This window comes from Serinus canaria, chromosome 19, assembly GCF_022539315.1.
Source record: "Serinus canaria isolate serCan28SL12 chromosome 19, serCan2020, whole genome shotgun sequence".
In the NCBI taxonomy this organism is placed as follows: Eukaryota; Metazoa; Chordata; class Aves; order Passeriformes; family Fringillidae; genus Serinus; species Serinus canaria.
Window position 1 is genome coordinate 10,759,791 of NC_066332.1, and position 70,054 is coordinate 10,829,844.

Here is a 70,054-nt window from a genome sequence, read left to right on the forward strand (position 1 = left end):
CTTTGTTTCACTTAGAGAAGAGCCCCCAATTTTCACATGATTTTTCTCTTACTACACGAATCTGTGAGCTGGTTCTGTTGCTTTCCTGACACACAGAGACTACTGAGAAGAGGAAAATTTGTTTGTGGGGCCACTTCAGGTCTGTCCTGAAATTGTTCCACCTTTACCAAAAAAGTGTTTTCCAATGGTGCAGGGACAGAGCCTCCACTGCCCTGGCTGCACAGGGGCCTTTACATCCCTCCTACATCACTCCCTGAGTGTTGGTGAGCCCTTTCTGGTGCTAGCCCACTGATTTTGGACATTTTATCCAAGGATTCTTTGTTGCACAAATCATAGTTTCTGGGCAGAACTTGGGGATTCTTTCTTTTGCTCCCAGCTAAGAGTGGGTTCCAATTTAGCCCTCCTCTGGCTTTTGTTGTCTCTTTGCCTTCATAAATCTTGCATTTCTGGCTGCAGATGGTTCATCTGGATTTATCTGGGTTTACTCCTGGACTCCTCTGACTCCCTGACTAACACTGGGCTTATCAGCACCAAGTGCTGTTCTTTGCCCAGTGGAGCTGCCAGGATAGACAGAGGTTGCAGCTTATGCTGCCGCATTGGTTGGAGTGGACCTTCCAGGCAGAGTGCAGCTTTCCCAAGGGCCAGCCTAGGCCATCCATCCTGTGTGACATCCTGCAGCATGTCCTGGGCAGCAGCTGGCCTTAGGGCACAGTGCTGCCCACCTGGAGTGTTGCAAGAGTGCCTTGGAAAGCAACATTTTCAGGTGAATGGAGAGTGTGAGCTCAGGAAAAGTCAGCTGTGGGATTGGTTACCATCATGGGGAGAGGCAGAGAGGAGTTCCAGCTCTGTCCTGTAGTTCAGGTAGGGGAGAGTCTGATGGCACTGGCACAACTCAGTGATTGCTGTGAGGCAGAAGTTGACTCAGCTTTGTGGAGTTGGGCTCCTGCTCACTCAGGACTGACTCCATGGGTATTGTAGGTGCTGAGTCTGACCCAGAGCAGAGGTTTGTGCTCATCCTGGGCCAGAAGTGCTTCATGCCTACAGCAGCCTGGATCAGCCCAGCTTCCACCTGTGAAGGGAGGAGAGGTCACAGCCATTGGGTGCTCCTGGTCCCAAGGAGGTGGGTGCTGAACCAGCAGTAGGGTGGCAGAGCAGGGCTGCTTTGACTTTCCACCCCGGGAGACTTTAAATAAAGTCCCCACAGGGCATGAGCATGGCTGGACTGGAGGGAAGCAGCAATGCTTTGAGCTCTGCTTCTGCCTTATTCAGCTGTTTGCCCTGGACACAGAGCAGGACCACGTCCAGGCACATCCACTCCTGCCCAGGGGCTGCTGCTGAGATCTTCACACAGTTCCCAGCTGGAGTCTGATCTTCAGGAGTGCTTCCACTCAGGCAGAGAGTCCTGCTGGCACTGTCACCATCTCACATTCCCTCTGGGGGCTTTGGCTCTTGCAGACCTGTGAGTGACTCAGTGGGGCCCAGGTAGAGGGATGCTGAGGGTGTGATGTTCCAGTGTCAAAGGACTCTTTCCTGGCACAGGTCTAGCCACTCTCACCTTGTGTTTTGGGGAATGCCAAGACAGGATGTACAGCTGGAGCTTGGAAGCTGTTGGTTTGTGAAAGCTGTCAGGAAGAAAAGGCAGTGAGTCTAAGGCCTCAGAAACCCAGAGCCTCTTCCCTGAGGAGCTTCACAGCCTATTGGGAAAGCTTGACCTGCCAGATTGGTAATTGTCACTGTCTGGACAGCTAAGCCTAGTGAGAGGAGATTGTGGAAGGAAGGCTGCTGATCGGAACTGATCTCTTGGTGCTTTGTGAAGAGCAAACTGAGCCCAGGACTAGGGCACATTCTGATTTCCAGAGGGAACAGCACTATTTGAGACTGGTGGGTCCCAATTAACCATCTCAAGCACTCAGGAACATTCCTGTGTGCCACTTGATCCAAGATTTCTCCATGTCCTGCTCCATTGGTGTCACTGCAGAGCACCAGACTTGGCTTTCTGCCCTTCCTGCCTCTGGATCTGCTGGATGCTGAGCAGCCTTGCAGGACCCCCAGTTCCTCTTCCTACCATGGATACTGTTGAGAAGCCTCAGGGCTTAGCCAGTCTCCTTGATCTTCTGGAGGTCTTGCAGAACACTTGTTCTTATGAAATTTGGTTTTGTTAATGTCCTAGCTTCTGTCCCAGAGCCTGCTGGGAGCCCAGCAGGCTCCTTGGCTGAGGCATCTGTGGACTCATCAGTACTTGTCCTCATCCATGCTCTCAGGAGCTGTTTCACTTACTTAGCTGTGGAGCAGCATCTTTTACCATGTACTTAGTGGGTCTTTTGTGCTGTTCTGTTCTTAGCCCAAAGTTCAGGAATTTCAGGAATTCTTAGCTAAGGAAGGGTCTGGGTTGTAAGTACAAAATTTAAATTCACTGGAAACTTCCTCAGTGGAACTGCATAGAGGGGAGAAGGCCAGGTTCTCTGGCTGAGGTTTATGTTGGTGTGATCTCCTTCAGCAGCTCTAACTTGTGCTTTTGTCTTTTGTCTTCTCTCTTTCCCACCCAGCTAAATCCAGATGGGTCTGTTGATCAGAGCGACTCCTCTCCATCTCCTCCTCTGACAGCACCTTCCTGCCTTGTCCCAGGCGAGCAGAGTCCAGAGCAGGCATTGCTGGCCCTCCTCACCTGCAGTGATGCACCTGGGCAGAGGAAAAAGAAGAGAGGCTTCTTCTTCAAAGGGAAAAACCTCTTCAAAAGACTTGGGTCCAATAAGAAAAACTAACAAGGGATTTGTTTATTCCATCCAGGCTGCCAACACAGCCCCAGAGACTGAGAGTTCAGGAGAAGCCCTCTGCAATAAGCTGATTATTTTCATAGGGAAGAAGAGTATGTTGAATAGAGAAAATTCTGGAGGGTGTGGGAGCTGAAAAAGTGTCAGGTGTGAGGCCTCAGCTCCGGGATCCAGCATGTCCTGCTCCATGCAGCCATTGGTACACTGGCTCCCTGTAAATATTTTAATTTAATTATTATATTCTGGCTGTAAGTTAGCTAACTGGCTTTTCCCAGCAAAGCCCCAGCCCCTTAGGAGAGATCCCTTGTACTCCATACTTTGGTATTTCTCTACTCCAAGGGAGGTTGTGTGAACTCCTTCACTTCCTGCAAAGAAAATTTGCACTTTTCTGTTCCCTTTGCTGTCTCTGGGCTGATGAACGAGTTCTTATTTGTACTGTAACCCTGTTAATATGCAGCTGTGCCTCGGAGCATCCCACACTGCCTCAGTCAGCTTCAGCACGAGGATCCCCGGGGAGGAAGGAGCTATGCCCTGGGTGGGCTGCTATCAGCTGCTCTTGCCTGGTTCACCTTAACCATGCACTGACTGGGGACTCCGCCTTATGATTTATTTATTGATTTATTTATCAATTTATTTATTTACCTATTTATTTATTTATTTGTCCATCTGCCTCTCCACGGTTCTGTTCAGCTGTGTCTGTGAGCTGCTCCTGAGCCAGAGTGTTGGGAGACACTCTGGCTGGGGCTGGGCAGCTTGCGCTGGTTTTGTAGGAGACAATGTGTTCCTGCAGTTGAGATGCTGCCCTGTCCAAGCATGCAGGGTTTTGTATGCCATCGTTTCTGTCCCTCCCCGTGTTTCTTTCTCTGCATGTTCCAGTGGTTCCTTGTTTGGAGCAGGGCAGTTCCGTGAGCTCCGTGAGTGGTGCCAGCACAGCGGCCATGAGTGGTGGTGATATGGTATGTTTTTATTTAATATCAAATTTTATTATAATAAAGTCTATTTTCACAAAAATACATTTTCCTTAAAAAAGCCAAAGATTCAGTGATGCTTCTTTGGGGGGATGGATGCGGGGGGAAATTATACCAACCCCATGCTCTTTGAGACTGTTGTGCACCTTCTGTGTTCTCTTCTCAGAGCGACACCTATGGCTGTGGATGCTTCAGATGTGAGGTGAGGGCAAGGGCTGAGGTGGCAGCCCTGGGGATGCAGGACAGCAGGGAGGGCTGTGGGCATGAGGCTGCCCAGAGTGCCTGGGCTGGATTCCTGCACTTCCAGCTCCACTGGTGTGTGAGCATTGGGTCAGGGGTGGAGTCCTGCACCTGAAGCCTCTGGGAATCTAGCCAAGGTGCCAGAAGTCACTCTGGGATTTTGGGGGGATTCTGCAGTATTCCCCTGACAGGAAGGACTTGTTTAGGAAGCTGCTGCTCCCTAGAGAGAAATACTCCATGAGGATCTTGATACCACAGTAAGGCACAGTGTCCTGTGGTGGATGGGAGTCAGGGCAAGGACAGACCAGAGGCTTTGAAAGGATGAAGTTCTGCAGCTCTGCTGGAGTTTCCATGGCTTCTGGAGCAGCCTAAGTGATGAAACTCATCAGCAACTTTATCTGCAGCCTGTCCTCCCATGGAGGAAGTCATTGCTGTTCTAACTGAATTTACCAACTGGAGTTTCTTAAGTGAGTTGTTGAAGGTCTTTTCAAAGAAACTGTCATTGCTTTTATCAGTTCCTCAGGGGTTGAATTGAAGAGCAAAACTTTTAGGATGAAAAGCAACTGCTGGAACATTCTGGGGTGTGCCCAGCACCAGAGGCCCTGTGAAGACAGTGCCTTCCTAGCTCCCTTGCTCCTGGTGCTTCCATCTCCCAGCCCAGATGAGCCTCCGGGACCACAAGGTGTGTATTGTGTCTCTACCTCCTGTAAATTTTGCTGGGTTAGACCCAGACCCACCATTCAGCAAAGTCTCCCTAGTTCACCAGACAGGCTGTACAGCAGAGCTCAGAGAAGTCTCCATGAAAAATAGTTAAGATTAAGAGCTTTAAGGTGTTATAGATAAACATGAAAAACAACAAGAAACAAAAAAAAGGGGCAAAATAAAGATATAATCCAGATGTTCTGCTTTGCATCCTCTGCTTCTAATCGCTGTGCCACAGCCCAGGTGTGGATGGCGCCTCTCTGCTTGGGGGAACTGCTGGTGGCATCAATATATTCCTGTTTCCGTTCTGCATATAAGCAGCACGTAGTCTCTGAGTGCAAGGGTTTGGTGCTTGTGGTGGTGCTCACTGGAAGCTCAGCCAGGCCCATGGCCTTTCCCATTCACTCTGGTCTGGGAGGAAGGTCACAGTCTCCAAGGAAAGTAAACATTCGAGACACAAAGCATCTCGCAACCCCCTACTTCCCATGGTTTCTGAAGCAGTTGGAGAACAGTTTCTTTTTTGAGAGAAGTTTGGTGTGGTGTCTCTCAGGTTTGAGGTAGGAGTTTGTGTGTTTAACATCTTTCCCAATGACAAAGATGCTCATGAGCACCCTGGGCAGTGTCCTGGCGACACCAAGCTGTGTTGGTGGGAGGTGCCCTCCTCACACACTGGAGGGCAGATATGGGTCATCCATGGAAACTGGACTGCCTGGAGAGGTGGAGCTGTGCAAAACTCATGACACTTAACCAGGCCAAGTAAAAGGTCCTGCATGGAGTTGGGGCAATCTCAAGCCCAAATACAGGCTGGGAAGAGGATGGATGGATGGATAGCTCCCTTGAGAAGGACTTGGACATGCTGGTGGATGAGAAGCTCAACACAGAATCATAGAATGGCCAGGGCTGGGAGGGACATTGTTGTGGTTTGAGAAGTGAGTTCTTTGAGATGCTGTGGTCAAACCAATAGGTGCTCAGATTTGAATATTGGCACCTGGTGTGGCCACTGAGGACATGGATACGCCTCTGAGAACGCAGGAGGATTAAAAGCAGAAAACTCCCAGGGGGAAGCTCTCTTGGGTTCCGTCCATGAGAGAGAACAGACCTGCCCTGCCCAACTCTGAGCTGGGCAGGGGAGGGGAAGCCACGAGGCCTGAGTGAGGTAGTCCAGGCCTGGGACAGAGAAGGGAGGTGAAGGCCCCTGCAAGATCAAAGGGTGGAAGAGCACTAAGAGGCATCGGGCAGCCCCCCCAGGAGAGAGAGAGAGAGAGAGCTGGTGTCTGTGCCTGTGCCACCTTGACATTTGATAGCACGGCCGGCATGAAGGAGAAGGGGGGGTGCTGTGAAAGTTCATAGGCAGGCAGAGCCTGAGATTTTTAACCCTTTTCTTAGATGATAGAAACCTTACAAATGCTGATTCCTCCTGGAGTTGAATGAGGAGAGAGATGGAGATGAGATAAGAGGAAATGGGTCACGCCACAAGAGAAGTTGAGAAAAATCCTAGGTGGGAAGAGATGATAGAGTGGCCTTTGGCTAGACTTTTCTTGTATAGCCATGGACAGAACCATTTTTTTCCTGTGACACAGAGACTGTATTTAAGGGGGAGGCAATAGCTTAGAGCCAGGAGAGTGCAGTGATGTGATGCGAAGGAGTGCGTGAACAGAGACAAGGGGTGAGGAGGGCGGTGGTGGTGCCCTCCATCTTCAGGGAAGAAGAAGAAGATGATCTCTGTTCTTGAGACCCATCAGCCCCAGGGGGTGAAATTTAGGAGAGATAGGTGTCCCAAAAGTGAAAGACTGTGCTCTTTTTAGAACTGGGCAAAACACCCTTTAAAAAAGAAAACCCTAGAAGCCGCTCCGGTCCATGTGCAGTAGTGAGAGCACTGGGCATAGAAAGAAGCTGTCATGATGGCAAAAGGATCTCCGGGCAGTGCCACACGTGACATGGAAACGCAAGAGGTTCCAACTGTGTTTCCAGGGGAAGCCTATACTACAAGAAAGACTCATCTCTCCTTGATGAACAGAAAATTGATTATCTAAAGAGTCGTAATAGACTGAGAGTTGATAATCTGGGGAGTAGATGTATTAGAAATTTGGTGGGAAGAGGAGGAATGTTTTTAGAAAGTTTTCATTCTGAGTTCTGTGTGTTTCTCTTTATGTATAGTTGTAAGTTAAGTTTTTCCCCTTTTATTCCTGAGCTGGAGCCTGCTTTGCTCAATTTCTGATCACATCTCACAGCAGACACCTGAGAGAAAGTATTTTCATAGGGGCACTGGCATTGCCCCAGAGTCAAACCATGACAGACATTAAGGTCATCTGGTTCGAATCCCCTGCTATGGATGTGCCCCAGCCACATGTGTCAGAAATGCCCCATGTCCCGGGCTGATGTCCCACTATGGGCAGAAGGGGAAGAGGAAATTCTGCCCCTCTGTCTTTCTCAGGTGAGACCCCACCTGCAGAGCTGCCCCAGCCCTGTGGCCAACAGCAGAAGGACCTGGAGCTGCTAGAACGAGTCCATAGAAGGCCGTGGAGCTGCTCCTGGCCTGAAGCCCCTCTGCTCTAGAGCCAGGCTGGGAGAGTTGGGGTCGTTCACCTGGAGAAGGCTCCAGGGAGAACTCAGAGCCCCTTGCAGGGCCTGAAGGCACTCCAGGAGATTGAAGAGGGACTTTGGATAGGGGTGTGGAGTGACAGGACAAGGGGGAATAGCTTCCCACTGCCAGAGGGCAGGGATGGATGGGATACTGGGGAGAAATTGTTCCCTGTGAGGAAGAAATGGCTTCCCTGGCACAGGGTGCCCAGAGCAGCTTTGGCTGTCCGAGCCCTGGCAGTGTCCAAAGCCAGGTTAGACAGGGCTTGGAGCAGCCTGGGATGGTGCAAGGTTTCCCTACCAAAGGCAGGGAGTAGAACAAGATGGTCTCTAAGGTCTGTCCCAAGCCCAGCCCTTCTGTGATTCTCTTAATTAAGTTCCTCATTGTGAAACACATTTCCCAGCCCTGACATGCACTAACTGTCCATAGCCTTTGAAACATCCTCATCCTCCTCCCCTATCTGGGGCTGACACAGCAAGGGAGGGACTCAAAGCTTTGCAAATCCACGGCTCTTGTGCAAATCCCTTTGCACAAGAGCCGTGCTGTGATCTCTGTTGTGCAAACTGCTGGTTCTGGAGCTGGTTCTGCTGCTGGAGCTAGAGCTAGAGCTGGAGTTGGTGCTGAAGTTGGGACCTCAGGCAGACGTTCTGCTTCTGTCTCACACTGAAAGGGGTGGGCTGGAGACCTCTTGAGTCTCTTGGGTTAGGGTCACCCTGAAGGCTCAGGGTCTCATTCAAGGAAGCATTATCCCCAGGGCTGAAGGCCCCACCTGTGCTCTGGGTCCTGTCCTAGCACTTTACCACTATCCTGGTTTTTTTCCTACATCTGTTGGGAATTTTCTTGGCAGTACCACTTGCCATTGCCTCTTGTCCCATCCCTGCATACTGAACAGCTCTCTCTGCTCTGCAGCCCTTTCATGAGACAGTCAAAGTCAAGAGTAAGGCTTCCAGAGCCTTCTTCCCTCCAGGCTGACCAAACCCAGCTTTCTGCTGGGCTCAGGTGGACTCCCTCCAGTTTGTCAAAACCAGTCTGCAAACAGGACCAGCCTCACTGGACCTCCCTGCAAGATTTGTAATTTGTATTGTGTTTGTCTTTAAAATATTAAAGCACCAGGACCATCATCAGTTCATGGCTCCACTTACAAGGAGGCAGCTTTGGGTATGGGGGTGGTGGATTCCAGCTTTGGGGATGGGCACACCTGCAGAGTCACTGCCAGAGGCACTGCACCACCTGTACCATTCTACAGCCGCTGTGGGTCCTGGGGTGTCCATGCAGGACAGAGTCAAAGTGAAGATCTTCATCCAACCAGCCCTGGGGAGCCCTGGCTGGAACTCAGTTGCTCCCAGTCTTTTGCTGCTGATCCAAGAAGTTCTGATCCATGAGGGAAAACACAACTGCAATGTGCAGTGAGGGGGAGCTGAGGAGCAGTTCCTCTGCCTCCCCATGTACTTCCATGCTCAAACACATCCCTCACTGATCCAGCACTATCCCTCTGCCCTGTCAGCATTTGTCCATCAGATGCTTTTGCTCTGGGACAGGGAGAGGGGCTTTGGCCCACGGGAGAGGAGATGCTTTGCCAGCTGAGCTCCTGGTGCACCAGCACTTTGGGCAGACCAGATTCTCCAGACCAGCAGCTGGAGGATGATGCCTGTTCAAACCATCATCCCAGTGCCTTCTCCTGTGCAGGAAGAAGGAGCAGCTCTCGTGGACCCCCAGGGGATGTGGGGCAGAGCACGTCAGGAGGTGGAATGGAGGGGTTCTGGGCACTGCAGGTGTCTCCAGGAGTAGAGGTGAAAGCCTTGCTTTGACCTTTAAAAGCGGCAGAGGATGAAGAGCACCACGGGGGAGGAACCTTGTCCCTGGAAGACACCCCCAGAAGGGCTCAAGACTCTCAAACCACCATGAAGTGGTCATATCTCCACCTTCAAAAATCCAGGGAAAGCTCCGGCGAAGCATCAGGCGAGCAAAGGAGCCTCCCCGCCGGGCACAGAGTGGGAGGTGAGGTGAGGTGAGCGCTGGACTGGCCTGGCCCCCAGGCCAGGGGCGTGCCCCGGACAGCCCCGCTGATAACGCCGGGCCGATAAAAGCGGGCGCGGAGGGGTCGCGGGCCAGGAGGAGGTTGCGTATCACAGGTGAGAACCTGGCCCGGGCACAGGCGCTTTTCTCTTGTGGAGAGTTTGTTTCTCTGCCAGGGGTGGGACTGGAGAGCTGAGGCTGAGTTTGGGGCTGAGCACTGAGGTTCCCGCTGCTTCCACCCTCGCTGGCGCCTGGAGCGCGGCGCTGCTGCTGCCGGGGCTGCTCCGCAGAGACGGGGCCGAGCCGGCATTTTGGGGTGCCTTTGGGGCAGCTTCGCGGTGGGTGCTCAGCCCACAGCTCTGGGCTCATTCTGGGAGCTGACTGCTTGGAGCAGCCTTGGGAGGTGAGTGGGTCAGCTTTGGGAAAAACATCCGAAAGATCTATTAAATGTCCATTAAATACTTCCTACTCTTTCCACAGCCCATGTTAAAGGAACAGCTAGGTAACAACTGAATAAATTCCTATTAAAACACAAATATAAATGCTGTATTGTATAATTATGGGGATAGAGTGATACCCAGCTCATGGTTGGCTTCACTCTGGCTCTATTGAGGAACACAAACAGTTCACTCATAGTGATTTTTGTAACAACATTTCCTCCAAATTTTTGGTGTAACTTTTATTCTGAATATCCTCAATCCCAGGCTAATCAGGAATAAAGAGAATACAGTCCTTATTTGTTTTTATGTAATGTTGTGTGTGGCATGACTATTTGCAAGGAGGACTCTTGGAATTTAAAGGCAGAGAAACAGAGGTGTACAGGACCTGCCGCGCTATCCTGGCTCTTCCCTCTTCCCCACCAGCTCTTCCCTTGCACACTCTGGGTGCTGTGCTGGCAGCAGGTTCTGGTTTCTTTGTGTTGTCCCCGAAGTCCCAAGCAGCACATTCCCAGTTCCCACCAGGACTGGCAGTCCCTGGGACAGGAGGCTGCTCCTTTTCCACATGGCACTGGCAGGAGCTCTGAGGCAGTGCACTCCCTCCTGGAAGCGTTGCATTGGGCAGGGGATGCTCCATGAGCTCCCTTGCCATCCTCCGCCTTGGCACAGACCTTCCTGATGCATCCATATGTTCTTGGTCATCTTCACTTACATTTCTTTGCATGGATGAAGGCAGAAACCTTCCTGGGGCTGCTGGTGATCCTCAGCCTGTTCCAGCCATCTGTATCCTCTTCCTATGGTATTGTCCTTTCTCAGGCTTTGCAGATCAGGGGATTTTCTGAGGGGGGAAGATCAAGCTATGTCTGGAAGAGACTGTCATTCAGCAGCACGGCTCTGAAAAGGTGCCAGAAGGGGCACAGTTTGTACCTCCTGTGGCACCAATCTTGGCTCTTTCAGGTTTTGACTACTTCACATCCTGCCTGATTCCTTAAAATCAGGTAGAGGAGATCAGTTCCCAGCACTGGTCCATGCCCATGGAACCAGGATCTCCCTCCCTGTGCCAGCACCTTGAGAGAGCTACCAGGGCCTGTGGAGTGTAGGGATGAGGCAGTCACTCCACCTCCAGCCCTGAATCACTGCTCCAAAATATATGGAGACCTCCATCGGTTAATTTACAATGTCAAATCCTTATGAAAAGCACATGCCTGGCTTTTAATTTGTCTCAAATGGCAGTCCAGGCAATAATTTTTCTCATCAGAATTGTCCAAGAGGTGAGCTCTGGGCTGATCTGGGAAGATATTTAAAAGAAACTGGGGAGATTTGGTAGATATGTATCCCTTTGTGCTATTTTCTGAAGTTTTCCTCTTTCCCAGAAACTGTAGGAAAGTGCTGTCACTCAGAGAAGCCCTCAGGGCCTGTTCCCTTCCTTTCTGTGACCCACAGTCAGCAGATGATGGAGATGAAATTCATTTTGGGAGCTCCCCCCAGGGCAGGAAGGGGGGCAGTGAAAATGGCAGGTGGTTTCAGGAAGGACTCGGGAAAGAGGTGGGGAAATCAGGCTGCTTAGAGAACCAGAGAATCCCAGAACAGTTTGGATTGTAAGGGAGCTTAGAGTTCATCCCATTCCACCCCCTGCCATGGGCAGAACACTTTTCACTATTCCAGGTTGCTCCAAGTCCCATCCAGCCTGGCCTTGGGCACTGCCAGGGATGGGACAGCCACAGCTGCTCTGGGCACCCTGTTCAAATGCTCTGCTGTGAAAAGGCAGCACAGATGGTGCCTGCACCTCTCACTGTTTGGGGCTGTTTGAAGCTTCCACTGATGGAGGGATTCTCTTCATGCCCAGGACAGACTCTCAAACTCCTCATAGGAATATATTTGTATGCAGATCTCTGGAGAGTGAGCAGCACTTGCCTCCAGCACTGCTGTGTCCAATTCCCAGGTGGAGGAGGCACAGGGATGCTCCCTGCCGGCACCCTCACCTCCGCTCTTCCCTTTCCCTGCTCAGATGTGCCGCTGGAGCTGTCAGACACATCCCTGCTGAGCAGCGTGGCCGAGACCCGGCAGCTGATGGATGCCGCCTACAAGCGCACATGGGAGCCATGAGAGCTGGGCTGGGTGTGGCGCGTCCCCTGTCCCCTGTCTCCTGCCTCTGTGCCTGTCCCCTGTCCCCAGTTTGTGTCCCCTATCCCTGTTTGTTCCCTGTCCCCTGTCCCTGTCCACTGTCCCTGACCCTGTCTCTGTCCCCTGTCCCTGTCCCTGTCATCTCCTGCAGCTTCCCCCACCTCTCCTCCTCCCCGCAGCACAGGGACAGCAGCACGGGGAGCTCTGGGAGCACAGTCGGCTCTCATCCAGCTTTGGCTGCTCACCCTGAGTTTACACCAGTCTATGGGGTCGCCGGGAACTGTGGCTCCTCTGCCTCAGTTTTCAAAGAATCACAGAATCCTGGACTGGTTTGGGTTGGAAGAGATCTCAAAGCTCATTTTGTTCCAGCCCCTGCCATGGGCAGGGACACCTTCCACTATCTCAGGGTGCTCCAAGCTCCATCCAGCCTGGCCTTGCACACTTCCAGCTCCTCTTGGCACCCTGCGCCAGGGCCTCCCACCTTCACAGATGCACCTGATGCTATTGCTGGGCTATGTTGCACCCCTCAGGGTGCTCTGAACAGGAGCCCTGAGTTGAGACCAGCACAGGCTCCTGCTTATTTCCAGTGCTTCCCTCCAATGGGTGCAGCAAACAGCTGGATGCTGCAGTGAGGACATTTTGTGGTGCTCCCAGCCATGCTTTGGGAGTATCCAGCTTCCTACCAGCCCATCCCTGCCCTCCACCAGCAGCCACACTCTGAATCCCCTCCCTGGCTTGGGGACTCCTCCAGCTGAGAGGCGACTCCAGTAGCTTTAGGACAGGGTGGTCTGATGAGGCCTCTGGACAGTGAGAGATACTGATGATCTGGATAAGAGCTGAGTGAGGTTTGGTGCCTCATGGATGTTATTTGCCTTCTGGCAGGTGGAGCTGGGCAGTTTCAGGGACTCCCTTCCTGCAAGTCTCTCTGCTGCTCTGTGGAGGGTGCTAGGAGCAGCCCTGGCCTCTCGCAGTGACTCTCTCCAGCAGTTCAGACTTACGACATGCTGTGCCTGATACTCAGGTGTGCAACTGCAGCATTCCCTGCTCCATTTCAGACTTTGGTTTCCTGTCCCTTGCAGCATAAAGAAGAACCTGCAGAACAATGCCTTGACCCCAGCAGAACTCCTGAGTTATTTCAAGCAGCCAGTGGGGGGGACACGAGAGGCTGTCCAGGCAGCGGATTATCTGCAGACCACCTTGAGCCTGCTCAAAGAGAAGCTGAGATGGGCTGTGAGGGGGGACTTCAACGTCACAGGTAGGATCCTCCTTGCTGAGAGGAAGGCAGAGGAGGAAGATACAGGGCTTGGTCACTGGGGCTTGGGAGGAGCAAAGGAAAGGGGGTTGGGGTGGGCTGTGACAAATCTTTCCCATGCGGCTGCAGTGAAGCAAAGCTGAGTTATTTTTCTGCGCTCTTACTCCATCTTAAATATTATTTGGGGGTTTCTCAGTTAGTGGAAGTGTTTTGTGCACTTCCCTGGTTCCTTCTGCTGTATGGAGGTTCAAGTTCCAATGGGTCAAAGCTTGGAAGGCTTTGGTAGATATTCTGCTGCTTGAGTAGGGAATGAGCAAACCCAGAGATGACTCCCAGCAGCTTGGCCCCAAGGAGGGCAGTTCTTCAGCCAGACCTCAGACATCACTGAAGTCACATCACAGACATGACACTGTCCAAAGAGAGAATGGGGGGATGTGAGAGGACATTTCAGCGTGTGTCTGGAGGAACAACATCCTCTGTGAGATGGAGTCAGGCAAGGCCAGGCTGCTGAGAGGAGACAAATCAGGGCCCGTAAAAAGAACAGCTCAGGGACACATATACATATGAACTCATGGGGATCATGGTATGTTTTGGGTGGGAAGGGACCTCAAAGCCCATCCAGTGCCACCCCTGCCATGGGCAGGGAAACCTTCCTCTGTTCCAGGCTGCTCCAAGCCTCATCTAGCCTGGCCTCACTTTACCAACATTACAGTAAAGCACTGGCAGGATAAGGCACATCATGGGGTGCTCTGGCTTTGCTCGGGGACAGGATGAGTTGTACGGTGATGGCAGAACTGGCTGTGCAGAGCTCCAGCCTCTCCATCCAGGACCAATGCTCCAGTACCACTACAGACCCTGAGAGGGCCACCTGGCTGCCACCTCCTACCACCTGCCCAGTGGCTTTTTAAACCATGCTGTAACCCAGACTGTTGGTGGCAGCAGTGACCAGGAAACCTCAGAGGGCTGGGATGTGGAGTGAGCAGCAAGAGCAAAGAAGGAGCATCTTTCCTGTGGAGATAGACTGGGAGAGCTGAGGGTCAGCCTGGAGAAGAGAAAGCTCTGGGGAGACATTAGAGCGCCTTCCAGTGCCTAAAAGGGCTTATAAAAAAAGAGGGAGGAACTTTTTACATGGGTAGTTAATGACAGGAAAAGAGGAAATGGCTTTAAATTAAAAGAGGAGAGATTTGGATTATATGTTAGAAAGAAATTGCTGGCTGGGAGTGTGCTGAGGCCTTGGCACAGGTTGTCCAGAGAAGCTGTGACTGCTCCTTGGAAGTGTCCAAGGCCAGGCTGGTGCAACTTGGGAAAGTGTCCCTACCCTTCCCAAGGGAAGGGGGTTAGAGCAAGATGGTCTTTAAGGTCTCTCCAACCCAAACCATTCCATGATTCTGTGATTCTGTAAGACTTTTCTTGTTAAACTCTGCCACTTAACTTCCCTTCAAGGGAAATGTGCACAGCAAAACACAATGCCCTCGGTGAGCCCAGCCTCAGGATGGTTCTTTTCCCGGCAGCTCTGAGCAGGGGTGACACACACTTCTTCCGAGGGGAAAAACTTGTAACAGCCCCTAGGATAGCTGTGGCTGCATTTTATGGTGGAGATAAAAAGGGAGAGGAGAGGAAATGCCAATACTAGAAAACCATTCTGCTGCTGCAAGAGCCTATCATGTGATTATAAATAAGACCTGACCATAGCTTTGCTGTGTTTGCTAATTTCCAAACCAGCAAAAGCATCTGCTGCTCAAAGAGCATCCTTGGCATGTCTTCAAGCAGGAGGAGTTAAATGACAGCACATTGTGGTTGTGCAGATGATGCTAGGTACAGGTACTAGGTACAGGAAAACTTTTTCATGATCAAACAAGCAGGGCCATTGTGTTCCTGCATGTCTTTTTTCTCCCTTATTCCTTGCCAGACTTGCTGACTCCAGCTCAGGTGGAGGTGATTTTCAAGGCCACTGTATGTGACCAGCAGGATAAGAAAATAAATTGTGCATCTTCTGGCTACAGAACCATTACTGGAGAGTGCAACAACAGGTGAGGGGCTGTGTCAGCAGGAGGATGGATGGATGGATGGATGGATGGATGGATGGATGGATGGATGGATGGATGGATGGATGGATGGGACAGAAGGAGAAGAAATGGACTCAAGTTGCACCAGGGGAGGCTCAGGTTGGACATCAAGAGGAATTTCTCCCTGGAAAGGGTGGTCAGGTATTGGAATTGCCCAGGGGGCTGGTGGCGTCCCCATTCCTGGAGGTGTCCAAGGAAGGACTGCATGTGGCACTGAGTGATCTGGACTGGTGGTTAACCTAAATTATTCTATGGATGGATGTCGAGCATCCTCCATAAGTAAAACTAGGCCCACTTCCCCAGGGAAGATTCACACAGGCACCTTGTTTTAGAGTTTCACACTCCACAGTATTTCCTAGTAACGTGTGGAGCTGTTGATTCCAGTCCTGTTTGGAAGGTTCCTGGTGTTGTACCTGAACCAGCTCTTTGCCAAAACAGGAGGAGCTCCATGCTGGGGACAGATTCTTTGTCTGGCCCTGCCCGTTGGCAGGGTCTCCAAGGGCTTCTGACCTAAATCCATACTGGGCATGATCTAGCCATGTCTTTGTCCCACACTGTGTGGGAGGAAATCTGGGCATATAGGCTGGGAGAGCATCTCCTGCCCCTCCCATGGCTGGAATGGGGAATGTGGTGACATGGGAAATTGCTGAGCATGGGGTGTTTTATAGGGACAGTTCAGAAACATTCCCTGTAAAAACAGAGCTGGGAAGCTCCTGGGAGCAGTTGAGGCCGAGGAAGGAGCTCAGCCAGCTCTTCCTGCTCCAGGGTGCTTTAGCCTTCAGGAGATTGTATAAGAACAAAGGAGAGACCTTCCTGCCTCCTTCCACTTCAGGGGGCGATGTGGGCTCTGGGATAAGGACAGGTCCATTACACATGATCCAGACCTGAGGCCCTGGGGAAGGTGGGCTCAGCTGTGCTCTGTTTCTCCACTGCCTGGGGCAGTGCTACACCCCCTGTGGGTGAGAGGCCACCACAGAACACACTTTGGATGTGCACTCTAAAGAAAGTATGTTAGTACTCTGATTAAGGATTTAATGGTGTATTTGTCCTGGTTTAGTGCAAATTTGGGAGAGAACCTCTGAAGGGGCTCCTCTAGAAAGCAGATTCAAGCTGCCCCTCCCCCAGACAGTTCGGGAAAATATTTCCTTGGAGAAGAGTGGAAAAAAATTTAATTTAACAGGCAAAGCATTCACGAGCACAAAAAAAAGGAACAAAATTAAACAATAAAACCCCTTGCTGCTCCAAAAGAGATGACAAACTGAGAAAATCCCCTCCCCGGGATGGAGCTCAGCTCACTCAGTCACTTATCAGTCCCTCCGGTACTGGAAATGTCGTGGGCCAGGCCTGGCCTGGTGGGCCACAGGTGGGAGCTGCAGGTGCTCTGCTGGGTGTTCAGTCCAGAGCAGGTTTAAACAGTTCTAAGGAAAAAGAAAAACTACAGTCCAGAGAACTTCTCTGCCTCAGCGAGCTAAAAACTAACTAAAAAGCAAAGGAAAGCTCTGTCCCACTGTCTCTCTGCGCGGCAGACAACGCAGTCCGGGAGCAGGAATGTGGAGGAGTGAGTGCAGCATCTGAAAACAAACTGCACGCTTCTTCTCTCCCCACCACTTCTCTCCCCACCACCAATCTTAAAGGTGCAAAACTTATTTCTGGGCTAAACAGATTAATGGGGATACGAGCATCATGAAATCACTCTAGGACATCTAATCAAACTACAGTCATAGAGTCACAGAATTGTTTGCGTGGGAAGTGATTTTGAAAAGGTTTAAAGGCCATCTAGTCCAACCCCCTGCAATGGGCAGGGACATCTTCATTAATGACCTTCAAAAAATCACCCAGCACAGTAACCTCACAGTCCAAATCCCCCAATTTATGTTCAAGACCATAGGTAATTCCATCCCAAAGCTCTTCCCCTTTTCCATGGTGTTCAGCTTCCAACTTTGTTTTCCAACCACAGTCTGAGGGCCTTTTTTCAGGCTGGATGACATCAGGGGCACTTGAGGTCTTGCCTAGGAGAGGCTGAGAATTGGGGCAGATTACTGAAGGTCTTTTCCAACCTAAACAATTCTATGATTATTGTTGTTGTTGTTATTAATCCTTAGGTTTACTGAGGTTTACTCAAACCTATAGAGCTGCAACAGTTCCCCAACCATGGCGTGCTCCCATTCAAAGGTCCATGTTTCTCCATATCCACAAGCTCTTGGCTCCAACTGTTTGCTGTTTTTCCATTGCCTCTGACAGGAGGAACCCATCCCTAGGAGCTTCCAACAGAGCCCTGGCCAGGTGGCTGCCAGCGGAATATGAGGATGGCGTGTCCGTGCCCTGTGGGTGGACGGAAGGAAGGTGTTTCTCTGGATTCCTCCTTCCCCTGGTAATGTTTGTAACAGTCTCAGAACACAGTGTTAGGCCTAGGGATTGTCAGTTCTAGGACTGACTGCAGGCATCAAAGGGCTCATCCACTAGCTGGAATTGAGGATCAGGTTAGAGGGGCTTAAATTCACCAGCTTCAGGGTGATGGTCTGAGAATATCCAGGGGGTCTATTAGAAATGCTTTCTAAGTCCCATGCCTTCAGGAAAAGCAAAGGAAAATTAATCTGATTGCTGCAGAATCACAGGAGGAATATAGAATTATACAATATCTTCTTTTAAACTGAGTGCATTTAAGCCAAATTATTTTACTTACCTTTTTTTATTTGGTCTGTGGCAGTTGTTTCCTGAAAAGCAATTATGCCAGAGGATAAAGTGAGTCAGGGAATCCCCAGAACAAAAAATGTATGATCAAAGGTGCTATGTGGGGGTCCCTGGATGGGTGAAGTGCAGGGGTTGTGGCTCTTGTGGCACCTGGATGTGACCGGGGACACTGTGAGGTGGCTTCTGGTTGCTTGAGTTTGGTGCAACAACAGCTCTGATGAGGAGGAGCTGGGGTTGTGTTCATGGATTTCTTGTACTTCCTAACCTTCCTCCACAGCACTGTGTCCACTTTTTCTGTAGTAATACATGGAGGTGGGAGAACTGTGATCAATGAGGAAGGGATGAGAAGGGAGGAGGACTTCCAGATAATTTCCAGAAATTCCCTGGGGCTATTTTTTCTACACTTCTATTAAAAAAAGTTCTTTTAGTCTCCCTTTCGCAGGCTTGCTTAGCTATTTCCCTAAGTCCATCCAGGGACAGCATTGGCCTGGAGGTTCAGAATCCTGCCTAGAGCCAGAGCAGCACTCTGCTCAGTGAAGGGCACTTGGTGATGGTGACACCTTCCTGCACAGACAGATTTGGGGTTTTTTGTCTGCAAAGCACAAGAAGTGCCCTGGGAATTTTTCTGACGACCCCGCAACTGGGTGCACCCATTCACGCATGTCATTTCTCCCCAGAGTGTTCTGCTTCCACCCCCACAGGTCCGACAAGCGTCCAACAAGATTGTCCGCTTCCCCCTGGAGCAGCTGTGGATGGACCAGCAGAGATCCCTCATGTTCATGTGGTGGGGCCAGTCTATTGACCATGACCTGGATTTCAGCCCAGAGTCCCCTTCAGTGGCAGGACAGACTGTGACACCAGCTGTGCCAAGGAGCCTCCCTGCTTTCCCATCCAGGTACAGGCAGCCTCCTCCTCCTTCTTCCAGGGCAGGAAGGGAGAGGGCATCTGCTTTCCAACCAGGAGATGTTGGTGGCTCTCATGCTCCTTGGCCATGGAAGAATATCCTCCCAGAAGAGGCCAAGGAGGTCAGAGCACTCTGTGTGGTGGCAGTGCTGTGTTCCAGGGGCAGTCCCTGGGTTCAGGCACAGGCACAGTCTTTGCCAGGTTTCCAGGCATTTGGCCATCTCCTTCAGAAATGTGATTTTTCTTTGGAGCTGTTGTGCAAAGGTAGCATGGGTGATGCCTGGAAAACAGGAAATGTCACAGACAGGCACTGGGGAGTGTCAATACCACAGAAAATCCACGGGACTTAAGTACTCTTTGCACGGGAAAAGGGAGTGCTGAGATCTTCCAGCAGTACCTGTGGCATTTTCAGGAGTCACATCCTGGTCCCTGCTCCAGTAGATCACAGAATCACATAATCATTCGGGTTGGAAAAGCCCTCCAGGATCATCCAGTCCAAGCTGTGCCCCATCCCCACCTTGTCCCCAGCCCAGAGCTCTGAGTGCCACGTCCATGACTTCCTTGGGCACTTCCAGGGATGGGCACTCCAAACCTCCCTGGGCAGCCCCTGCCAGTGCCTGAGCACCCTTTCCATGGGGAAATTCCTCCTGATGTCCAACCTGCCCCTCCCCAGGCCCAGCCTGAGGCCGTTCCCTCTCCTCCTGTTCCTGTTCCTGTTCCCTGGAGCACAGCCTGACCCCCCCAGCTGTCCCCTCCTGGCAGGAGTTGTGCAGAGCCACAAGGGCCCCCCTGAGCCTCCTTTTCTCCAAATCATATCCATGTCCCTCCAGCAGCCCTGCCCTCCCACCTTTGAAGTTCTGCTGCAGCTCTGGCTCCCACATGTCTTCCTAATTCCTCTCAAGAAAAACTATGATGGGATGGAACATCACTGAGTGTTTCCCTGACACACATTTGAGAGTGCTGGAAGGAAGGGTCACAAATTCTGGATGACAATTCTCTATGGTGTAGATATGGAGATAAGAAAACTGACTGTTAAAGATGCAATCCAATATATTTATTTTCAGGGAAAAGACTTTAGGAATCTATAGGACTTTAGGCTCCAGGCTATTTTGGACTTGGGCTCCTAGAGCAGCATCTCTGCTGTCAATCTGACCCTTCATCTCAAGATTTATGCTGAAGGCTTATGCCCTGTGAGAGGGCTCCTGCCTGGCTCCATCTCCGGAGCCACTGATGAATTTTCCTTTTCTCTATCTGCAGATCCCACCCAACGAACCCCGAATCACCAACAGGAGGGATTGCCTCCCTTTCTTCCGCTCAGCTGCCGCCTGCCAGCGGGGCAGGGCGGTGCAGGAGCAGATCAACGCGCTCACCTCGTTCCTGGATGGCAGAGAGGCGGCCATGGCCCAGCGGCTGTGGGACCGGAACAGCCAGAAGGGGCTCCTGGCTGTGAACCACAACTTCACTGACAGGGGCAGGGAGTACATGCCTTTCGGCCCCATGAGGAAGGAGCCCTGCCTGAAGGCCAGCGGGGCAGCTCGAATCCCTTGTTTTCTTGCAAGTGAGTTGGGTGCTTTCACCTCAAACCTGGAATCTGGAGCAGACAGTTCTACCAGCTCCAGCTCACTTCTTTAGTTGTTTGTTTTTCTTATTTAAATAGAAAATGGAATGGAGCAAATCATGAAGGACTGAGACAGTCTGTGCTAAGTAGGAGGAAGGTCTTCACCCTCTCCAAGTCTTGTTTGTGAGGATAAACCTGGAGTGAAGGTGTCTCATCCATGCTCAGCAGCTCTGGTGTAGGGCCCAGAGTAACCTAGGAACCAGTGACATGATGGAGTCAAGCAGGCATAGCAGTGGCAGCATGGCCTGGAGGCAATGGCTGGTGTGTACTTGTCCTTCCATGGCTGTCTCTATCCCAGTGGGATGGGAACAGATGTACAACTACTGTGCTGGGTCACAGCAGGAAACATTTGCATGTCCCCGCTGCAATTTGAGAGGAGCTCGGATCCCAGCTGGAATGAGTATGAGGCCAAGACTAGACCAAGGTGGCCTTTTAAGGTGTGTTCCCAGCACTGTGAAGGCTGAGGGAGTACTGGGAGTGCTTTCCATAAAACTGTGGGACCACAGAGAGGGATGCTTCTGATACACCTCATAAATTAGTGTCTCTCTGGCCTATTTCTTTTGGAGAGCAGGACATCCCACTGACTCCTGCTGGCACTGGCCACACCAGGCTGCTTGTGGCAGTGCTGGAGAAAGCTTCAGGGCACAACAGATCTCATCAGCTGTGGAGCTGCTTTCTATTCCCTTGGCCCCTTTCATATCTGGCCAAAGTTCCTCTGAACATCCCCATGGTCCTTGGAATCCATCAGCTCTCTCCATGAAAGCTCATGGTGTTTCACACTCCCTCCTGCTCCCCCAGTTCTGTGCAGATCTCTCCTTGGTGAGGACCACACAGGACCTGTGGCCAAAGGCAGGTACTCAGTGAGAAGCAGAGTGGGCAGGAGCATCAGATAATTCCCAGGAGGGGCTTCTGGCCCCTGCAGACTCTTAGCAAGGAGCAGTTCCTGTTCCATGGCTGGAACAGACCCATCAGTTCTTTTATGGGAAAGCTTATCAGTTCAGGCTGCTTCGGAAGCGCCTTTGAAAATTCAAGTGTCTTGTTTGTGACTTTTCCGGTCCCTGAGAACTGGGGGAGTTTTACATGTGCAGTTTCCTCCAAGGGCTCAATGTTTCCCCCCAGAGCTCTGTTGGAAGCTCTGGCTGGATGCATTCTGTTCAGGGAAACCTCACAGTGCTGCATTTGTTCCTCCTTCCGCAGTCCCTCACAGGCAGCCTTTGAGAGTGGATGAAAAGGGCTCTGTGCCAAGTGCAGGAGCAAATGCCTCTATTTGCTGTGGGACAAGGGGACTAAATGCAACATATTTACTTTTCTCTGAGTGCTTGCCTATGCTCTCATCACCTGCTTGCTCTTGCGTTTCCTGCCGCAGATGTTTGAAGAAGGATTTGAGATTTTTCTGTGATGCTGTTTGTTATTTATTCCTCCAAGTTGACTCATTTTGCTTTTCCTTTTACTCCCCAGAAAGCCTGTTTGTGACTGTCACCTTGCTTTGGCCACAGTTTCAGCTGGTTTGAGGGAGACCTGCTGAGTTTCAGAGTTTCCTTGGCCATTTTGACTTCCCTTTGCCCATTTGCATTTCTCTCTTGAGCTGTGAGACTAAACATCTCTGATATGGGAACCTGGAGAACACCTACGTGTATTTAACTTTTTAAGTTAGTGCTACTAGCCCTTCACTGAAGCCTTCCCCACCTCTCTGTGATTCTCAGCACAGCCAGGACAGCACCTAGCTTTTGTTGCCTCAGCAGAAATTCAGCTTTTGCCAGGTGCTGTCCAATCCTTGGTTTCCCTCTCCTCCTCTGTGTATCTTACTCACTTTCTTCACAACATAAATATTGAGACATCTAAAAATTCCTCTGTGAGTGCTTCCCAATGTGACTTTCCCACTCCAGTGTCATGTGTGCCCCTCCCCGTGACACCCGTGCCAGTAAGATGCTAGGGCTGGCCTGTATGCACACGCTCTTCCTGCAGGAGCACAACTGTCTGGTTGGGAAGCTGAGGAGCCTCAATCCCCACTGGAATGATGAGAGGCTCTACCAGGAGGCACAAAAGGTCCTGGGAGCCATGATCCAGGTACCAGCCATCATCCCACCTGTTCCTGGCTCTGCCTGCAGTCTCACAGGATTCACATGTTATATTTTGCTAGAGCAGGGTGGCCAAAGGGTGCAGCATTCTGGGGTGAAAGGACCAAATTCTTTCCTCCAGCCCCTTTTGACCAAAGCAAAATCACAGAGATACCTGAAATGACAAGCACAGAGGGGTCCCCCTGAATGTTCGATGTACCTCTACTGTTGAATTTACAAAATGCTTGATGAGGTTTTTAATGGCACATTTTTGGTTGAGGAACAGACAGAAAAGTCAGAGGAAAAGCTTTTCTAACCGGTGTTTTGTACCTGATAAAAATGGTCCTGAAAATTTGGATTAAAGTTCCTCGGATTGTGAATCCTCTCCTCTCAATGATTCCCTGCCCATGGCAGGGAATGATCTTAAAGGTCCTTTCCAACCCAAACCATTCCGGGATTCTATGAAGAAGCCCCTTGTGCTGGTGGAGCCAGTCACGGTGTCTCCTTGAGACAGGGCTGCACCCTTTGGCCACCCCACACAAGCTTGACTAGCTTGACACACTACCCCATCCCTGAATGGGATCCTGGGGTCACACAAGCACCTCTGTGATTGGGAGGGACCTCCCAAAGTCTCTTATCCAGCCTCCAGTTTCGAGCAGGAGTGGCCTCAAAGCCAGATGAGGTTTCACAGCTAGCAGGAAAGCCTGGATCCTATGAGAGAAAGGGACATGGGGTTTCCAAAGGCATTGCACCTCCTTTGAAGCCTGTCTTCTGAGCTGGTTCAACAAAAATAAAAAGCAGGAATGTCGCCGACATGTTTTATGAAAAATCCTTTACTTAGGATTTTCTCCTCTTGAGAGCTGAGAGGCCTCAAGAACAAATTGTAAACCATTCTTATTTGTTGTTGTGGAATGCAACGGGGGGAGTTTGTGATTAGCCCCGTCAAACTGTTTCTAATTAAGAACTTATCACAAAACACTTGTCTGACTGATTTCAGTCTGAGAAGACTTTTTGTTTACACATTCTATTCTATTCTTAACTTAGCCTTGTAGTGAAATCCTTCTCTCTATTCTTTTAGTATAGTTTTTATATATTATATATCATATAATAATAAATCAAACCTTCTGATACATAGAGTCAACTTTGTCGTCTCTTCCCTCATCCTGAGACCCCTGAAAACAAAGTAACACAGGAATATCAAAATGTTTATGTTTTTATGCTGTCCATTTAAATACTATTGTATTGTTGGAAAAAAAACCCAACAAAACATGTTGGGCAAGGCAAACACTCAAAGGATTGTCCAAGAAGCATAATCTCCATCATTGTGTTTATATCAATGGTTTCATCTTCATGCAGTATTCAGACAATCAATCCATTTTCTCCTACTGACACAGATTTTGATTTTTCTTTTTTAAATTATATTGGGCTGCCTCCTCAATATCCCAGAGAGACATGAGAGCAGGACTGGAAATCTCTGCTGTGGGAGGACTGAGGGAGCTGCCTGTGGGTGGTGCTACCCCCATTATCTGCTGATGTTATCTTTGCTATCTGAGGCACGAAGGGTGCAGTTCTGCCTGCCTGATGGGAGTGGTGCAGTTACAAGGAGCCAATATTTGGGAGGATTTTGCAGGCTTTTATCTTCACAAAATCACAGAACCAATTAGATTATAAAAGACTTCTGATATCATTGAGTCCAACCTATTATTATGTTGCTCTGACCTGCCAGAGTGTTGTGGCAGAGAGAACATGAAAATCAATTTTGCTTCCACAGAAACTGATGGCCAAGACATTAACAGTTCACCCTTTCCTTGTTTACCCCTAGATCATAACCTACAGGGACTACCTGTCTCTCCTGTTGGGATGCAGGTTCCACAGGCTCATTCCTCGCTGCCGGGGCTACAATGAGTCTATGGATTCTCGGATATCCAATGTCTTCGCCTTGGCTTTTCGCTCTGCTCATGCCTCTGTCCCTCCAACTGTTGGCCGCTTAGATGAATATTACAGACCCATAACTCCTGAAATTCAGCTCAGAACCTCCTTCTTTGCTGTCTGGAGAATCATTCAAGAAGGTAAATCCTTTTCTGCAGTGTGAGTTTATTTCATTCGTCCTTTCTGCCCTCTCTGGATGAACACCTGCTTCAGCCAAATTCAAAAGTGTTTTGTGTTCAAGGTATTAAATGGCCTTTATACCAGCCAGAGTTGTCCCAACAGAGCTGTCCCCTCTAGATGAGGGCAGCCCATCATGTTCCAAAGTGGTCTGATCACTGATTGCTGTGGCCTCCAAGAACATTATTCAAAGTATTTTCTTCCTAATTCTTTAAGTGCAGGGAAATTAATTCTTATGTAGTAGAAGCTTATAATTAAATACGAGCTGTGCTCACCTCTCTGGGGCCTCTTAGCCACACACTGTCCTCCCTGCACTGCTCACATGTCCCTGCATCAGGTGGAATTGATCCGAGTTTCCCTGTGCCACCTCTGCAGGTGGGATTGATCCCTATCTCCGGAGCCTCATGGCTGACCAGGCCAAGTGATGACACAGCAGCAAATAGTGGTGGGCGAGCTCTGGGACCGGCTCTTTGAGGAGGTTGAGAGGATTGGGTTTGATTTAGCTGCACTCAACATGCAGCGCGGGTGAGATCGTGGCCTTCCAGGAGGTAAGTCAGCTGTGGGAGCAGAGCTTACAAAGAAAAACAAGTGGAAATCAGGCATTTTTGTGATTAAACATTGAGAAGCTTCTCCAGCCTATGCTTGGCTGAAATTACTCAGGAGATGGATTCAGTGATCCTTATGTATCTCTCCCAATGCAGGATATTCAGTGATTCTATGATGCTCTTTCTCAAACTTTTTCCTTGTTTCTGAACAACCACAGGTAAGTGGATGGAGGTTGAGCACTGAAGGCAAAGCCTGGCTGAAGCTGCATGAGAGACATGGAGGCAGAAGAACACAGGGCATTGCACAGACCGGAGCTTGGTGTTCAGTGACTGATTTGTTTCTGTTGTCCAAGTGAAAAAAAAAGGTAAAATAGTTCAGCAATAAGTTTGCAGGAGTGGAATTAGGGCTGTAAGTCCCCTGCGACTTCTCTGCAATCATCTGTAGGGTCCAGCCCAGCCACGCTTGACTGGAAGAGCAGATTCCAATATGTAAAGAAAATCTCATCATAATTTCTTTACTGAATCTGTGTGCCAGAGAGAAAAACAGCCAAACGTGTCAGAACCACTCTCCGGGCTCTTCAAGGTGCAAAACCATTGTAATGGCATTGCAAGATGGTCTTGAGAAATAGATTGTTGATAGCACTTCAGAGCTGGCTCCTGAGTGGGTCCTTGCACAACAGTGTCATTATGCTGAGGTTAGAACCCAGAACTGCTGTGTCAGCAACATCTTGAGAGATGCAATAGGGCTCCTTTTTGAAACTGGGATGAAAACTGAGCTGGATCCATGGGTTTTAATCCCAGTCAGAGGCTTTGCAGTACATCCAGGGGCATCATCAACTCACAGGATTGCTCTGCCTTAGCCACAACATAAAGCTGTGATTTTTCTATGCTTTATTGGGGAACACCATCATATGCAGACCTGATCAGAACCACAAATCCTGGGTTTCCAGACCTGACAAGGTGGGAGTTACATGTATTTCTAGTGAATTTGGGTTTAGCTTTAGGTATCAACCCACCTATGAGTGCTGTACTCCCTTATATTAGACATCCACAAAGGTGTTGGTGGCATAGCAAGGTCAAAAACCCTCCCTAATTAATTTTCTGATTTAGCAAATTCTCAGTGTCCTGGAATTGTTTGATAGTGGTCTCATCTAGGCACCATATGATGTGTCTTTTCCTCCCAATGCTCCCTGTTTTTTAGACATAAGACAGTAGGTTTGGAATGGATATCAGGAAAAAAATTTCCTGTGAGGTTGGTGAGGCCCTGGTACAGGTTGCCCAGAGAAGCTGTGGCTGCCCCATCCCTGCAAGTGCTCAAGGCCAGGCTGAACGGGGCTTGGAGCACCCTAGGATAGAGGAAGGTGTCCCTGCTCATGGCAGGTGGAATGAGATGAACTTTATTAGCCCTTCCAATCCAAATTGTTCCATGATTCCATGACATCCTGCTTACAGCAGGGGTGTTTGCTGCAGCATAATCTCATCTCCTCCACTAAGATGCAGAATTAAGCACCAGTTGTGGCACAGTGAATTTTCGGCTGTTTACAGTCCAGAAAAATTAGTCCAGTTGGCAGAGTCTGGTGGCTGAAGTAACTTGGGCTGTGAGGAGTGGGTGGTTTGTCCCCAAGGCTGGACAGCTGTGGAGAAGAACTTGGTCGTTCTCCCGTTGTACAGAGAGAGGGGCCATCAACATCTTGTCCAGGTTCGCTTTCAATGAAGGCAGCATCATCTGCATCCCTGCTGAGTGGAGCAGAACATTGCTGGAAGGTGGTGGTACAACTCCCACCTGCAGATACATGGCTCTCCAAAACAGGCCGGGGGAGCCGGCTCTGGAGGAGTGGGAAGGCAGTAGCATTAACAGAAATATAGAAAAATGTTTTAAACATTTTGGTGCCTTGCTGGTGTCCCAGCTTTGAGAAGAAGAGGGAAAAATCTTTCCAGGAGGGGGTAGTGCATCACTGCTCTAGCTGCTCTGACATTCAACTACTTGCTGGTTACAACTCCTGGAGAAAATTCTGTGGGCTCTCACAGCCCTCTGGAGTGAAGTCACTTGGGCACGTGTTGGGGAATTGAAACCAGGCAAGGAAATTCCTGAAGATCTATGGGACACCAAAGAGTATTGACATCTGGATTGGGGCCCTTGCAGAGCCCTTTGTGAAAGGAGGCCGAGTGGGGCCTCCTATGGCCTGTCTCATTGGCACACAGTTCAGGAACATTCGTGATGGGGACAGGTAGGAGGGGAGCTGGGTATCCCAACCCCAGAGTACAGGGAGTCTGGAGTTTATGCAGATTTCTTCATGCAGATCTGAAAACTACAGATCCAACTCCAGTTGTTTGTTGCTTTTTTTTTTTTTTCAGTACTCCTTCAAAAGTTTCATTCTCTTTGTCGTCATGTACTTATTCCCTGTCCTATGGTTGAAATCCTGGGCTGAGATCCCTTCCCAGCAAAGTGATATCTCACTATTACTTCTTCCCTCCCCCAGTTCTGAACTGGAACCCTCTGCTCTGACATGTGGCAGTGCTTGGTCTTTGCTTGTGATGGATGTGGTGTGTTGGGGTTTTCTTGTCAGCCAAAATCACTTCAGTAGTGCTGAGGTTTCAACACACCTGAATTCCTCCTCCTCCTCCTTGAGGTTGCTCAGGGGCTTCAGGTGCAGCAGTGAGTTACATTCCCCATTTTAAGCTGGATTTCTGAAGCAAGATCCCTGTGCCTGCCAGCAATATTGCCTGAAAATAGGATCACAACCCATGTTTCTGGGAAACAGTTCTGCTGAGAAAGACTTAGGATGAGCTCAAGCTCCAGGATGAGGAGATTAGGGTCAAACAGTCTGTTACACGTCTAAAAATCCTGTTCTTATGGCAGGAAACAAACCCTTTTCAAAAAAATTGAGTAATTACAGGGCTTTTTCCAACGTGGCACTCATTTGGCTGTAACCACAGCCTGTGCACAGTCTGTGCAGCCTTTCCTATTAGAAAGAGGGTACCTGTGCCTCATCTGAGGCACCTGTCCATGGCCAAAAGTAAAGCAAGATAGTTGTGGGAATCCTTAAAATCAGAGGGTTTTGGGAGAGCTGCAAAAGGCAGGCCTCAGAAACAGCAGAACTGTGATTAGAGCTAGGCAGTAGCCATAAGATCTGTCAGCAGAAAAATTATAGAAGAAGTAGAAAAGTACAGACAAATGGAACAGTGGTCTGGATATTAACGCTTGTCTAGAATAACTCCCTAAGCTGCAGAAAAGTTTTTCAAGTGAGATGTTAGGAAGTTCTAAGCTTAATAATGGAGCTATGTACATTGTGTTTTAAGATATACAAGCAGGTCTTTTATTCAAAACAAGCAAGCATTGTTTTAACCGAAGGTTCGTGTGCTTATAGTGGTTGGATGCAACCACTGTCAATATGCTTTTGCTTTGTGTGCGTGGCCAAAAAACCTTTAAAATGAGTTGTAACATTAAGTTCTTTGTCTGCTGCCTGGGACGTGAACTGCTGGCATCTTCCCACTGTCATAACCATGGAATGAGACTTATGCTGGAAAATACAACAGCTTGAGACACCTTGATTTGTACACAGACCCTGGCCGGCGAGAAATGGTACCCATGTGAGGATCAAACTCAAAACCTTCAGATTGTGAGACTAACAATTATCCAGTTGTCGAGTCAGGGCTCTTGATTTAAATAATAGAAATTCATATTTGTTCTTGGCAGAAGAAATTAGTGTTAATGGGAATTAATATTGTGTAAGTTGTCAATGTGAAGAAGGCAGAAGACAAAAATCTGGTGTGTCTTCTTTCTCCTTCAGGTTTTGGTGGCAGAACCCTGGGGTTTTCACTCCTTGCCAGTGCTGTTCACTGGCCAAAATCTCCTTGTCACGAATAATATGTGACAATACCCACATCACTAAAGTATCAAGGAATATCTTCCAGGCTAATAGATTACCCCCATGGCTTTGTGAGCTGCAGTCAGATCCCAAAGCTGGACCTCAGACCGTGGAAGTCAAAGAGCACGGAGGAGCAAGGTATGATCTGTAAACTGCAGCAGGTCCTGCCTGCAGACCCCTGAGAAAGCCAGACCCTGTAGTTTAAAACTGAGCTGCCTAACATGGAGCTGGACCTGTGTGCCAGATCCAGCTTTAGATGCTCCAGTTCACTAGGTGTAGTTTGAGTGGCTCCTACAAAATGTGGATTTTCTGGTAGAGCAAGCCATGTGCCCTATTCTGGGGATTTTTTCTAACAAGGAAAGGCTGAGGGAGCTGGGGCTGCTCAGCCTGCAGAGGAGCCCCAGCTGAGAGGGGCCCTCAGCCCTGAGTGTCCCTGTCTGTTCCTGTCTGTCCATGGGTGTCCCTGTGTGCAGGGAGGGGCAGAGCAGGGCCCAGGCTCTGTCCCTGGGCAGGGACTGAGCCCAGAACTGCCCCTGCCCAGGAGGCACAACTCCTGCCCTGGGCAGTGCCCAGCCCTGAACAAGCTGCCCAGGGAGGGGCTGGAGTCTCCCTCAGCAGGGATACTGCAGAGCCCTGTGCACACAATGCTGTGCCCTGTGCTCTGGGATGGCCCTGCCTGAGCAGGGAGGTGGCACCAGGGACCCTCTGGGCTCCCTTCCAGCCTGAATCGTTGTGGAATTCTGGGATTTTTTTCTGATTAATAGAAAAAAATCCATTTAGTTCTTCAGTATTGATGCCAGGGTTTACTCCATGGGAAACAATGCCCAGACTGGGAAGGGTGCTCTCTCTGTCTGTCTGTCAAGATGCAGTTTATCAGCACATCCTTGTAAGGCCAAAAACAACTCAGCATTTGAAAATTAATTCCCAGTCTATGGAAGGGTTTCTGGTTTTGATTTCTGCTTGTACAGTTGTCACCTATTTTTACACTATTTCTCTCACCTGCCTTCAAGATTTGTAAAATTCTTAAGATCTAACTCCTTCCAAAATACTCCCTGAAATCCCTGGGAAGTAGATGTAGGGAAGAATGGCTCTAACTGGAGAAGGGCAAGCTGTTCCAGTGTATTTTCCAAACAAAACATCCTTCCTTCCCCCTGAAAGTCAGGTCCTGCCACACTTTCACAATACCAGGTTTTGATCCCTCCTTTCCAGCCTAACCTGTGGAAATAAATCCCACAAGGTATCAGGGAGATATGGCAGGTTCTTATCTATTAACACAATGCTTTTTATCGCCTCTAGAAAAAGATTCTGGTGACTTTAAATGCTGAATGTTGAGGATTTCCCAGATGTTCAGACTTGGGAAGCTGCTGTGGTTGATTATTAATTTTTACCGTGTTTATGCTTTCACTGCCTGCAATGTTTGGGCACGGTTCTGTCATTTGCTCAGCTTGATTTGCATGAAGCCTTTACAGTGGGATGCAACCCAGGAATAAAAGAATTTAATGAAGATATATCCCAGATCTCTGAAATCATTCAGTAGTACAAAGCCAAGTGAAATGAGTTGTCCAGAGGCTGCTCCCAAATCACACCAGCTGCTGGCTTAGGCCATGAAACCATGCAATGCTTCACCAAGATTTATCGTCAAACACGTTTTGGACCTTTCTTTTAAAATTTTCAACACCCAAAGAATGATCTAGGCATTGGAATAACAGTAGATATTTGTTCTCCAATTTTTTTTCTTTGAAAGAAACAAATTAATCAATTTTCAGAGAAAATGTACTAATGGCAGGAGAGAAATGTACTAATGCCTCCGAGAGAAGAAGAAATAGTTGTCCTGCACCCCAAACACCCTGTCCTAACATGCCGTGTCAGGTTTTGCTCCAATATGGAAGGAAGAAATTTGGGTGAGAGTTTTCTCACTATTATTTCCCATAGTCCAGAATGCCCAAAACATCCTCTGATGTGACAGAAACATGTGACAAGTTATTCCTGAGGTCTGGCATGAGCCAGAGTGACTCAGCACTGGCCTGTAGAGCTGTGGGATGTGGCCGGGCAAAGATAGAAAAAATCTGAACGTACAAGAAAGTAATACCTATTCTGGTTTCAATCCAGCTTTTTCCCTTTTCCTGAAAGGGATCAAACCCACTTTCTCCTCCCTCTGTAGTCTGCTATATTCCTGTTATTGCTGAATAAATTGCAATTTTGGGTTGAGGCCAAAATGCTCTTTACATTTCATAAAAGGTGCAGCAACCACACGTGAGTGGAGGATGGTGATAGTTTTTCTGTGGGAATATTGGGAAAGAGCAGTTCCAGAAGCTGTGTGTTCTTAATGAAAGAAGGTATTTCTTGCTGAAGCCTCTGACCCCAACTCCTATGTGAAAGTCAGCACTGCTGGGTGGAAGGTATTGACTGGGGTGTCCCAGTCTGTCCAGCTCTGGTTTGCCACTCCTGGTTGTCTAATTGTGACATAGCCCTGTGTCTGCTCAGCTCATCTGGGACAGAGTATCATTCATTACCTGTTGACTCCAGCAGTTTTCCTCTGGGGGAGGATGTGACTGGCTCAAAATCACCCACAACCCCTCTGTGTGCACTGAGCACAGACAGTTGATTTTTTCTTTTTAGCCAAGCTGAAATTTGGACAATTTGACTTATTTTATCAACTTAATCAAACATGCAATTCTGGTAAAGCAACATGGGAACTGTCCACAGGGTGCCTGGCATGTGCCTGCCTTGGCCAGTGGAGCTCCTGAGGTGGGGGCTGCCTCCTGCAGCAGCTGGGATGGGATGGTTTGTCCTGATCAGCCTCTGCTGCTGCTTTCAGAAGGGCAGCTCTCCCTCACAGCTCTGTTGAGGCCTCATTCACTTTCTTTCCCACCAGCAGCCTCCCCCAGCTCAGAACTGGATGTTCATCCTGAGTTCATCCTGTCAGGTCCTTCTCCCAGTGCCAACTACATTTTTCCTCAGTGGATGCCCACCAAGGTGGTCACTGGGGTGCAGCACATGGAGTGCAGAGACAGGCTGAGAAAGCTGGAATCTGCTCTGTCTGAAGATGGAGAGTGGGAATGATTTATGTCTCTAAGGAGTAGCTGTGAAGGTGGACTTCCCAGGGGCTCACAGGGAAAGAACAAGAGGTAATAGATGCAAGTTACAACAAAGGAAGTAACCTTCAGACAAAGACAAACATTATTCCCTGTGATAGTGGTGTGATGCAGACACAGGGATGAGAGAAATCTTGGGATCTCCAATCTTATGTATTCTTCCAAACTGTCTAGGCCTTGAGCAAGCTCTCTGAATTTTCTGTTAACCCTGCTGTGAGTAGCTGTTGACCTGCAAGCCTCCTGATGTCCTTCTCCACTTCAGTTTTCCTGTGATTTACAGTGATGAACTGTTGTACTTCCTTGCCAGAGTTCACCTGGCTGGGCTCTAAGCTATGCCATGTATGCAAGTCCTGCAGCCCAGGCTGTTGGATTCTTTTCTGTCAGGCCTGTCTTGATACCACAAAAATCTTGATGAGCCAGAACACCTTTTCTTGTAAAACCTCCTTTCTTGTCATTACAAGCACTTCCAGCCATGCCTTTGCTCATAAATTGGTCTCTGAAGGAAATATGTGCCTTGTAAAACTGAGGGCTATGTAGATTCATTGTGGAGCTGCAGCCAGAGCATCATAAACAGTTTCCTCAGTCTTGATAACCTTTCTCTAATATCGTTACCCTGGAATCCCTCTGAAGGTTTTAGTATCAATGTTAATGGCTCTAAGTGAGGAGTAAGGGATGAATTCCCTTTTGACCTGTTCACCATTTGGAGGCTGGTGACTGATGCTGTCCTTGGCCAGACCCAACACTGCCCTTTGATAACTTATCATAGAAACATGGAATATCCTGAGTTGGAAAGTCCAGCTTCTGGCCCTGCACAGACTCCCCAGCAGTCCCACCCTGTGCCTGAGAGCATTGCCCAAACGGTCCTGGAGCTCTGGCAGCCTTTGGCCATGTCCATTCCCTGGGGATCCTGTTCAGCACCCTCTGGGGGAAGAACCTTTCCTGATATCCAACTAAACCAGCCAACAGAGCTCCAGCTGTTCCCTCGGGTCCTGTCCCTGGTTACCAGGGAGAAGAAGTTGGTATCTGCCCCTCTGCTTGTTCCAGTCTGTTTCAGAGTAGATATTTATGCCAGCAATTTTCAGTAGGAATCACTCCCATTTCAGGATCCAGTCCTCATATTTTGTGTTGGAACCATTGCTTTGCATTTGGAAGTCAGTGTAATCTTCAGCTTCACCAATTCCTCTCTCTCACACATCGCTGTGCTGACAACAGTCCATCCTCTTCTGAGCCTTCATATGGTGAACAAGACAATTTTCTTGGCCTTTTCCCACCACATTTTCCCACAAAGGATCACTTGCCCTGCCTTCCCTCTCTCTTCTGGTCAATGTTTGGCTGAGCAGATCTGGGGAGTGGGAGAGTCATTAAAACTTGGTGACAAAAGCTCATGCTGTGAGAAAGTCCCTCGTCTCCCTATCTCAGATTCACTTAAATTAAGCCAGGTTCTGGAAAAGGTGCAAAGACCCAGGGGCAGAAGGGAGTCAACTGGGCATGGACACACTTGGTCTGGAGATTGGGATCTTCATTAGAGCTGCAATTTCTGAAAACACCTTGCAGGTTAGGCAAGAGCCAACTGCTTCTGAAATTTGAGCAGGATGGATCCAGGTGCTGGGGATCCTTGCAGTGGGAGAAAATCACAGCTGCAGACTTTTGTATCTGTGGGTTTGGAGCCTGAATGTTGTGTTGGATCTGAGCTGCCTGTCTGTCCATGGTGAATTGGGAATGTCCTTGGCTTTCTCCATACTCATCAGAGACACTTACCAGCCGTTGGAATCAGAAACCTCCTTACTCTGCAACACTTCCTGACAGGAGGGGGCAGCCAGGGGGAATCTGGGCTCTGCTCCCAGGGAACAGGGATAGGAGGAGAGGGAACAGCCTCAAGGTACACCAGGGGAGGTTCAGGTTGAACATCAGGAGGAATTTCTTTTTGGAAAGAGTTGTCAGACACTGGAAGGGGCTGCCCAGGGCAGTGGTGGAATTCGTCTCCCTGGAGGAGTCCAAGGAAGGACTGGACATGGCACTCAGTGCCCTGGACCGGTGACAAGGTGGGGGGATCAGTCACAGGTTGGACTCAATGATCGTGGAGGTATTTTCCAACCTCAGTGTTTCTGTGAAGTCATTGAAAATTGCTGACAGTAACTTAAAATAAACCTTTTCAGTGGTCTGTAAACTGTTGTGAACTTGCAGACTTCCTGGTACCTGACATTCTGGGTGGGTGCAGAGTTGTGTCAAAGGTTTCTTCTACAGCAGGAGCCTCGCAACAGCACCCTGGTTTGGAAACCACTGCCATTAGTGCAGGGCAGCCATTCCACTCTTTTCACTGGCTTTACAGTTTAGGAACCTCTTTCTGGTAGGTCAGGATGAACCAGTTGTGCATAAAATCAACCTCCTCCCAGTTGCAAAAGGCCACAATTTTGTGCAGATGAGATACAAGAAAGGTTGACAGACATGAAAAGGGAGCTGTTTTCTGGGTCAAACCTTGGAGAAGCAGAAAGAAGCCAAGGTTTTTCTCTAAGCACTGGCTCCCCCAGGGACCTGGTCTCTGCAAGCACCAGTTCAGAGGGTCCCAGTGTGCTCACATGGGGCTCTTGTAGTATCTATGTGCTGGTGCAGGGACAGTTCAGAAGCTGTGGAGAAGCTCTTTGCTTTGGCTGCCTCTCCTGTGGTTGCAGGGAAGCCTTGGGAGAGCTGAGAGGTGAGGCTGCAGTCACCTCTCTTGTTTTCCAATGAAAATCAGGAGAAGGGTCTGTGGCTAAGCCAGAGGAGCAGGGAGCACAGGCAGTGTCTTTCTATGTTATTATGTCTTTCCTCAGTTTCTTCAGGAGATATCACTGAGTCTTGCCCATTTTACTGTTTTAAGGATTTGACTTTGTTCGTTAGGTTTTAGGTGATGGTCATTGTGGTTTTATGGGTCCTTGGGCTATTCGTTTTTGAGAATCTTCGGCTCTCAGACCTGGCTGGAATTGAGAATCATTGCTCCTTTGAAGTGCCAGCTGCTAGAGCAAGGGCTGGTGTGCAGATGATGAATCATGAAACACTTGTTTTTCAGCCCAGTCGTTCTGGCTATTGCAAAGTTTCTTTTCAAGCAGTTGTTTTAGGAGATGAAATGCAGTTGGAGCAGTCCCAGGTTATATCTGCATTTTCCTGATTTACTCCTTACTTATGCAGATGCTGTCTGAACATGCATGTGTCTCTTGCCAGGAAAACATTGGGAGTCACTGCTCTTGCTTTTTGTTTTTTGTTTTTTGTTGTTGTTTTTTTTTTGGGGTGGGGGGGTGTGTGTTTGTTTTGTTTTGTTTTGTTTTGTTTTTTGGTTGGTTTTTTTTTTTTTTTTTTTTTGTCTAGACTTGTGTCACTTTTCCCACTTTACCCACTTTTCCCACTGTGTATGTGGAATGTCCAGCTGCTCAGCTTAGTCCCTCCAGTGCTTCGATGTGTAGAGCAGGGTCTGACTGCTCAGATCACTGTTTTTCTCTTTCTCCCCTGAAAATACTGATTTCTGATTTCCTGGACATCTTGCAGCCAGCTTGCTTGGTGAAGATCAATGTTTGCACAAAGTGAGACAGCCTGGGGTCATAGAGTCATGGAGTCATGGACTCTTTTGGGCTGGAATGGACTTAAATATCATCCAGTTCCACCCTGCCATGAGCAGGGACACCTTCCACTGTCCTAGGTTGCTCCATGCCCCAACCTGGTCTTGGACACTTCCAGAGATGAGGCAGCCACAGCTTCTCTGGGCAGGGCTTGTGCTGTCCAATACATCCTGCTCTTCCCCAATAAAAATTTTCTTCAAATTCCTCAGGGTTCCTATTCCCAAAGGCTCCTGAAGGGGCTCTCCAAGCACTGCCAGCCCTACAGCCCCTGCACACAGACAGCTTTGCTGCTGTGTTTGCCCTGTTGCCATCCAGCCCTCCCAGCAGTGCAGTTGCTAAACCAGCTCTTGCAGTGCAGTTGCTAAACCAGCTTCCCACAGTGAGTGCAGCTCCCAGCAGAGAGCACAGCTTGGCTGAAGCCTCACTCCAAAACCTCATTCCAGCTTTGCACCACCCACACACAGCTGATGGAGGGAGTCTCACCTCTGCTCTACATCACCAGCTGCTCGTGACTCATTCACTGCTCTGCTCAACACGCTCTGGGCTGGAAGGATGGAGCTTTTTCTCCTTCACTACCCCTTTACCTGTCTGCTCATTGCCTTTCTAGTCCTTTACCAGGTGAAACCTGCATTCAGATTCTTCTGCAAGATGACCTTCTATAAGTTATGGCTCTTCACCATAAGTATTGGGGTTGCCATCCTCAGTATTCCTCGTGGACGTAACGTGGACAACATGATGTAAGTTTTCTGTGGCTCCTTTCTACCCTGAGCATTGATAGAGTCCACTTTATCCAGTGCTTTGATTTGGAGGGTCCTGGGGGTGTGCTGTGGAGGGGAGGGATCGGTTTTATATTGATCTGGGGAGATGACAGACTCTGTAATTCAGAGAAGTGGTGTGGGTTTGGGGTTGATAAAAATAATAACAAATTAAGGAAAGAAAGGATGTAAAAGGTGACATATATTTGCTAAAGCAGGTAATGCCAACAACTTGGATGTAATACATATTGCTATTTTTACTAGAGCTCTTTCATCTGGTCTTTGGAGCTTTATTTCCCTCTTCCCCATGGCTAAGCACTCTATTACTAAATTGTGTTGAGAAAGCCACTCTAGGGGCTCTTCCCATTCTCTACTCCGAGCCAGTGCACACCTGAGACATCACCACAGTGCAGTTCTGGCCCCTGAATGGGCACTGGTGTTCCCATCAGCTCAGTGACAGCCTGATGTCCCAGGTCTGGCAGTCCCCCAGCCCATCCCATAGCTGCCCATCCTATCTCTCCAAGTTCTGTTCAGACTCTCTAAGACGTGGTCTCACCTGGAGGCTGCATGGGCTGTTCAGGAGTGATCAGTGGTGGCAATCAGGAACCTGGGCTGAGTGCGGATAAAAAGATGATTCTGCCACACGGCAGCACAGTGCTTGAACCCTCCTGAAGTGCTGCAGAAGCAGGGCTTACTATTCCATTTTATGCTTCAGTGGGAATTCATATCTCCTAACTGAGAATCAGCCTTTTGCTTTGAGAAATTTTGTTCACCTCTTAACTTTGGTGCCTGATTTTGTTTTTCCGGATGTTATTTTAGCAATATCTCTTCAAATAGGATTCCCAGCATTGCAGCCTAATGTCACCTAAAGGCAAATCCCTCTCTTTCCACAGCCAGCAGGCACAGGCTTACTGTAGCCTGTATTCCCACCCCAACAAGGTGGGGAGGAAAGCAGAGTACAAAGGTGTGCTGTGAATCTGGTAGTATTAGCCAATATTTGGTTGATCTGTGGAACTTCTGAAGCTGTAGTTGCTGGGTCATTGGTCATGTATGGCTTGAGGGAAACCTGCAAGGTGTATTTTTCTTCTATAATTAAATAATTAGCTGTAGAGGGACACTAATTGTTCTCCAAGTCATGGCCAAAGCTGTGTCACTGGGAAACCAGCAGAAGCAGAGTATGAGGTGGGCTGGTTTGGATGCAAAGTTTGGTCCTAAAAGTCAACATCTCTTTGGCTAATTTCCACTCCTCTTTTCCAGGTTTTTGCGCATATTGACTGTGCCACTCAAATACATCTTTGGCATTCAGATAGTGGTGAAGGGCAAGGAGAACCTCAGGACTAAGAAACCTTTTGTCCTGGTGCTGAATCACCAGACCTCCCTTGACATCATGGGTATGTAGTGATCCTGCCTCCTCCAGGCAGGCAGGAGGGCAGGAGTGGCTGCTACAGAACCCTTCACCAGCCAGCCCCAAGCCAGGGCTGGTCTCCAGGTCGTCAGAGGCATTTTCAAGCTACATCAGCTTCACCCTCTCCAAGGGAATGGGGACAAGGCTCTCAGCTGACCACAGCCCTCTCATAGCAGCTCTCCTTCAGTGCCAGTCCTGAGTGGATGGTCAGGAGACCCCCCCCAAAATTCCCCAGGGATTCTATGAAGCTTCAGGCATGGCACCCCCTAGAGCAGAGGGCTGTTGCCCAGAATCTAGAGGGACCCTGAGTACAGATGACTATTTGTTCTGCCCTTGTTGTCCCCTTGCAGTGATGATGGAGATATTGCCAAGGCGCTGTGTGCCCATTGCAAAGAAGGAGATCCTGTACATGGGCACATTTGGCCTGGCCTGCTGGCTCGCAGGGGTCATCTTCATCGACCGCAAGAGGAGGGAAGAGTCCATTGGCACCCTGACAGAGGTGGCACACTCCCTGCACAGGGACAATGTGAGTGGGGAGGAGTCCAATGAGGAGCCGCTGGAAAACAGAAATCTGAATGTGGGTGGAAAGAGATCTTTGTCTCTGTGCTGGGCACTGAGCAGAACAGAGTGAGAGCATCAGTGTGTTCTGTGCCCATGAATGGAGGTCAGGGGTATAGAGATAAGCCCCAGGGCACCATCCCTCTGCAGTGGCTTTGAATTGTACCTGGAGGTCCTTCTACCCTAATGTCTTCTCCTCCCTGCAGTTGCGTGTCTTGATCTTCCCTGAAGGAACTCGCAACCATGGTGGGTCCATGTTGCCCTTCAAACGTGGGGCATTCCAGCTGGCTGTGAAAGCCCAGGTGAGACCCACCTTTCTTCTGCCCCTGGAGTGCGATTTGCCTCCTGTACTGGTCCTTGGCTTCCCTATGGATTGTGAACATATCCAGGAGCCCTCAGGGTTTGCAGGTGGCACAGGAGGGGTCTGTCTCAGAAACAGAAAGACAAGTGGAAAACCATTGTTACAGCTTGGGATAAAAGTGGGGGGACCTTGACAAGAGCCCTGGACCACCACAAGGAAGTTTCTGCTGAACTGGCCTCTTTAGATAGAAATTTGACAATACACTGTTGGCCTAAATACAGAGATGAAAATACAAAATCCAATGGTGAGGACATGGGGCGATACACTTAAATGATCTAATTATTCAAAGAATCATCTCAGTGTCTGCTGTAACACTGATGGTGATAATTCAAGGTGCAGAATTCATTAGTTGAATTTTGGAGAAAGGATAAGGAGATGTGCATATTCACTTTAGACTGCCGTCCCTCCAGGTCCCCATTATTCCTGTAGTGTTGTCGTCCTACAGCAACTTCTACAACCAGAAGGAGAAGAAATTTACACCAGGTGAGGATGACCTGGAGCAAATAATGGTCCAGGTGGTGGTGCAAGCTCAGTCCTTGGAGCCATGACTGGGGTGAGCAGAGAACCATGTGTAATATGGAGATGGAACCCAGAAAACAGCAGTTTCTGTCTTCTTGGGAAGAAATGGGACATTTCAGGCATTACTTTTGCCTGTTCCCTTGGATTCTCACAGCTTGTCCAATACCTCTCTAAGAGAACTTGGAGAAGCAGCAAAGTTCTGGGGCAGGTCCTGCCCCTGACCTCCCCCTCCCCACCCCCGCCCCTTGGATCTGCAGATGCATGGATAGCTAGGAAACATTTATGGTGACAAAAATTTCTACTGGCCACTGATACAATTTTAGGGGGAAAAAATAACACAGGTCTTGGACTTCAGAAGGAAAATGCAGGAAAAAATGGTACAAATGCCAATAGAGAAAAGTAATCCATCATGTTCCTTCTCTCCCTAACATGCCACCCACCTTAAAATGGACTTCTGCCACTTGCCACTCTTTCCCAGGCCATCCCTGGTGTTCCCTGAGGAGACAATCTGCATCTGAAATTCTCATTCCTCCCATTGTTGTGCCTGGGTGTAGTCATTCCCTTACAGGCAGACACCTGGAAGGAGAGAGTGGTGCAAATGATTAATATGGAATTGTGTTTCCAGTCATCTTTCACCTGCTGGGTTTATCCTCTCCCAGTTCACACACAAAAGTTTTTTGGATCTGGAAGTGTTCCCCCACTTGAGGGTCAATAGGACCATGACCAGGGATTCTGCCAGACTGTTCCTTTCATTTCACATCCATGCTGTGGGAAATCTGAGAATAACCTCATGGGGAGGGATCTTGGAAGAAGCTGAACATTTTGCTTTCAGCGAGGCCAGGTCTAAAGATGAGTTAGCTTTGTGACCAATCCACAAAATGTTGTATTAACTCCAAGGATGGAGATTCCAAGAATTCCCTGAGCTATTTAGGAAAGACTTTTTGCAGTTACATGAATATTTGCCTCTATACAACTTCAGTCACCCTGGGTATCCATGGTTAGCTAATTCCATGCTCAGCAGATCTCGGCGCCATTTTCCAAGTGGCTGTTAAACAGTCAGGACCTGAACTGCTGAAGGAAGAACCCTAGTTAGTTTTCCTTGTACTTTCCCACTTTGCCCATCTGGAAGTTTTGCCAGAGCTGATTCTGAAGATGGTGGTCAAGATTCCAGCACACCGAGCAGCTCCATGGGTCAGGACAGCTCCCTGTATCCACAGTGCTCTGGGTGTGTTGAGGAGCCTCTTGGAAGCCTGGCTCTGTGCCTGGTGTTGGACACTGTCATTCATGGAACATGTCTGGTGTTTGGTGGAGGTCTGTTCCCAAGACACCTGGATTTTCAGCATAGCCTTGTCATCACTCTGCTCTTTTAGTAGGAGCAAGTGAAGTGAGGTACCAGCCTGGCTTTGTGTGTAAGATGTGCAGGCAGGTAACACAGAATTATGGAATCACAGAAGGGAAGGTTGGAAGGGACTTAAAGCTCCTTTCATTCCCCCTTACCATTGGGCAAGGACATCTTCCACTAGACCAGATTGCTCCAAGCCCCATCCAAGATGACAAACTGTTTTCTTTTGTGAAGTTCTTCTCTAAAGCTTGTTTTGCCTCCTTCCCACAGCTCTGCTGCCAGGACTTCTGGATCTCTTTCCAGGCACACGTGTTAAGCCATGCAAGAACATTATAACACATCACAGACTCTCCCCAGATCCACAAGTTCCTGTCTGTGCAGGCACTGTCTTGTCTCCACTGGCCCAAAACAGGGAACTCTTGGTGCCAGAACAGAAGAGCATGATGGCAGCTCCCCAGTATGTTCTTCCAGTTTACACCAGTCCATTGCTTAGGTGCTTCCCAGAGAAACCTAACATACCACGGAATCATGGCCACAGTTTCTCTCATCCCAAAGCGTGTTTCTGGAAGGAGGGACCATGCTAAATTTGGTATTCATAGACAGAGCACAGCCAGTTTGGATGTGTTATATTAAACATCTTTTTGCCCGTGATCTAGACAGACCCTGCAACCTTTCCACTGTGAAAACCCATCCTATATGAAACCCATCCTATACTGCATAGTGTTGGAGAAGAGATTCACCTCTTTCCATGTTTACGATTCGTATGTTCTCAGTGGACGGGAAAAGCACAGGTTGGGTTTTTGCTGTGTACATTTGGGATGTGACTGGGCTCCCACACCACTGGTGTGGAAATGAGAGCATTTTCTTTGGTTGGCACCAACCCTCCTGCTGTACTGCCTCTGGCTCTTCTATACCACTCATAAGGGTTTTTTTCCCCATCTCACCTTCTTCCAGGAAAGATGATCATCCAGATCCTGCCAGAAGTGGAGACGCTGGGCCTGGGCCCCGACGATGTTCCCAAGCTGACGGAACAGGTCCGTGACTCCATGCTCTCTGTCTACCAGGGGATATCGGGAATGATGAATGGAGCTTCCCATTAGCGATCCCATCTTCCAGCTCCAGCTGTGTGTGCCACAGTGCATGGGAGGCCATGACAACCACAGGAAGGTCTGGCAGCAGAGACAACTGTGGATTGCAACACTGACAAACCAGAGACAGGCAAAACATCCACCAAGAAGAGAAGCTTCCAATGGGAATGTTCTTGTGTTCCTCCTAGAGAACTATTCCACCCAGCGAGACAGACACACAGTGGACAGCTGGACATTTCTGTGTAACCATATGGCTGAGAATGTCCCACCAGCTGGACCCCAGGCAGAGCTGACCCCTTTCTGTGATCATTGCTGCCTGCTTATAACCACCTTTCCCTGTTCAGATCCACCAAGGTGGAGGCATTGATCCCAAGCCTGAGACAATGCTGCCCGGGAAGTGGCTGTCTTGGAGTTTGAGGGATGCCCACATTTCCCTGGAACACACTCAGGAGAAGGCGCTGTTTTCTTCCTCTTCCATGGAGGATTTGGGAGGTACCTCTGCCATGAGAGACAGAAACAAGGCAGCTTTGGGAGACGGGAATTAAAAACCTTACAGGTGTCTACAGGGATTGGTGGTTTCTTTGGCATATTTAGCCTTCCTTTTAAGCTGTGGAAGATTTTACTTTCAGGGCTGAGCACATCTTCAAAGTGCAAGAGGGACATGTCTGGGGGCTCAGTAACCAGAGGCAAATCGCAGGAGTATGCTGCCTAATATCCTTGCTATGCCCAGATGGAATCATCATCCCTGGAACTGTTCAAAAGATGTGTGTATCTGGTGCTTAGGGACATGGTTTAGTTGTTGACCTGGCTGTGCTGGACTCGATGATCTTGGAGTGCTTTTCCAGCCTTACTGGTTCTGCAGTTCTGTGATGATTCTATGATAACCTCATGATTTTTAGCACAACCTTTATATCTTTCAACTCAAACACACACTGGGAGCTGCAGCTCCCAATTTTTGAGTCCAGCCTTCTGTCTTCTCTGTCAGAGGATGCCCACCAGCCATGATGTGATTTGCTTTTTTGTGCTGGTATGTTTAGCTATGAACTGTAGCCAAAGACTGTTTTGAACACAGATCTGATTAACACAGAATCACATGCAGATTGACAGAATCATTTAGGTTGGAAAAGCCCTCTAGGATCATGGACTCCAACCTGTGAGTGATCCTCACCTTCTATACCAGCCCAGAGCCCTGAGTGCCACATCCAGTCCTTCCTTAGGCACCTCCAGGGATGGGGACTCTCCCACCTCCCTTCCCAGGCCCCTTCCAGGGCTTGACCACACTTTCCAAGAAGAAATTCCTCCTGGTGTCCACCCTGAGCCTCCCCAGGCACAGCCTGAGGCCGTTCCCTCTCCTCCTGTCCCTGTTCCCTGAGAGCAGAGCCCAAACCCCTGGCTGTCCCCTCCTGTCAGGAGCTGTGCAGAGCCACAAGGCCCCACGTGAGCCTCCTTTTCTCCAGGCTGAGCCCCTTCCCAGCTCCTTCAGCTGCTCCTGGGGCTCCAGACCCTTCCCCAGCTCCTTCTCTGGACATGCTCCAGTCTTTCAATGTCTTTCTTGCAGTGAGAGGCCCAAAATTGAATGCAGAATTTGAGGTGGGGTCTCAGCAGTGCCAGCAGATGGAGAAAGTCACTGCCCTGATCATGCTGGTCACAGTGTGTCTGGCACAGCCCAAGTGCCATTGGACTCTTGCCCACCTGGACACTTGGGATCTTGTTCAGCCAGTGTCAACCAGCTCCCCCAGGCCCTTTTCTGATGGAAAGATTCCCAACCCCCTCAGCCTGTCATTTATGCCAACTGTAGGTGAATGCACAAGGATGTGTTTTATTACTGCCCAGAATACCCAAACCACACAGATTCACTGTAGGATTTAAATAAAACTTGTTTCAAGGCTTTAAGATGCAGCTGCCATGCTTCAGTGACTTCAAAGGCTGAAATCTCACTGCTGATTAGAAGCAGCCTAAACAGCTCCTTCTCTTGTGCAAAATCAGGAGATTGGGAATGTTTTGGTGAAGATTACATGAATGAGCTAATTTCTGATCAGGTAAAAGGATAAGGAGTTTGATTTTGCAATGCAAGTATGCCAGCCTGCAGGTTTGACACCCATTCAGGATGGGAAGTAAAAAATCTTGTCATAATTACACTTTTAGAGAGTCAGAAAGCCTCTGAACAATTCTTTAGGGCAACAGAAAATAAAATATCATTGCCCTTTTATCTGAAGACTTACATTACTGGAAGTTTTTTTGAAATAAATGATATTTTTTTAAAAATTGCATTACAGAAGTAAAACAGATTACATAGTCTTGAGCTCCCCTCTGGGAAACCATGTGCTGATGTTTAGTCAATAGCAGCCAGCGGAGCCTGATGTCCAGGCAGGAGTTTCCCAGGAGCAGCTCAGTGCCACCATTAGGGGTTTCCAACTGGTCTGATGAGTAGGATTAGAAACTGTCAATAAAGCAAGAAAAAGCTGCTGAGAAGCTCAAAGTCTTCCCTGGACACACCATTTTTGTCCACCTTTTTCTCCTTTTTGTATCCTTGCACCTCTGAGACACCATGGTGCTTCCAGCCTTAGAATGAGTGGTTTGGTGGCGCGCCACTATGGGGCAGCTCTTGCCAAATTTACACCACCGGCAACATGCGTGGCGCAGATTTCAGATGTCACAGCCCACCAGCCGCCCACCAGCGTTGAACCACTCCTAAGAGCATTGGCTCTTTCGGATTTTATTTGGCTCCTGGCAGCTCCAGCACCCTCGTGTGAGCACGCAGACTTTTGTCCGGCGGTGCTCCCGGGGGAAGAAGACACAACCACTTTTTGCGGCGAAAAGGGACGCCTTCTAGACCGAGGACCTTCACTGCTGGTTTTTTTTCTTGAGGTCAGCGGTTGGGTGAGTCTCTCCTGGTGGCGTGGGACGAACCTGGCTAGGGGGGCTCCTCATAGGCAGCTTCACTCCCGGAGGTGAGGGGACACGCTGCGCACAGCGCGAGAGGTGTGCTGCTGTCGGTTCTCTGGAACCTTCTAGTTTATTTTTTCCTCTGTTTCCAGCAGTGAGTGGGTGGAAGTTTGCTAGGTCGGCAGCTTGGGGCACAGCTGTCTACCCAACAGGGAGAAGTTTATTCCCAAGTTGTGGGTATCCTGAGGTGGGGGGAAGAAGTGTTTTCTAAAAGTTTAGTTAAAGGGTTTGTTCACTGGATGTTTCTTAAGTTCCCACACGTTACGGTTGAAGAGGTCAAGAATGAGAAGTTTTGGAAAGCTGTGGGTTGTTTACTAACAGAAAGCATAAAAAAGAGGGACCCTGCTGTGAAGGAGGCATTTATGAGGTTGTTTCTTTTAATTTTTGAAATTGTGAAGAATAGAGCTGCGAATCGTTAGCGGGAAAGTAAAAAATATCCCAGTTCCCCAGTTCTCCCTAAACCCTCGTACCTCCCTTCTTTTCCTACTCCTGCTTCCCCTACACTGGGAAAGTCAGAGGGAGCAACCCACCCACAGCAGATGCAGGGCTGCTACCCTCTCCCTGGCTCCCCCCACTCTCCTTGGTAGCCTTGCCATGGCAGCGATGGCCACACCATTGGGGAATCTGTGCCTAAACCTCTTTCCAATCCCTTTATCCCCGTAGATAACTCTGCAAATGTTCAAGGTCACTTTGTTTCCTGAAACCCATTCCTCGCACATTCCAGAGAGGTGCCACAAGATGGCTGCTGCCTCGTGGCAGCCACCGCCACGTCTCAAAATGGTCACCACCACATGGCAACCATTCCCGCACCGAAAAATGGCTGCCACCTGATGGCAGACTCTTCTCCTTCCCAGAATCCCTTCCTCCTCCCCCCCCCCCACCCCCAGACCCTGCCTTTCCATCCTCCTCTTCCCTGCGATTTCTGCATTGCTGTCTCCTCCCAAATGTGATGGCACAATCCCTCTTCCCATGTCACCTGACCCCTCCCCTCCTCCCATGGCAGTACCATCAGCCCCGCCCCTGCCCCACAGCCCCACACTGCCTCCACCCAGAGTTCCGCGCCTCACCCTCAGGGTGCCACCCTCCCGGTTCCTTTTTCCCACGCCCCACCCTCTGGTTCACATGGTGATGCAGCAGCCGGGGTGGGGGGTGGACAGACCGGGTGGGGGGGAGGGGGGGAATGGGACAGTGAGGCAGGACGCATTGAGTAATACGGAGCCTTTGTTTTTAGCTCCTGTTGTTTACAATAGGAACAGGCAGCATCCGCGGTATGAGCCACTTTCATATGATATTATCCGAGATCTCTGCAAGTCCAAACGAGAATTTGGCGCAAAAAGCGAATTTTTTCGGAGCATTTTAAGAACTACTTTTTCGAAAACATTAGTCCCTGATGATATTAAACGTCTGTTTAGTTGTTTGCTCTCCCCATCAGAGTATAAATTGTGGGAAAGGACTTGGAAAAGTTTAACAGGATCTCCTCCCAGGGATCCAAAAGAGTGAAGAATGTGCTGCAGATGCTGAGGGCCACCCAATCACAATCAACCTTCTTATTGGTGAGGTTGATTGGAGCTTGGCACAAAAACAAGCAGCAGTGATTCCTAGAGAAGTCTTAAATATGATTACAACTACAGCTGAACAAGCATTTTTTGGGATGCCTTCCAAAGAACCAGTGGTACCTTATATTGCAATTAAACAAACACTTTCTGAACCATTTGTAGATTTTGTTGACTGAGTCAGAGCTGCGGTTGAGAGAAATGTGGACAATCCTCAGCTACAAGAACAGCTGATTTTAGACATTGTAACCACCAACGCTAACGAGATGTGTCGCCAGAGTAATCCTAGCTCTTCCTGCATCACCACTGCCGACCCTCGATCAGCTGATCGAGGAGTGCACACGCAAGCCATGCTCGTCATAGAGGACATCATTAGATCCAACCCAACATCAGAAAAGACTATGGCAGCAGTCTTCTCAGCTCCAGCAAGACCCACCTTCTCCACAAGACCTCCAAGATCACCGGGGCTGCCAGGGCATTGTTGTTTTCATTGCAGCCAAGATGGTAATTTCATTCATCACTGTCCTTTTCTAGGGAGGGCTCCCCAAGTGTGGGTGGAGATGTGAGGGGAAAAAAAGGTGATCGTTTCAAGTCACCACACTCAAAAAAACTGAGCATTCAGCACGAGCAAGCCCCGTGCAAGGACCTAAATAGGGCGATTTGCGGGGGGCCAATCACTTCTAAAAATAATTGCCAATTAACCACATCGGACTGTTGTGAACCATTCAGACTCAAACTAACTAACCCTATCTTTTATTCCAATCAGGACTGGCATGAGATTGGCACGGAGCCTGGACTTCGCCCACACATCCAGCAGGTAGAGGCCGACAGGCACATTCCATCACTGAATTGCAAGTACCTCGTTGTCAGGGACACAAAATACACTCCCTTGGGTGTTGATGTTGTTCCTGCAGTCCTCACACTTAACCCAGAGCACTTCATCCTCATGACGCGCTGTGTCCAGCCCCCCCTCTCCCTGCCAGAAGGCCAGATCATTGCACAAGCTATCCCAATACCCTGTTTTATGTGTGATGACCTGGACCTTTCTGTTTTCTACACTGAGGTGTTAGGAGAGGAAAAGCCCCACGTGTGGCGTAGCCTTAATAGCAAGGTCATTCCCCCACACAAATGGCTGCCACAATGGGAGTTGCAAGATATGAATCGCTCAGTTCAGGGGATTAGGGGTCTTCAATCAGCCTGAAGATCTAAGAGCATAGTACAAATTATGGGGCCGAATGGGCAATTAGTGTCTATCCACCCATTCATTTTAAATTCCACATTTACCCTGTGGGGGAGAGATGCCGTGTCACAGTGGGGGGCAAAATTGGACTTGCCTGCTACTCAACCTTTTTAGGCGCAGCCACTGTGGGGCGCCCTGCCTTGAAGCTGAATTGGCTTACTGATAAACCAGTCCAGGTAGGTCAGTGGCCGCTCAACAAACAGAAATTAAAGGCACTCACTCAGACTGGGGAGGCAGAACTGGCCAAGGGCCATATAGTAGAAACCAACAGCCCCTGGAACTCTCCTGTTTTTGTTATCAGAAAGCACGGAGGTGACAGGTGGCGTCTCCTCTAGGATCTGAGAAAAATAAGTGATGTCATTGAAGACATGGGATCTCTCCAACTAGGGATGCCTTCCCTATCTATGCTCCCACAAAAGTGGAAATTGGCTGTCATTGACATAAAAAAACTGTTTCTTTCACATTCTTTTTCACCCAGCTGACACGCCACAGTTTGCTTTCTCTGTGCCCTCTATCAACAGAGGAGCTCCCATGAAGTGCTACCACTGGTGTGTTCTCCTGCAAGGGATGAAAAACAGTCCTGGTATGTGGTATGTCGCAAGAGTTCTGTCCCCAGTGCGCAAAAGGGAGAAAAAAATGCATAATATATCATTATATGGATGATGTTCTTATTTGTGCCCCTGATGATGACATGCTTGCACGTGCCTTAGAGGACACTATTACAGCCTTACTGGGGGCAGGATTTGAGCTGCAAGAAGAGAAAGTCCAATGCCTACTGCCTTGGAGGTATCTAGGCCTTGAAATCACCAAACGCATCATCACACCCCAAAGAATCTTAATTGATGACAACCCCAAAACCCTAAGAGACCTGCACCTACTTTATGATTATTAAACTGGATCAGGCCCTTCCTGGGGCTCACCACAAGGGAGCTGTCCCCTCTCTTCAACTTATTAAAAGTGGGAGAGAGCCTGGATTCCCCAAGGGCCTTGACTCAGGAGGCCAGGGCTGCACTCGAGAAGGTCCAGTCCACCATCGCAAGCAGGCAAGCCCAGCGGTGCCATGAGGATCTGCCCTTCAATTTCATAATCCTGGGTAGGTTACCGCATCTCCATGGTTGATTTTTCAATGGGACACGGACCAGAGGGACCCTCTCTTAATCATAGAGTGGGTGTTCCTCGGTCACCAGTTGTCCAAAAGCATCACCAAGCCACAAGAACTGCTGGCCCAGCTGATCATAAGGGCTAGGGCTCGCTTGTGCATGTTGGCAGGGTATGATTTTGCATGTATCTACCTCCCCATCAAAACATCCATGGGGAAAATGGGTTGTGAGACCTGGAAGCATTTGCTCCGTCAAAATGAGATTCTGCAATTCTCCCTAGATAGCTACACCGGACAAATTTCAATCAATCAAACATCCGTCTCAAAAATTATTTAACACCGAATTTAATCTGATCCCAAAAGAGATCCAAAGTCGTCAGCCACTCAAAGCTCTGACAGTTTTCACAGATGCATCTGGAGGATCCCACAAGTCAGTAATAACCTGGAAGAATCCTCAAACTGAGCTGTGGGTGGCTGATGTGAAGATCGTGGAGGGTTCTCCACAAGTTGCTGAGCTGGATGCAGTTATCTGAGCCTTTGAGAAATTTTCAGAGCCTTTTAATTTGGTAACTGATTCGGCTTATGTAGCAGGTGTAGTGTCCCAGGCAGAACATGCAGTACTCAAAGAGGTCTCTAATCCTTCCATATTTAGCTGGCTTTTGTGTTTATTACACCTAGTTTCCCACCGGGAGCAACCGTTTTTTGTGATGCATGTGAGATCACACACCGACCTCCCTGGGTTCATTGCTGAGGGAAACCGGAGGGCAGATGCCCTGGCCGCACCTATACAGCTGGCTGGCCTTCCTAATATCTTCCAGCAGGCCAAGTTAAGCCACCAGCAGTTCCGTCAGAATGCCCCAAGGCTGGTCCGCCAATTTCACCTTCAGCATGACCAAGCCATAGCAATTGTGGACACATGCCCCAGCTGTCAGAAGACAGCTTTACCATCATTGGGTTCTGGGGTGAGCCCTAGAGGGCTCCACAGTTGCAAGGTGTGGCAAACTGATGTCGCTCATGTGCCCGAATTTGGATGGTTCAAATACGTCCATATGGACCCTTTCACGGGGGCAGTCTTCGCCTCATCCCGTGCTGGGGAAAAGGCAGCAGATGCTCAGAACCACCAAATGCATGCCTTTGCAGTTTTAGGAATCCCATCAGTTATCAAAACAGATAATGGCCCAGCTTATACCTCCAAGGCGTTTGGTGAGTTTTTACAGGAATGGGGGGTGCAATATCAGATGGGGATTCCACACTCTCCCACTGGTCAGGCTGTAATAGAAGGCACTCACCAGACCTTAAATCAAGTCCTCACCCACCAGCAGGAAGTTGTCAGAGCTCTGTCCCCACATCTCAGGCTCTGCAAGGCGCTCTTCACCATCAGTTTCTTAAATTGTTCCTTTGACAGACCAGAGATGCCAGTCTTGAGACACTTTCATCAGCACCAACACACAAGATTTAAGGAAAAACCAACTGTCCTTATCTGGGACCCAAACTCTGGAGAAATCCAGGGTCCGGTCCATCTCATCACTTGGGGACGTGGGTACGCTTACGTGTCCATGCCCTCAGGTGTCAGATGGGTCCCTAAGAAATTTGTCAAATCCTATACCCCAACAGGAACTTCCCAGGTGTCCCAGACCGTGACCCCCCCCATGGACAAGAAGATCCCAATGACTGCACTTTTGCGCAGAACCGAAAACGTCACAGGAGGGAAGGCGACTACTAATGCTACCCCATTTCCTTCTTTCTGCCTTTTCCTTCAAGAACCTTGGTTGTTATGTTTACCTTAACATTCACTACATGTTTTGTTTTCATTTCAGGCACCTGCCATGCTCCTCGCAATTGTCATCTATGGGATCCAGTTCAAGGCCTTAAACGAGTCCTTGGTAGGTGCGTGGATTGTCCCACAGCCTGGAAAAAATGTCCGGGTGACCCTGGCCCATGCCCTGAACCAAAGCCACCTGTGCCTCTCCACTACAGCAGCAGACAATGCAATGTCAACCTGCCTGGTGGGGATTCCTTATCCAGGAGTCCCCTCTCGCCTTCTCTGAGGTCTGTGCACTCTAGGGCTCCTATCCCTGGCATCACCCAACATGACCCAAATTCCAGTTCTGAGTGCTAAAACTAGCTCAAAAGTTGTTGAAAGGGGGGCAACTCAATTTGAGAAGCATTGTGACAGCGAAATTTATCATTGGGCCAAATCTAAGCATCTCACTGTATCCGTTTTTCTACCTTGGGCAGCAGCTGCTAAAGCTCTGAGTGAGCTGGGGAATCTTAAATGCTGGGTGACTCGCCAGGTGAGCTTAACATCTAGGGCCTTAAGCAACCTCTTAGAGGACAAGTTGATAACCAGATGAGCGACCCTGCAGAGCAGGGCAGCTATCGATTTTCTGCTGCTGGCACACAGGTATGGATGTCAGAAGTTTGAGGGGCTGTGTGTTTTTATCTGTCATCTAAGAGCCAGTCGATCCATGCGTTCATCCAAGAAATCAAAGGCACGGTGGGCAATGTGCAGCAGGAAGGAGAGGCCTGGTTTAAGAGCCTGTTCAGGAACTGGGTGGATGCTGTCCCTCATAAAGGACATAAGCTACCTCATCATCCTTTTCCTGCTGTCCTTCTGCTTCTATATCTTAGAATGGGTCATCACCTCCTCCCCCACAAAGCCTTCCTCAGCATCCAAGATTGCAGTGGCTGCCCTAACAAGAAATAGTGGATGGCAGGAAAACCAGAAAACAGAGAGCACCAGGGTGTAAAAGAGACTGGACTTAGTTCTTTTTCACAGTGCCCTTCTCCTTCTTTTTAAAACAAAGAAGGGGGAGATGTGGCATTGTGTGTTTTTAGAATTGGTTATTCCTTTTGTAAGTTAACAAGGGTTTGGTCCTCAATTCCCCCACCATGTACTTCCCTCACAATGGTTTCTCCCCTAGTTTTTTATTCCTTGTTTTTCCGCCAGTGGCTTTTCCCTCAGAACATACCTTGATGCCCTTATAAGTTTATTTCTTCCCTTTTGGTGCTGCTTACCCCCCCCTGTCTGTCACAGTAACCACCCCCCTTTATTTCGAGAATTTTCTGTGTCAACCATCCCTTATTTGATGTATGATTTGCTCACGGGGTTTCTCCCCTCCGCTGTGTGATCCTCAGTGGCTTAGCTGTAACCCACGCTCCTCCCTGGGTCCTCGTTTATTGGTTAGCTTTGTGTCTCCTCCTATCACACCCACTCCCTTTATCTGTGCCTCCCCAAGCCCTCCTTCCTGACACCCATCTCTGGCCCTGCCTGGGAAATAAAGCTCCTTGGTACCTACACAGGTGTTCACTTCTCCTTCCTTTATCTCAGGACTTCATAGCCTCACTCCCGACTCTGCCACCCACACCGTAGACAGTAACCACTACCCAGGAGCTCCGGGGAGGACCCAGGAGTGGCAGATCGTGTGGCCATCTTTGACCATATTCCAGGAGCATCTAGCAGGCACCTGTCCAGCTCCCGTGGCCTCGGAAATAGGCTACAGTTTGGGGAAAATTTCTTGACATTTCAAAAGGTTAAACTTCTAACAACTGCTTTTAGCCCTGGAATTTAACTCTCTCTGGATTTCACAAATGCTTTGACTTCCCCCAAGCCTGATGAAAAGAGCCACAGGAAGCAGCTCAGCACATTTTAGTGACCATAAGAATATGATAAAAAAAGGAATGAAAAACCTCTATTGTATAGAGAGAAGGTAAGCTGGACTCAGGTCCTAAAGCATGGGGTGAAGCACCATAATTTAGCCTTTAAGTGCAAATATCTGTCTTAAACAACAGTCTTTCCCTCAAATAGTTACTCAAACTCAATACAGGAACTGCATGGAGATGCTTTGTTGTCTGTACCTTGCAGAAGGACAGTGTAGGTGATCCCTAAGTATTGTGATCATCCATAAATTGATTGTCAGAAGGAAAAATAATCCAGTCCAGTCCATTGTTCAAGTCTCTGTTCTCCCACATCATTTCAGTTGGGAGACCCCTAGTCATAAGTGTTTTAGTAGGACACTGAATGTCCACATCTCTGACAAAGACATTGTTTTATTGTGGCATATCATAACCTTTGATCATGTGTGTTCAGCTGTTGGTGTGTGAGGACATACAGTGTCAAAACAACTCCAAATATACCTTAAACTGATTTAAAGCTTTGGGGAAGATGAGGAGAGAACAGGAGCTTGGAGCAGCACAGTAAGGCTTTGGAGCAGGTTGGATAATGTTGCTTTTTCATCAACATCTTTCCTGTCAGAAAAGACTATGGAATAAGGTCTTTAGAGGACACATTCCCAAGGTCCAGAACAGGCTGGATTTTGAGGGATTTCCCATCTGCTTCAAAGGAAGAGGCAGGGAATAATGTAGGATGAAAGTGATGAATTGCCTGGAAACCCAGTTAACAGCACCTCTGTCTCCAGTGCTGAGTGTAGCTAAATGGACAGTCATTGTCTTTTGGGGGTAGAATCACTGTGGAAACCTTAATGCTTTCATTTTTTTTAGGTATGGAAAAGACCTGTTAGTGCATTTGTTATTTTTGACAGATCTTAGACAACTGGTACCTTTTGTGGCACTCTCAGGCTCATCTTTCCAGGATGAGAGGTCAAGCACGTCAATCTCTTGGCAATCAGTGAAGTCCTCAGGATAAGTGTTGATCTTGAACACATCCCTGGGTATCTTTTTGATATGAGTATTGCCACAGATCACCCTTAACACTGAGATTTTTCTCAATGCTTGCAAGTGTTGTGGAGTGAAAACTCCCAGGTTTTCCCACCAGAATCTGCAATAAAATTTTCAGAAGCAGTTGATAATCTCTGGTTACTTGCTGAGATGGGAACCTGACCAAGGTGAGTCTGAATGGTGCTTAATCCACTTTCCCTAGGATCACCCCTTTAGAAAAAGGTGTCTCTAGTGTGGCCAGATCTGGGTTCTGCCAGTGCAGAGAGCCTGCCTCTTTCACACAGCATCAGCAGACTGATGGGATGCAGGGATTTATGCCCTGAGAGCGAAAGTCACCTCAGGCAGAGGCCACAGCAGATTGCCCACAATCTGGAGCTGGTACTCCTCAGCCACAATAATCTAGAGAAACAGGATGACAAAAACAGTCCTTTGGCAACTGGGCTAAAATGAAGGGATGAGCCTTGCTGGGAGCACTCACTGGAGTGTGGTAAATGGGTTGGATTAGCGTGTCACAGGAAATGTCAGCATTTCCCCCCTAAAAAATGCCACAGGGAATGTATCTCTCACCTGTCCCCATCATGCAGGTTCCTGTTGCCTCCCGCTTGAGGCGTGGCATCCTGTGTCAGGAACGGCACAGCAGCAACCCCTTTGCTACTCGGTCCAGTTACTCACATTCACCAATATAGTTGACGGTAAAAAGCATTTATTAACCGTTGGATAGGGGCTTTTATAGCAGGGGTCAACGGTACAAGGTAACGGTTAAGGGGGAGGGTCCCTGCCCATGACATTGTGATATTTTGCGCACACCAATCTCTCACATTTCCTCCCCCCTTTATGATTAGTTAAAAACATGAAAAATGTAAAGGTTAAAACTGACAACTAACAAACATAGCAAACATATATAACTGGTAAAAATGTACCAAAACTGAACAATACAACAGAACAATAGCAAATTCGAACAAACAAAATGTTAACTATCTCCAACTGGTTTGTAAAGAACAACACAAAACATCTTCTTAAACTTGTTTAAACTGTAAAGCCCAAAGTCAATGTCAGGGGCTTAACAAGCTGGAATTAAGGGTGATCAGTCATGGGATTTTGCAGGACTTCTTTCTCAGCTTTTGCCATCTTCGCAGAGGTGCAGAAAACCTTTGGGCTGATCGTTGATTGTTCTATTCAAGTAGAGTCAGAACCTGGCCAGGGTTCCAACTCTATCCGATGGACACTACTTCATTCCATTCAAGCGGAGTCAGAACCTGGCCAGAGTTCAAACTCTGCTTGACAGACATCGTTCTATCCATTCAAGTAGGGTCAGAACCTGGCCAAGGTTCCAACTCCACTTGATGGACATTATTTAAAATTAGGCTTTCAAAAACATCATTTATGTGAACCATGACTGATGACACTTTGATGGGGTTTTGCCCCTGTCTTTCTCTGTGCCGGCCCCTCCTTTAACTCAGCCACTGAGTCTTCCACGATCTCGTTACAATCTGCCATCGGCCTGCTTGATGGTTTGTCACAGCCCTCAGGATGCGAGGTATGCGGGCTGCCGTGGCATCCAGGGATTCAGTCCTGCAAAATAAGCTTTACACATCTTATTAGTTTTTGGCCTGAAGGTCTGGTTTTATTGACTTAAGTGGGCACCATTTAATTTTACTATCTTTCCTTACGGCTGCATACCCTCGCCCTGCGAGTACCAACCTCCAGCATGTCTCCCACTCTCCTAACTCGTTTTTCTTGTTCACTTCTCGTAGATCATGCAGTAAACGGAAGCCTTCACCAGACTGCTTAGGTATGACAAAGATAGGGGAGTTCCATGGGCTCGTGGAGGGTTCAATGTGGTTTTTCTGCAGCTCCCGAGTAATTAGTTCAAGAAGAACAGTCATTCGAGGCTTGGATAAGGGCCACTGCTCGACCCACACTGGGTCCAGTGATTTCCATGTCAATTTGATGGGTAGTTGTGGGTATATGGCAGTGGCCCTTAGAATAAATTTGTCATCCTGACATCCAGCAAGGTTAGGGCATCTCTCCCTAACAAAGGTGGACATTCCGACATAACGTATGGGGAAAGAGTGATGGTTCTCCCCGGTCCCCTCTCGGTGCAAAGCGTTATCGCTATTAGTTGGGTGCTTTTTCTGCCTCATGTCAGCCCACCGACCCCGCCCACCATGGGCACTTCTTCTAACTCCCGCTGTGGAGGCCAGTGTACGTATGGGATGACGGTGACGTCCAATCCTGTGTTGACCCAGAAAGGAAGGCAGATAGCAGAGCCTTCAGGGTTGTTGCAGTGACGGCAGATTGCCCACACTATCAGTGGGTGTTTGTCTACCTTCGCAGCGAACGCCACCCATGGGTCTCGCTCCCACGCCTTCATAGTCAGGGCCACCCAGGGGCCTCATCCCCAGGGAGCTGTTTCTGGTATTCCTGGGGCGTGGATGGTTTTGGCTGGGCCGTTGGCTGAGCTGTGAAGCTGACTGCAGGAGGGGGCAGTGGGTGTGGGAGTTCCATGCTCCACTGGCAGTTGGCACAGCCAGGCCACTTCATGTTCTGGGTGGGAGGGGGCTGTGTGTGGCCCGGGTGCCCCCTCTCCCTTCCGTTTCCCAGATGCTTGCAATCTCTAGCAATGTGCCCCCTCTTTCCGCATGCCCAGCATGGCCCCTTAGACTCTATCTGGTGTGAGGGAATAGCTGTTGGTGGGTGTTCCGACTGAGGGCAGTTCACCGCAATGTGAAATCAAAGAACGGTTAAGGGGGAGGGTCCCTGCCTGCCTGTGACATCGTGATATTTTGTACACGCCAATCTCCCACAGTTTCCTGAACTGGGTGCCAATAATGCAGGACAGGAGGGGCCCAAACTCTGCCCTGGGGAACCACAGGCTCTGCAACTGCCCCAATCCAGAGGACAATATTGTACGATGTCCTATACACATTCATCGTATATTCTTGGCCAGTTTGGGATTGCCCAGCACCTCAGATAATTCTTCTACAGTTTGGGGTTGGGAGAGCCCACAGAAGCCCCTCAAGGCATTGTAACCTGCAAAAGCAGGAGCAGTAGATGACCAGGACCCACCACCACATCTCCACAGCACCTTTCTTGGCCCATGAGAACTGCCTGCTTCTTCTCATGGTATTAAAGGATCTGGAAGGCACTATTGTCTGGGAAGTCCCAACAAATGTCACATTTTCAAAGGTCCTTCTCATATATACACTAAACTAACAGTTTGGGTTGTCTTTGTGACTTCACCTCATACTGGTGGTTAATCTTTCTACTGCTGTGGGTGAATGCGTCAGTCCTGGCAGCTTTGAGAGGCAAAATTTCTGGGAACAAATTCTTAGAAAAGAGGAAATTTGGTTATGTTTAACCCAAGAGCACTTAGTCTTCTCTAGAAGCTGGGGCAGTCCCACCTGTTGGCGCAAGTCACTCCTGCTCAGAACTCTGACTTGTCTGGGACACAAGACAAGATTGATGGGCAAAGAGCAAAGCCCAGGGGATATGTTCAAGCCCATGTGAAAGCTTAATTTGGTCACTTGTGTCTCTACATTCAGCCTCTCATCCACTTTCTTACATTATCCCCAATATCATATTTGATTTCTAAGCCTTTTGTCCTTGTTGTACATGTCTCACAAAAAGATTTTTATCATACAGAAACCTCTTATTCCCTGAGCTTGACTGTCTATCTATCCTTCACCCTCAAATTAGGGTGCTGGTTCTTCCCATTAGTATAGAAAAAGCTTAGTTCATTCATGGAATAAGCAGCAGGAGGGAAAAAAGGTCTTATTCACAGGAGGTGTGGACTTGTGTCTCCTTACCTGGAAGGCTGTGGTCTCTTCCCCATTGCATGTTCATGGCTCCTAGATCCAGACCCATCACCTCTGTCTGTTCAAAGAGGTGGTTCTGGAGCTCCTCAATGAGCAGCTTGTTCTGTTTCATGAGTTTTGCATGGTCCACAACCATGCCCCGGATCAGGGGCTTCATGCCTCCAGCAGCCATGGCAAATCAAGGAAAGATTTTTTTGTGCCAAGGTGCAGCTTTGATGGTCCCTTTCATGCAACTGAAACAGTCTACTATAGGCTGGGTGGGGTTTTCATCTTCATATTTTCATTTCACCATGTGTGTATGGAATCATAGAATCACAGAGTAGTTTGTGTTGGAAAGGACCTTAAAGTCCCTCTCATTCCACCCCTGCCATGGCAGGGACACCTTCCACTGTTCCAGGTTGCTCCAAGCCCTGTCCAGTCTGGCCCTGGACACTTCCAGGTCTGGGGCAGCCACAGCTGCTCTGGACAACCTGTGACAAGGCCTGCCCCCCTCACAGTGGTACCTCTATGAACCTGTACATGTCTGCGGGTGCCAGTAAATAAAGCCTCACATAATTCCTTATCCCACCCCATCCCTTAGCTTTTCCTTCCACATCCCTAAATCCACTTGCCATCCCCCAATCCCTTTCCAAGTCCACTCCTCAGCCTGCCAGGCTCCATTATGTCCTGGTGCTTGGGGTCTGTCCAAGGTTTTAGATTTTGCAATGGATTTTGCTTGTAATTCACTATTAATTGACAGAAATTTATTAAAACAATAAATGTAATGAGAGCATTAATTAATGTCTGACTGTCCGCATCTTTTTCCTAACAATTAAGGAGACAGTATAAGCAAAACCAGGAAAATTGGCTGCACAACTGTAATTATATTTCTCATAATTAGTTAACCCATTTTGGAAGAGATATTTGTCTTCCTCAGAAAGACTTCTCTGGAGATCTCAGGTGTGTAATAGCAGGACCCCATAACTCCAGTTAGAGACAGGAAGAAGAATGGGCACTTCTAGGAAGGAATGATGTTGCTTTAGTTCCGTTAAATTGGATGCATCACCCTCTGTCCATGTCTCCTGATTACAGGGGTGTGGTATTCACATGCCCTCTGAACAGAGAGAAGCTGTGAGACAAGCAGATAAGAAGGAAAACACAATTCTTATCTCACTTGCTGTGCCTGTGTTGTGCTAAAGTAGAATGCAATATGGAGATTGTTTGCCCAAAGTGAGGATGTTTTGTTCCCTTGGCCTATCAGGGCCAAATGTGTGTGTGTGTGGGACTGTCACAGGACAGTCACGAGAGAATCCGAGGTGAGTGCAGCTCTGTGCAGTTGTGAGCAAGAGTGAGTGCTTGGCAGATTCAGTGTAGATGAAATGTACATAGTGTAGTACAATAAAGTAATTCATTAGCCTTCTGATGATGGAGTCAGATGCACCATTCTTTCTCCCCTTCATCGGAGTCATCTTTGATTTACAATACAGAGCTTTACAATAAGAGCTTTGATTGACATAGACTTTGGTGGATTGACATTTGGCACAGGGAGTCTCCTGCCTCCTGGAGCAGCAGGAACAGCTGCACCATCTGAGTGGATGTGGAATAGTCCACAGTGTGTCATGTCTTGCTGAGTTGGAAGGTGTCCAAGAAACAACTGAACATGCTGCTCAGTGCTCTGTGCTGGGTGACAAAGTGGGGGTCAAAGTGGGGGATTCTGTAATTCCATGTGCCTGACCAGCTGATCTCCACCCCAGGACCAGACCAGAACCACTGTTCCATGTTCTTACTTTCCATTATAATTCTCCACAGAGCATAGAAGGTCAAATGCAGAGGGTCATGGGAGGAGGAACACAAAGGCTGAAAGCTCTCATTCAAACGGGACACAAAAGGCTGCACTGACGTGTGGCTGAATCAGAAAGCCAGGGAGAAAACATCTGAGGCCCTTGGATCCACCTTTTCATTGTAATCACTGTACAAAGGGATCCACTTGCTGGTCTCCTCAGCCAGCAGGAGTGGGAGATAATCTCTGTATGTTATGATCTGAAAAAACACAAGAGCAAAGCAAGTTACCAGCAGCTGCAACAGAAATGGCATCAAAGGTCAAGTGCAGAGAATGAACGTAGACTCTGTACAGCAGAATTCATTAAAAACTTCAGAAAAGAGCTGTAGCAATAGAATAAGTTTGGCATCATGGATTTAAATTGTTTTAATATGTGAAATTATTTTATCTAATAATTAATTTATACATTAATATAATAAATAGTTGATACATTAGTAACATATGCGTAAAAAAAGCTCTGGATATCCATGCTGTCTCAGATGACTATCCTCATTCTCAATTTCCAACTTCTACAAATAACTCCACTGATTCAGCAAAGTACTTTCCTCCTTTTGCCTGAAGGAAAACCCATTTCCAAGTGTGTGGATGATAAACATGAACAGTAATCAGTTCCTGGTTTTTGGCAATCACAATCTTTCGACTCTCCTGCTAAAGCTTTTCCCCATCCCAGTGGGGATTTAATTTCCTCAGTTCTGTAGCCAGGTGATTTTTGTGCTCTCGGACAAACAGAGTGTGGATTGCAGAGAGTCCCAGGTTTTCTGTCACCCGTTTGTCACCTAAAATGAAAATATTTTATAAATTTTGTACATTGCTTTGAATTTCAGAAGCAAGTTTTTGTGTTAGGACAGACAAGTAACAAGTGGTGATGTTTCTGGCAATAATGCTGTGTCTGCCCCATCCCTGAAATGTCCAGGGTGAGGCTGAATGGTGCTTGGAGCAACCTGGTCTAGTGGAAATTGTCTCTGCCCATGACAGGGGGTGGAACAGGATGGTCTTTAAGTTCTCTTCCAAGCCAAACCCTTCTGTGATTCTATGAAAACTGGAGGGCACTCACTGAAGACTCTCTGTGAGATGATGGAAGAAGCACTGAGCATCACCTCACTTAGTAAGGAGCCCTTCTCACAGGCAGAGAATGAGGAAATGCGAACACTCTGTACCCTTATGATTGATTTTGCAAGCTTCACATTTATAATGTTTTTATTTTATGTTATTCCTGTGATGAATCACTTCAAATTTGAATAAGTTCTGTGTTTGTCTTCAGTTTTTTTAAATTTCATACAAACATCTAGACTTTTCTTCTGAGGTAGGGTGGGTTAGTTAATTAATCAATTAACTAGATTCCTTAAGAAGTGTTTAACTGTTAGTCTTGATCGGATTGAAAACTGAATAATAGAATCACAGAATGGAAAGGACTTAAAAGCCCATCCCATTTCAACCTTCCACTACCCCAGGTTGCTCCAAGCCCCATTCAGCATCACCCTGGACACTTCCAGGGATGGGGCAGCCACAGCTGCTCTGGGAAACTTTGCCAAGGCTTTACCACCCTCACAGGGAAGAATTTCTTCTGTATATCTAATTTAATCTACTCTCTTTCAATGTGAAGCCATTCCCCCTTGTCCTCCCACTACAGTTACTAATGCAGTCCTTCTCCAGGCTCCCTGTAGTCCCTCCAGATCCTGGAAGGTGCTGTGAGGTCTCCACACAACTCACTCTTCTCCAGGCTGAACAGCCTCAACTTTCTCAGTCAGTGCTGACAAACTGACAATTGGCATTTAAGTAATGAATGGTGAATTCTAGGCAGAAGAAAAAATAGCTCCAGAGAAGTTTTAAACACTGGTGGCTATTCTATTGAAAATTTCTCATGCTTTTGAAAAGACTTTATAAAGGAAGATCAATTTGCTGTAAATTTTTTGGGGAAGTTAAAATAATTTTTGTTTATTAATCAATTATAGCTTGATTATTTTTCTTTTCTAACTGGGGGGAGGATTCCCTGTCTTTCACCTTACGTAGTCATGTCTTGAAGTGCCAGATTCAAATATCACAGAATCACAAAATATCCTCTGTTGGAAGAGACCTACAAGGATCCCATACAGAAATATTTGTCCCTTTTTGATTTTATGACCCACTGAAAACTCCCCAGCTGTACCTTAACTGCTTTAAAGCAAGGGATGTTGGCACTCCTGTTGGTGAGCACACAAATGCTGTCATGGTGTTCTCGAAGGGCAGCAGTTCCAGACCCACATCCCAGAAGTGCTTGTTCACGGCCATGAGGCCCAGCTGGCTGCTGAGGTTCCTCAGGCTCCTGGCCAGGGCGCTGTCGCTGCCGTACATGGTGCTGGCGTCGATGAAGGACGTGGCAGCGTTGAGCTGCTCCTGCCTGAAGGTGCCGGGGCCACACACAGATGCAGACTGCATGAACGGCATGCAGGTGTCTGAGCTCAGTGCCCACGGCTCGTCGGGATGGGAACTAAAGCAAATGAGCCAAGTGATGTCTCAGAAAGCCCCATGGTTTTATTTTTGCTGCTGTAAGAGAGTGTGGCACAGGTGAGAGTCAGGGTACCTTAATGGGGAAGCAGGGGGGCTTGAAGGCACAGCTGGAGTGGCACTGGGGCTCCAGGGTGGCTCCTTCCCCACTGGCAGGAGCCAAGTCTATGTCATGGTTGACATGGCACTGGCCCCAGTGCATGAAGACCAACGAGAGCTGTGGGTCGGCAGTGACGTTCTTGTTGGCCGTGTGAGCAATTTCATTGAATACTTTTCCAACCTGCAGAAAAACAAAATGAAAATGTGACTGTCTCTGCCACAGTGGAGTGGTTGCCTCTCACTTGACCTCCCACTGAGACATCTTGGAATCATAGAATCATGAAGGTCAGAAAAGACCTCTGAGATCATCAACCTTCAACCAAGTATCCTCATTCCCTCTAATTCATATTGAGAATTGCCACGTCTACCTGTTTTTGAACATCTTCAGGGATTGACTCCACCACTTCCCTGGAAATCATGCTCCAATGCTTAACCACTATGTCATTGAAGAAATTTTTCCTAATATCCTAAACCTCTCCTAGTACAATTTGAAGCTATTTCCTCTTGTCCTGTCACTTGTTCCCCTGGAGAAGAGGCCAACCCACACCTATTCCTTTCAAGTAGTTGTAGATCATGCACAAGACCATCTTAGATAAATTACTAAGAGTTATGGCATTACACAGCTCCATGTCATTCCTCAGCTCCATCCACTCAGGTGTAAAAGTAGACTACACAGTCCTTCAGCCAAACCTGTCTTCATGGAAAGTCCTTTCCAGCTGAAACTTGTTTGTGAACACCAGAAAGTCAAGAACATGGCTGAAGAATTCCCAAGCCTTGTGGTTTGTACAAACCTCCTGGTGTCCTTTAGCACTGACTGCAGCAATCCTTGTGTCGTGGTTTGCGAGGAAATGAAATTTTTTGTGATAGTGTGGTCACGCCAATCGGTGTTCAGATTTTAATATTGGCACCTGATTTGTCCACTGAGAGCATAGATACGCCTCTGAGAACACAAGGGGTTAAAAGCTGTGAACTCCCAAGGGAATTTCATTTTGAGTTACAGTTTTAGAAAAGAGCGGACCCTCCCCTGCCCGGCTCTGAGCTGGGCGGGGGGAGGGGAGCCATGTGGCCAGAGGGAGGTAGGCCAGGCCGGGGCCGAAGGGTGGAGGAGAACATTGCGAGGGCTTCGGGCAGCCATACCCCATTTCCCCCCGCCCGGAGGGAGAGAGAGAGAGAGCAGCCTCCGCCTGTGATAGCGCGGCCAGCGTGAAGGAGAAGGGGGGGGGGGTGCCCAGCAGGGCAGCCAGGCGTGGGAGTTCATGAACCAAACCGGCAGAGCCTGGGACTTTTAACCCTTCTTGGGAGGATGGAAACCTTGCAAATGCTGATTCCTCCTGGAGCTGGTGAGATTGAGAGAAGTTGAGAAGAATCCTAAGTGAGAAAAGATGATAGAGTGGCCTTTGGCTGGACTTTTCTTGTATAGCCATGGCAGAACCCAACTTCCTGTGACACAGAGACTGCATTCTAGGGGGAGGCAATGCTCAGAGCCAAGAGAGTGCAGTGATGTGAAGGTGTGTGAACAGAGACAATGGGTGAAGAGAGTAGTAGCGGTGCCCTCCGTCTTCGAAGAAGAAGAAGAAGAAGATGATCTCTGTTCAAGAGACCCCTCAGCCCCAGGGGGTAAAATTTGGGAGAGACAAGTGTCCCAAAAAGAGAGAGACTGTGCTCTTTTTTAGAACTAGACAAAGCATCCTTAAAAAGAAAAACCCTAGAAGCAGCTCTAGTCCATGTGCAGTAGTGAAAGCACTAGACATAGAAAGAAAAAGTCACAATGGCAAAATATTCTCCGAGCAGTGTCACACCTGACATGGAAACACAAGAAGTTTTGACTGTTTCCTAGAGAAGTCTGTAGTGCAAGAGAGACTCCTCTCTTTTTAGAAGGTTTTCATCCTGTGTTCTGTGTGTTTTTCCTTATAGTTTTAAGTTAATAAAGTTTTTTTCTTTCAATCTTAAGTTAGAACTTGCTCTACTCTGTCTCTGATCACATCTCACAGTAGATACCAAGGAAAGAGGTATTCTCATGGGGGCACTGGCATTGCACCAATCTCAAACAATGACGCCTTGGGATGTACACTTCGGAAACTGCTTAGGAAAGCATCCAAAACATTTTTCTCATGTCTTTCTCCTACAATACATATTAACCTGAGCAATAACTCAGTTGTGGAAGAGCTGCCTAAGATCAAAGATCAAGCAATTTACTGTTTAGATGTTGCCACTGCTTCCCTCCTGATGGTGCATTGAGGGCAGTGTCCTTATTCATGGCTGGATTAGGATAACGACTCTCACCAGTGGGAGTGGGAATCCACTGTAACGCTTTCCTTCACTTGCTCCTCTGGGAACAGACACTCCATCTTCATACACAGCTGGGAGCCAGAGCGCAAAGGCGCAGTTAGAGTACCCCAGGTGGGAGTGATTTCTGCAGCATCACCAGAAAAACAACTTCTGTTATTTTTTTCAAACATCAGCAGCCTTGTACAGACCAACATTTCACAACCCTTTATTCCATGTCTGAACACTCTGGTAACAGGGATGAGACTGGCAAAACAGAAGCAAAGAAGCAAATTATACCAAGGTTATTACTGTGGAGAAAAATCAACTTTTTAAAAAAAGGTGCCTTGTGTCACTCTATTAATTGTGTCTGTCAGTTAAACCTGCATTAATTTTATCTGGCATTTAAATCTCTCTATCACCTCTGTCTTCACTGCCCTCTCAAAAGCCGACTCACAGCAGGGGGCCACCAGCATGGTGAGAGTGCCCATGTCTTGTCCAGCTGGGGGCTGGAAGCTTCCAAGGATGAAGATTCTCCACTTCTGTGGGGATCTGTGCCAAGGCTGCCCCTTGGGGAAGTTTTTACACAGACCCTCTCAGCCTGCAGCTGTGGCCATTGTGTTGTTTCCTTGCACTGCTCTGAAAATTTGAATAGCTAGTCAGCATTTTATGTTCAGAAGAATAACCATTCTGATTGAGCCAATGATCTGTGGCCTTGTGGGTACAAAACTCAGGCAATGTCTGTCTATATGATGTGGCACTCAGAGTTCTGGTCTGGTTGATAAGGTGGGGATGAGTCAAAGGTTGGACTTGATGGTCTTGGAGGTCTTTTCCAATTTAAATGATTCTGTGATTCTGCACTGGAAAAGGAGAAGAGTACCCATGCTCACAGTAATGTGCTGTGAAACAAGAGCTTGTCCTAGGAAAATGACTGTGCCAGAGCTGAAGCAATTCCATCAAATACTAAGATCTCAGAACCACCAGGCTCTTGTTCTTATTGTTATTACTGTCCTTGCAGGCAAACTCTTCTCATGGGGTGTGCCTCAAGCTGAGCAAGATCCTTGGGAAAATATTAACACCACAGGGATCCCTCAAGCCTCCCTCCATCTCTCTGACAGCCCAAAAATGTCAAGGACAACCCTACCCTGAGCCTCAAATCAGCATGGACACAAAATCCCACAATAGGTCAGGCTGGAACAGACCACACTGGAGTCACCAGGTCCCTGCTCAGGCAGAGTTATCTCAGACCACATGGCATAGGACTGTGTCCAAATAGTTCTGGAATATCCCCAGTGAAAGAGAGTCCACACCCTTCCTGGGCAGAAAGACAGTGCTGTCCTTGTGGGGCAGGAGGCCCTGGAGTCCAGAGGAACAGACTTGAAAACCCCAGTGAGTGTGAGATCCCCACACACTGCTGCAGAGCTGCGCTATGTCATCACATCTGGCACATCTCTTTCATGCCAGGTGCACATTGGATGCAAGTCCAATTCAGATTTGGGGACTGGCACTGACACAGCAGGACAAGAAGCCTTGACTGTCAGAGTAGGAATTTGGTCATTTTCTGGTTAAAAAAAAATTAATTAAAAAACGCAAAAGGAAATAAATGTTTGATACCAGCTTTGAACCTGGAAGGAAACTATGTGCAAAAAAACCTGAAGAACTAATTTTCTCAGGTAAAGGATGTACAATACACAAAGTTGGAAGAACCAAGAATTAAAGTCTTATTTAATTCACACTCTTACTCATCACAGAGATACATCAACAGCTGAATATTATCATCTGAATCAGCTGGGGAAATTAGTATTATCCCTATGGAAGAGTGGAGGGATGATTTCCTGTAGCCTCCAGCAAAATGAGAGACTGAGTCATACCTTCAAAATTTTCTCAACTTCTTACCTGCCCCCACCCCAAGATCCTTTCCTTCCTCCAAAGCAGCACCTAAAGGGCAGTGAGCGCAAATCTGAGATTTTTAAGAAGGTACATCTTTTTCCTGAGAGGTACGGGTAGAAATGAATCCTCTGTTATAGGTTCATTAAGCTGAGCATTTCACTCTTCTTGCACTTTCGAAAGGCACTTTCACAAATCATCTGCCCTGGATCAGAATAAAGAGACTCAGCTTGTCCACACACAAATACAACCTGTTGTTGCACTCCCCAGTAATGGTCCCATAAAAGTCCCTCTCTGGGCATTTAATGGAACGAGTTTGATAGTCACTGCCAGTGTCCTTGGAAATCTTCTCCTTCTGTCTCCTGCTTAGCAGGTTTGCAAGAGAAATGCTAAACGTCAGATTACAACTGATCTGGTGTTACAACTGATCAAACAACTCTTTTGTTGTTTTAGCTTCTCAGTGTTCTAGGTCAACATTTGGACAACTGAATTGGAGCTGTAAATATAAAACATATGGATTGGAATTGTAATTTGATGCCTAAATCCTTTTGTGGATCAGCCTTCCCCTCTGGACGAGGTGGGCATAAAGCAATTTTTCAGGGGAATGTAGAGAGCATAATCACCAGGAAGGTTTTACCCTAGCTGGGAACAAAACAATGAGTTTGCAGAGTGGTACAACCTAGGTGTGCAGAGCAGAAGTGGAAGATGGAGGATTTTCAGTGATTACAGTCTCCAGTGGGCTTTGTCCCAGGTTTGTTCCAGGTATTGTTAAGCTGGTTTTACAAGGACAGGAGAGATGCACTCTCGAAGATGATGAATAAAACACCCGGGAGTCCGGTCTGTCTCTGAGAAACCTTCAAATCTATTCTCCTGTTGGGGAAGGGTTTTATCCCGGGTTATTTGGGTCATGGCAGAGTTGCTCCCTGCCACATGCTGTGGCACATTTCCCGCTCTTTGCAAGACATTTTGATCTAAATCACATTACCGGTGACATTGAAACTCTGTTCCCCAGAGAGATGCAGCTTCCTTTTGAGGAGTTTCAAAGTAGTTTCCAAGTAATCAGCAACACGGACTGCAGATCTGGTTCTTCCTATGGGGTCCTTTAGGTGCTTCAGGAAATCTATCGGGTTAACAATCTTTTCCTCCAGTTTTCTCTTTAAGCTGAACATAGAACAGTTCCATGAAGCACCTTCTCTGAAATCAGAGCTCCTCTGTCATGCTGGACTGGGTGTAATTAGCTGTGACACCACTGCAGGGTCACACCAGGCCCTGCCCAGTAGGACCAGCTATCTGCCCATTAGCATGTCAGCTCAGATGGTTTTGGCAAACAAAGCACTGTAATCCCCTACTTCAAGTTTGCAGTCACACTTCCTTGTCACAATAAACTTTTGTTCTATCATGTGGAAATCCAGCTCAATGAACTGTGTCTGGATAAAATTTTACATGTATTATATTGCAAGGTGTATTCTTTGAATAGAGGGACAGCCTCACTCCTGTTCCATTTCTTTCTGGTCTCAAGGTTCTGTCTTGCTACTTCTGTAGGATGAGGGGAGAGAGACTCCTTCCCAAATCATCCCACTGCCTGGAACCAGCCTTTTGGGACAATCACAGAGAATACCTGGGGTTTGACTTCCACTGGCACCTGTCTGGGGCAAGGTGTCCACAACTCTGCACAACTCCAGTCCTTCTGGAGAGGGGCAGAACTCCTGCTGCCAGGAGAGGACTCACATGTGTCCAGCATGTCTGAACCATTATGGACCAGTGAGAGGTGCTCATGGCAGTGTAGGTGAGGAAACAATTCTTGGAGGTCATGGTTGGTGGTTCTGGGACCAGAATCCAGCCAAACTGGGCAAAAGGATCCCTCCAGACATGACAAAGAAAGCCCTGGCACTAAGGCTTCTCCATAATAAATATGCATTGGAAAACAGAAAAAACACACTTGTATTTAATCTTACTACCTTAAAATATTGGGGCTGTCATGCAGGAAGGACACACCTTTTTCAGGCCTGTAAATATCTAGCATCTACCAACTGCCTGGCCTCAGCGATGATGCTCAGGAGAGACGAATCTGACTGCACCTCTGAGACCCCTGCTCCACAAAATAAAAGAAGAAATTTAGGACACTCAATTATACACCAAAAACTTTGTTCTCAACCAAACTATGTGCCCAAGCTGCCACATACACAGGTTTTTTTTAATATTTTCAGAGATGGTAACACCATCACTGCTGTGGAAAGCCTGTTTCAATGCTTCCCAATTCTTTCCATGAAGAAATTTTCCCCAATATCCAGTCTAAACCTCTGGCACAATTTGATGCCATTTCCTCTCCTCCTGTCCCTGTTCTCTGGGACCAGAGCCTGACACCCCCCCCGGCTGTCCCCTCCTGTCAGGGAGTTATGCAGAGCCAGAAGGTCCCCCCCGAGCCTCCTTCTCTCCAGGCTGACAAAAGGGGCTTTCTCAGCTCCCTCAGCTGCTCCTGGAGCTCCAGACCTTTCCCCAGGGAAAGTGCACAGAAGTCAAAGATACAGTCTCTGCCCCACGTTTCCTGTCATAAAAGGATGATTTGCTCAGATGAGCTGTTGGTTAAAAAGGGAGTTTCCTTAGGCAAATCTCTCAGGTATCAACTTCATTTTTAGTAGATCAATATACAGGATATTTCAATTTTTTATTGGAACTGTGTCTAATTGGGAACTCCAGCTGAGTTTTGATTCGCACCCTTTCCAGTACAGCAGCAGCCAAAGGACAAACAGGAACCCATTGCTCCAACTGCACAGAGAGTGATCATGGATCCCAGGAGAGTCATCTTTGGATTTGTGCCTAGGGAAAAATGCAACATAAATCCTCAATGGAAAGGGCTTCACTGAGGGGTCAGAAGATATTGACAGGTTTGGTTTCAATATCTCTTTCAGGATCTAGGAATAAAATCAAGCTGCCCTCTGTCCAGATCTGTCAGTGGGACTCGGGCTGGGGCTGTGGCTCTAGGTGCTGGCAGGACACAGGGACACCTCTGAGAAGTGGGACCCTCAGCAAGCTGGGCTGAGAAACTGCCAAGGAATAGGCAGTCAGGTACAGTCCAGCTTCAGTGGTGGAAGATATTGGGAAGGTGAGTTGGAAGAGGGTGATGTCCTGGGGTCCTGTCTTTGGCAACGTCCACAAGCAGCTGGTGGAAAGGAGCCTGACCCCACCATCCCTCTCTGCCCCCTCCATCTTGATGATGAACAAAACAGGCTGCCGTGTCTGTCATCACTTTCAAACCTGCCAGTCCTCCCGTTGCTCCCTGAAATTTGTCTCTATTCCTGTTTCACATTAACAGCAGAAATGTGTATGATCTGTTCCACCAATATCTCCCACTGTGGCACAGCACCTTCCCCTTGGAGATTTTTAGCCCAAAGGTTGTAGCTAGTCCTTTAGTCAACTTTCAAATTGTTTAGAACAGGAAAGAGACAAAATTTGGAAGAACTAACAGATTTGTCACAATAGGAGAGGTTATCTTACATTTACAATCCATGAAAATTCTTGGACCATGTTCCTGGGGTTTTAAAGCTGCTTATTCCTTGCAAACATATATTGCAGGAATTTTCTGCACGAGAAATAAATCAGGCTGTCTTTGCTCACTTCTCACAATAAATAAAATACACATCAAGGAAGAAGGAGGAATGAAGAACCACCAGGTCCCAACACTCTGCTCTGCCTCCCATCTCCTTGGGTTCACCTGTGGAATGCACCAGTATCCACCCCAGAAATATCAAATGCAGATATAGAATGAAAATGCACTGACCTTACCTGTCATCTCTGCAGCACTGGCAGGGCTGGGAGAGAAGTCAGTTCTTTATACACCTGCACCAGGGCAGAAATTCACCGGGTCTAAGATGGGTGTGGCCAAAAAACTGGGACCTCATTGAGCCAACAGGAAATATCTGCTGGTTTGCTTTCCTGGAATGATCTAGAAAGTGTACACTTCTCCATTCCTTCTGACTTCCTTCTTGAAAAATCAGTTTAAAAAGGAATGAAGACACATATTTCTTTCCTGCAAGTGAAAGAGGTCAGCTTAACTTTTAGACGGTTAAAGACCATGGTGGAATTTGGCTTTTTCTTCCTTGTTGGTTGACATCTGTGAAGGTTTGGGAAGACAGAAATGGATCATTTTGCCAATGTATTTGTGGAGCATCCCGAGGTCCACATACAGCATGTGTGAATGGTGGGCCTGCCACTATTTGTTTCCAGGCAAAACAAAGTTGTGTCCCATCAGGGATTTGGAAATACCTGTAAAATAATTGCTGATTATTGGGGATGACACAGACTGTACAAGGAATGAGGCAGTAGTACAGAGCAGAGTCAAGCTGTCTCCAGCAAAATCACATAGACAGAAATATGGACAATCCCAATGTTATAGCTGTGCCAATACTTAGGAAGGAACAAAGTCTTGAGCCAAGTCATTTAATTAATTTCAATGTGAATTATGACAGAGGGTTAGGAGGAAATTCTTCCCTGTGAGTATGCTGAGGCCC

At 48.2% G+C, this 70,054-nt stretch overlaps 3 protein-coding genes across 12 annotated transcripts in view; all 3 read left to right on the forward strand.

Annotated features, from left to right (window-relative positions):
* The window catches only part of TSPOAP1 (TSPO associated protein 1), a 67,157-nt gene extending 63,135 nt beyond the window's left edge, over nt 1–4,022 (forward strand). For 2 of the 8 annotated variants that reach the window (XM_018919264.3, XM_018919269.3), the window contains exon 29: nt 2,547–4,022. In XM_018919264.3, the coding sequence (XP_018774809.3) occupies nt 2,547–2,762 (216 nt within the window). In that variant the 3' untranslated portion in view covers nt 2,763–4,022. The remainder of the gene's footprint in view (nt 1–2,546) is intronic. The other 6 variants (XM_050981801.1, XM_018919265.3, XM_018919270.3 and 3 more) reach the window with 4 other exon arrangements.
* A 6,419-nt stretch (nt 4,023–10,441) lies between these two features.
* On the forward strand, nt 10,442–29,128 carry LOC103820227 (eosinophil peroxidase). Its single transcript, XM_009094872.4, is given in 15 exon segments — nt 10,442–10,514; nt 11,724–11,814; nt 12,919–13,094; nt 15,001–15,121; nt 17,399–17,528; nt 18,550–18,679; nt 18,682–18,743; nt 20,009–20,313; nt 22,256–22,436; nt 24,249–24,495; nt 24,908–24,952; nt 24,955–25,074; nt 27,065–27,305; nt 28,869–28,998; nt 29,000–29,128. Coding segments are annotated over 15 exon segments (2,181 nt in total).
* Nucleotides 29,129–35,448: 6,320 nt separating this feature from the next.
* Nucleotides 35,449–43,552, forward strand: LOC103820037 (1-acyl-sn-glycerol-3-phosphate acyltransferase alpha-like). 3 transcript variants are annotated; one of them, XM_050981619.1, is made up of 6 exons: nt 35,449–36,368; nt 37,644–37,777; nt 38,142–38,317; nt 38,556–38,651; nt 39,121–39,193; nt 40,842–41,453. In XM_050981619.1, the coding sequence occupies exons 1-6, from the start codon at nt 36,184–36,186 to the stop codon at nt 41,153–41,155; spliced, it is 978 nt and encodes a 325-aa protein (XP_050837576.1). In that variant the 5' UTR covers nt 35,449–36,183; the 3' UTR covers nt 41,156–41,453. The 3 variants fall into 3 exon arrangements, with proteins under 3 accessions (XP_050837576.1, XP_018774804.1, XP_009092890.1); XM_018919259.3 differs by lacking the exon at nt 40,842–41,453 and adding an exon at nt 41,636–43,552 and having other exon boundaries at nt 35,996–36,368; XM_009094642.4 differs by lacking the exon at nt 40,842–41,453 and adding an exon at nt 41,526–43,552 and having other exon boundaries at nt 36,000–36,368.
* Nucleotides 43,553–70,054: the final 26,502 nt, after the last annotated feature.

Excerpts from the sequence above, each read along its gene's own strand:
- LOC103820037 (XM_050981619.1), top strand. The coding sequence starts at position 36,184 with ATGGAGCTTTTTCTCCTTCACTACCCCTTTACCTGTCTGCTCATTGCC. Across the intron at positions 36,369-37,643 it reads CGTAACGTGGACAACATGAT|GTTTTTGCGCATATTGACTG; the intron begins GTAAGTTTTCTG and ends CCTCTTTTCCAG. Across the intron at positions 38,318-38,555 it reads ACTCCCTGCACAGGGACAAT|TTGCGTGTCTTGATCTTCCC; the intron begins GTGAGTGGGGAG and ends TCCTCCCTGCAG.